The 60,948-nt window shown below is 38.9% G+C and overlaps 1 protein-coding gene across 2 annotated transcripts; it reads right to left on the bottom strand.

Annotated features, from left to right (window-relative positions):
- Positions 1-4,748: 4,748 nt before the first annotated feature.
- Positions 4,749-41,193, bottom strand: moxd1 (monooxygenase, DBH-like 1). Of its 2 annotated transcripts, XM_072695569.1 has the most exons (12): positions 40,649-41,193; positions 31,065-31,211; positions 29,551-29,718; positions 29,311-29,394; positions 22,090-22,269; positions 21,171-21,273; positions 20,383-20,549; positions 18,742-18,933; positions 17,948-18,007; positions 14,232-14,374; positions 7,821-7,989; positions 4,749-6,537 (listed from the first exon to the last, which is right to left on the bottom strand). In XM_072695569.1, exons 1-12 carry the CDS (start codon positions 40,982-40,984, stop codon positions 6,379-6,381), a joined length of 1,908 nt encoding a protein of 635 aa, XP_072551670.1. In that variant the 5' UTR covers positions 40,985-41,193; the 3' UTR covers positions 4,749-6,378. The 2 variants fall into 2 exon arrangements, with proteins under 2 accessions (XP_072551670.1, XP_072551678.1); XM_072695577.1 differs by lacking the exon at positions 7,821-7,989 and having other exon boundaries at positions 6,439-6,537.
- Between the last annotated feature and the right edge of the window lie 19,755 nt (positions 41,194-60,948).

Genomic DNA, 60,948 nt, shown 5'->3' with positions numbered 1-60,948 from the left:
TGGTACAATGCCATCGTGTGGACATTTTTAAAAATGTAGTCTTTTAAACAGACCAAACTAGAGCTAGAGACTGTGCATTCTGTTTCCAATTATGATTAATAATATCGTCTACCAGGATATTTAAACACCCACGAGCAAAATCATATACTAGTATTTTCTAAGGCACATGTTCCCATTGTTTCTGAAGCTTACTTAATGAAAACTATTCTTTGCCATCTACAGCCAGACATGGACATCCCAACAATTACCTAGAATCTGGAATATTAATGCTATAATTAGTTTATGCATCCACCACCCTCCCAGTCCCATTTGGCACCCTTTTGTGATAGGCCAACAGGACTACCACTATGGAAATCACTGTGATGTAAGGTGCGCATTGGAACAGTAGCTACAACAGACCAGACTACAAAAAAACAGGAAGTCATCTTGGCAGTACTGACACTGCAGGACGTGGTGTTAGCTTTCTCACTGCTGCGCCATACTCTCACCTGCCTGCAAGGTTCCACTACAACCATCTACACTCAACACAACCTGTGTGGGCAGACTGGAAAATGTGTGTGTGCGTTTTCCATCTAATAATAAATTACAGTGTGCAGCATTAGAATCCCACCTCAACCACATCAGCCTTTCAACAAATGCTCCAAAGAGACAGAGAGAGTGAAGAAAAGTCGAGACATAAACGTACTTTCCCCCTGGCTGAGAAATTTTAGATGCATGACTGTTACCCCACTGACCTGCAACACACTGTTACATTTTCTCTATCTGATCTGTAACACACCTCATAATGTTACACCACTAATCTGTAATATACTGCATACTGTTACACCACTGACCCATAACGCACTTAATACTGTTACACCACTGACCATAATACACTTTATACTGTTACACCACTGCCTTATAGCACACTTCATACTGTTACACCACTGACCATAACACAATTTATACTGTTACACCACTGACCATAACACACTTAATACTGTTACACCACTGACCATAACACAATTAATAATGTTGCATCACTGACCATAACACACTTAATACTGTTACACCACTGACCATAACACACTTTATACTGTTACACCACTGACCATAACACACTTTATACTGTTACACCACTAATCTGTAATATACTGCATACTGTTACACCACTGATCTGTAATATACTGCATACTGTTACACCACTGACCATAACACACTTTATACTGTTACACCACTAATCTGTAATATACTGCATACTGTTACACCACTGACCCATAACACACTTAATACTGTTACAACACTGACCATAACACACTTAATACTGTTACACCACTGACCATAACATGTTTAATACGGTTACACCACTGACCATAACACACTTTATACTGTTACACCACTGACCATAACATGCTTAATACTGTTACACCACTGTCTTATAGCACAGTCCATACTGTTACACTACTGAGCTAAAACACAGTTAACCCACTGACATGAAATAATCTCTATATTGTTACTCCACCGACCCACACTCCATACGGTTACATAAGTGACCCACAAAAGTCTTCATACTGTACACCACTAATTTGTTACACATTCTGTACTGTTACCAGTATTTCTCAAAATATGTGTAAAAATGACTTTCTCTTTGGTATTGTGGTACTTACGGTGATAATTATAATTAGTACAGGTTTGCTACTGTTGTCATTATTGTTTAAACTCTCTTTTTTGAATTAGAACTGAAAATAATTGAGAAAAGAAAGAGTGAAAGAGAGCGAGAGAGACTGGGGGGTGGGGGGGGGGTGGTTGTGGAGTGAGGGAGAGATGACGCATGTGTAAATCCACCACAAGGCTGTACTGGGTACAATAATTGTCTTCACGAATTAAAAGGTCTAAACTACAATGAGGTTATTTAGCATGGTTTTGATGGAGATTTGGCCCTCCTATTTTTCTTATCGTCTGCTGGCTCAGCACACAGACGCAAGTGACACAACCATCCCCTCACAGGCCTGTCCCACAGAGAAGAACAAGTGTAGCCTGCAGCGAAAGCCTATTGTTTGCTTTATCCACAACTTCCCACGTTAAACCCCACATCCAGCCAAACAAGCTATAGACGCTGCGCTAACTAAAAACAGCTATGTATGAATTCATTAAGTGTGCTGCTGCTTCCCATATGGCATTCCCCTAAAAGCGTTCTGAAACCTCAAGACAAACACTGCAGCGAAGCCACGGGGTCTGACACACTGAGCTCTCTGTTGTTGTAGCTGACCCTCTCTGAGAGAAATCAGTGAGAATAAACAGACGTGTAGCTCACACTTCCTTTTTCCATCTTCCATGGCTCACCACGGCCTTTTCTCCTGACCCACAGCTGCAGAGGTGTCCACTCCCAGTCCTGCTTGACCATGGACTAACAGTTTAACCCCTTTACACCCCAATGCTTATTACACACTAAGGTGTATTACTCAGTAACTACAGAGACTTGTGTAGAAACCAGTTGGGCTATTTTTGCTAACAGAAGTTTGTAATAGCACTTTCGGCACAAAGGCAAGTTATAGGCTTTTTAAGGGGTTAAAAGGTCTGTGGCATAAAAAATCAAATTACTTATATATTAATAAAAATAAACACGTTTAAAAACACATAACTCACTTCCAAACCCTTACAATTCATACTTGAAAACTAAACTGAGTATTCATTATTTTGATGATGTCACATCATCAACAAAAGCACATTTATATATATTCATCTGTTTAGCTTGCAACCGTTTAGCTCCGCCCACTGAATTTATAAGGAGTGTTTCAGCCTTGGCTGCTTTCAAAATGAGACACAATATCAGGCAGCCAGTAAGAACAGAGGTAAGTTGCATATATCTATCTTAAAATTGCAGCAACAAAAACATGTGCCAAAGCATAAAGATCGTTGAGTGGAAGTGGAGTGATCATCTAAAAATGAATAATTCACTGATTCACAAACTTGCCAATATCTCGGATGTATGATATGGGGGGGGGGGGGGGGGGGGATTAAAAAGAAATATCTAGAAAAAAATCCTTTCCAGTTTTTCCCATGTTTTGGTCATTTTTGATAATAAACAAAATGGATTAAAAGAGAGAATGAGGGTAAGAAAAGAGAAACAGCAAATGAGAGTGATTTAGAGAATGAGAGGTTAAGAGGCAAAAAAAAGAGATAGAAAGTCCATGTAATGCCTCCCATTGCAAGGTGTCAACAACTCCCTGCTCCAACGTTCAATTCCTCCTAAAAGGCTTGATAATGAGCTGCTGTGTTGATTCAAGTGTGTTGGAGCAGGGCACAGACTAACCTATGTGGCATTCTGTGACCCTTCCAGGCGGCTCATCCTCATGAAACAAAGTGAATAAGACAAGGAACAACCCCTTACCATGCTTTCAGCAGCTCCACAGGCCTCTCCAGCAGCATTCCATGAATGGTAAGGTGAGAGGAATGATGGAGTCAGCCTTCTCTGATTGCATTCTGAAAAGAATGCTGGCAGTTAGGCCAGTTGGTGCGAGGCAGCACGGGAGCATGGAGGCCTTGGTGCGAGGTGATCCGCGCTGTACCAGGGACGCCCAGGCGCTAACAGTGGACTTACATAAAACTGCCCTGAGCCTCTAGCATAATCACATCACCATAAACCATCAGTGGAAAACCCAATAACCTTTTTAGAAGGCTGTAAAAATGTGTTGTCTTGACTGTTTGTTTTTTGTATTTTGGTTGTTTGCAATCACAGATACTAATATGAGCATGTGTATAAGACATTAGGCCACTGTAGGCAAACATTGATTTCTTTATGGATTTGCCCATTTATGATAAATAAAAGAACAAAGAGCCTGCACATTTTGAGTTACTTTTGCATTTACATCCCTTTTAAGCAAGTCTCAGTTCAGATTTTCCTTAAGAATGCCCGAAACTGGAGTGTCTGTGTGTTGAAAATCTGAGATTGTTTATAGTAGTCCTTTTTAAGGTTAAGAAATTATATATGATCCACAGCCTTTGCGTGCAATATGCAATGTTTATGGGAAATAAACACTTTTAATATCAGATGGATTTAATAGGTGAATTTGAGGTTTATACAAGCTGGATTACTAGCGAATGCTTCTGCACACCTTGCTGACTGCTACAGTAAAGAGTAGTAGAGTATCCTGAATGTTGTTTTGTATGTGTGAGTTGTGAGCCCTTTAAACATGGTGGTGGTAGTGTGATAGTGTGGGAATGCTTTGCTGCCTCAGGACCTGGGTGACTTGCCATAACTGAAATGTCCAATTATGACAATTACTTTCAATGGTAAAAATCTACTTATTGAATTAGATTTATGAACATTTGACATTAAATGTTCATGTTAGGATTTGGTCAATGTTCAGGTTAAGTGATGCCAGAAATTCCTCAAGTTTGTTCTTCACGGCATTGTAGGTGGTTCCCCATAAAGCTGCTTGATAGAACTCCCAGGGAGTGTAAAGCTGCATTAAAACACGAGGCACTACTGTGGATAACCTCAAATGGAAAATAAGGAATGTCTACAGTTAAAACCCAGGTTGACTAAACTGGCACATATGTAGCAATGCTAATTTTTGTGCATGTCCCTTAATGTTAATGTAAACTGGATAAGGCAACTTTCTACTAGACGTTGTGTCCAAGCAATTGACTGATAGTTAGTTAGTTTGTAGAAAGCATTAAAGAGATGAAAAAAGAATGGATATAAAAGCAGTCTAACATTATTCCCTGCCACGACTTGTCATGACACTCAAATAACAAGAAAACCATTTTAAGAAATAAACATTTATTAAGTATCATGTTGTATTTTCCGATAGAATGCCAGCATTTCTTTTATGAGAAACACAATTACTATGTTGAAGGAAACCCAACCCTTTGATTTTCAAAGTGTAGACTGTAGATACGGCTGCAGGTTTGTTGGAATCTATTATTTTCTTAGAATATCATTGAGGAAATGTAATCAAATATAAAGATTAAATTAAGGGATCTAGTTGGCATTTTTCAGTGCAGTTCTTGTCAGAGGTGGAAAACGTGCGGAGACACTGTTCTTAAGTAAATATCTGGGTGCTGTGTAAAATTCCTAATTCAAATTAAGTAAAAAATAAACTCAACACAAGTGCAATGCAATGAAAGTAAATATGGGGAATAATGGACGCTGCAGGTCCCATTATAAGCATAATTGTGGGCAATATCATTTCATAAAGGTATGACATTATAATACCTTAAGAAAGTTTTCTCTAGACTGTGAAAAGCATTCAAAAATCAGACACATCTGCAGGCTTTTGAGATTTGTAACAAGTATTTTGAAGGTCTAAATTTTAATATTAGTAAATTTTCTAAGTTTCTGTTCTCTTGAAAATGTTATTGAGTAAAAGTACAAGTTTTGAATTTCAATAATACTCAAGTACATGTACAAATTGTCGAAATCAATCCTTTGCTACACTTTTTTCACCCATGTCTCACCATGAACGTTTATTAAAAGAATGGTGAATATGGGTGTTTTGCTTTGTCACGGGTGCGCTGGTAAAAGAGGATCATCTGGGTTGGTCCTAATCACAGTCTAATTTTTTTCTAAGACCTCTCCCTGGCTGCAACTGTTCCTAATCACAATTTCACCTTCCTTTCTCTTAGGACTGTAATTAATCCTAATCAATGCTTTGATCGTCCAAAGACTTAGCCCTCGTTGCAACTGGTCCAAATTTCAACCTTGTTGGTCCTCTTCCCTTCATTGCAATTGGTCCAAACTGCAACCATGTCTCTTCTGAGACCTCCGTCCTGACTTTTACTGATCTTAGTCACTGTCATGTTTGTCCTACAATTAGTCTTAATCATTGCCTTATTTGTTCTAAGACTGGTCCACTGGTCTTACAACAACTGGTCCACTGCCTTGTTTATTTTGAAAACCATGTCTTTGACTGCTCCATATGTCACATTGTTTCCTGTGTCCAGTGAATGAAGAAGGCAAACTTTTTTACACAGTCAAATCCTGAATGGTGTTGTGGCTAACTACGTGTATGTTGGCTACTCACTTTATGCAGCATGGAGCAAAAATAAAGAAAAAAGGCCCTTTGAGACACAGCTGCAGTCTTTGTGAGCCTCCAGTAACAGAGAGACATAAGTGATAAATCAAACAATGCTTTGTAGTGCAACTAAAACATGTAAATGGCTCTTTGTCAAAAGGGAGTAGTGCAACTGCGATGACTCATGTGGCGTCTTGTTAAATTTGGGCGAATCAGTCACAGAACGCACACATGACGACAGAGTGTACACTGGGGCTGGGTTTGCTTCTGAAGAACTGTCAGAAAAAGCGAAAGTGTAAAAAAAGTGTTTTAGAGTTTATGACGGATGTAAGAGCAGATCTCTGTTGAGGTTTAGGAGGAAGAGTGACATGAATGGAAGTTAGAGCTGTAAGTGAATGTGCAGTAGTAACAGAAGACCTGTGAGGACAATGTAAGAGACTATACAATGGCACTGAGTGTCAGAGCCGTTCCTGCACACAGCGGCAGCAGGTGGTCGCACTGATTTGGGCTTTGGCGGGGACACAATCATGCCCTGAATCTGAAAAGACAGAAAAAGAAAAGTTAAGACTGGCTTCAAAGCCACCAGCTCTAGTCAGAGTGCTGGGCATGTGTTTGAAAGCTGTGTTTATAATGCTGTGGCCATCAAAAAGAACAGCTCAGACCTTTTTTATGTAATGGTCACTGATACACATTAATAAATGAATGCAAACAGGAAACATACAGAGATTTTCAGCGATTGAGTCAGGGCTGTCCAAACAAGGACAGATGTGGCTGCAGGTTTCCAACTAAGTAGGAGTTCCACAGGCATCCCAATGAAAGTAAATGAACACTCAACCATTACAAACAGCATGTCCATTCCTATGCAACTCAAAGAAAAATCCCTAGCAACCACATCACATGTGAAATAAACAGTTGCAGTGGATTTATATTTGGTATTTTTTAATCTTTAAGGGGTAGATCCTTTTAAAAATAAATGTATTAGACATTAGACATTTCGATTGTGTGTTTATGATACGCTGTTCTTGCAAACAGCATCTTATCAGTGGAAACCTGGTTTTATTTTTACTTTACTATCATCTGATGTGTTCTGATTATATCTGTGTATATTAGTTTAATATGTGTATTTAATCATCCTATTTTTCTCTCTCTACATCTGTTTGTCTATTTTTCTTTTTTCTATACACAGTTGTAAGAAAATGAAAATGAGAAAAAGAGGCCAAATATAACAGCAAAAGACCTACAGAAGACCCTACTAAGGAATCTGCTGCTGTCCATAAAAACAACATTGCAGTCCATCTTTATAAAATTCAAGGGTTCACTTACTTTTTCTAGCCTGCACTGTGGATGTTTAGCCAATGTGCTCAATATAATACCTGAACAGTGCAGCTGTTTATGTGTTATTAATTTAGTTAGATTGTGTTTGTCTGTAATTGTGATTTTATTAGTAATCAATGCAGAAATCCAGGTTTTTACAAAGGGTTTACTTATTTTATATTGCAGCTGTTTTTTTATTTGTCTATCTATGACTCAGTGGGCCTAATACATTTCAACTGTAAACCTATAGATGTCACCCATCTATTGTCGTCTTTACATTTTTCTGAGCATCAGAGTGGAAAGCCTTGAGTGTTTTTAATTCAACAGTTTTAAATGTATGTAAGAGCTGCATATAAGCACATATTTTATATAACTGCCATATAATGTATCTAAACTACATACTGTTGAGTTTTACTACAACTCAATAAGGCATCTTGGATCTTTTACTACTAAAAAACAGAACATGAACCACTCTTCCTGGCACATTTGCCCTGTTTGCCCACTCACCGTCCACTCCTCCTGGCCTATCTTGGTGCAGCGCACATTCATAGGGAGATTCAGCACAACTTCATTGAAGGCCTTTCCTCTCTTCTTGGTCCATCGGAACTTGTCCATGGCTTCGGTAAAAGACAGGTTGCTATATCTCTTTGGGCTTTTAATTACAAAAGGCCAGGTCCTGCATAAAAATATTCAATAAAGATATTAAATATTTCTTCAAGCACTGTAGGAACATCAAACGTCATAGGAATGTTTTTAAAATGATAAATAATATCTTTATCATTTATTAAATGAAGTCTATTAGTCTTGATCAAGTTATTTGTCTTCTGATTAACACTTATTATACTGATGTGCACAATTCTGAACACCTTTCCCAATTGACACTAGCTACTTACTATTGTTTCAAACCTATGCAGCTCCACAGGACTAGAATATTAGCATAAATGATTTACAACTGGTCATATATTATTGACAGCAGTGCCTGTTAACCATCATGTATTACAAATGAAGCCTAAGCCAGGGTTGAAAGTGTTACTTTTTTATTTATTATATTTTATTATTACATTATTCTCAAATTATGTTTAGTTTTATTTATTGAAAAAATATATTTTTGTTTAGTTTTTTTTTTTTAAGAAAAGGAACTTTCTGTAATATTGGTGGATACATTTACATAAAACCTTTAAATACTTAATCAAAACTTACTCCACTGGGAAAAAAACAATGTCACAGAATATATTTCGGATCAAACTACCATCAATGCCAGACTGGAATTGTTGCCTTCTGAGCAATTTTTTTTTTTGCTTACTTTGCACATTGCTAGACTAGGCTCAGTTAGGGTGCAAGTTTTACTCAAACATATTGCCATCTGCTGGGTATTTAAGGTTTGACATAGAATGCATTCACTTCTGGACCGTTCTTCCTGTGCTGAAAATGCAAAAACGAGCACTTTTCTGCTCTGTTTATTTTTAGTTAGGTTTGGTTTGAAGACTGTAGTTATGATATATTTCTACTTTTATTACAGGTAACAAGCAATTTTTTTCACTGCTAGTTTTTGTTTTTTGTAATAACTGTGAGTAATAATAACAACCCTGGTTGTATCTGTCCTTGACAGCTGTAAATACATAGAGCTTTACTAGAGGAATGTGGAAAATTTAAATGAGAAGAGTGAAATGGCTCCCACATTGTTCGCAATGTCCCAAAGATCCCAGCTTATACATAGCCATGGTGAGAGAGGTAGTGTTGGGAATTCACACACTGATTAAAAAACACTGTTGTAATGTTTGGCTGGATGGTGAGGGATATTTCTTTAGGGAAGAGTGTGTTTATGTGTATGTGTGTGTGTGTGTGTGTGTGTGTGTGTGTGTGTGTGTGAAGTAAAATAACCTGCGCTAAATGAACTCCTACAGAGGCTGCACTAGTAAATATAGTAAATATAGCTTAACCCTGTGAGTAGCATGGTTAAAGCAGTAGAGCAATGGACTGTATGGCAAGGATGTTTGTGTGTGTATGTGCATATGAGAAGTAGTGGGGACTCCTAAAAAATACCCTTCTTTCCTGCAACTGAGCTCGAACCACCTCAGGGCAGCAGGAGGGGAAGTAAACATACAAGCTGGGCCCATCACATGGTTCCCATTTCAAAGCCTACCCCCACCAAGACAAACACAAACACACACCTCACACCCCTCCAATGCACACACTTGCTCCCTCACACGCAAACAAACACATATGCATAGGCATATAATCAAACATGCATGCTTGTTAGTGCAGTTTCCAAGATCCCCCCACCAACCCCCCCAGCCTGTCTCCTTCACTCTCTGTCTCTCTCTCTCTCTTTCAGACTTTACCAAGCTTTGCTGGTGAGCTGATTTATGTTGTTGCCTGTGAACATAAAGATATACATAAACCAATCAGCCACAACATTAACACCACCTGCCTAATATGAAGAAGGTCCCCCTTGTGCCACCACTACAGATCTGACCATTCTGTGGTATCTGGCACCAAGATGTTAGCAGCAGATCCTTTAAGTCCTGTAACTCGTGAAGTGAGGCCATGGTCGTACCTTTCTTGAACCACTTTTGGTATTTACTAACCATTGGATAGCAGGAACACCCAACAAGGCCTGCCTGATGTTTTGGAGATGTTCTGGCCCTTTTCACAGTGGCTCAGATTCTTATGCTTGACCATTTCCACTGCTTTCAACATATCACCTCCAAGAACTGACTGTTTATTTTGCTGTTTAATATATCCTATATTATAAATGTTATGGCTGACAAATGTATTTAATTTATACAATACCATGTAAACAACCTCCATTTCCTTCATTCACAGTCAATACAGCTATTCCTCAAGAAAAATGGCACATGGCACGTCCACCTTTACCTTAGTTACAGCTTCTATTTTTTCAGGAGACTCTGTCATTGTTTCTGCAGAAATCTGCAAGGAGATTTTTCCACATTTCCAAAGTTCAGACTTAGAAATTGCATAGAGCGTTTTCTGCTCCACCATTCAAAGAATTGAATAACACACCAAACACATTCAGTGATATTGAGGTGTGAACTCTGGGGTGGGCCTATTGTTCTCAGAACACAACCAGATTCAGCAATTTCCTCCTTTTTGAGTCGATATCCTATTTTTAGGACAAGTTTCTGGATCAGAATCAGATTTGAAGCGAGTGGAGTTTGATTTTCTCCTGTTCATCTCATGTTTTGGTGTTCTACCAGGTCTTTCATGGTTGTTAGGTGTCCCATTTTCTCTGTATCCTTATGTATCTTATGTCTACTCTACTTAGAAATACCTACTTTTTATATATGAAAAAAATATATTGTTGAAAGTTGCTGTTATTGTTGCTGTTTCCAAACTTTTGAACATTAGTGTAGATAGACTAAATGTTTCTGGACACATATCTGGTTTTATCTAAGATATCAAGAGTATTACAAAGAGCTTTTCCCTTCTCTGATGCAGAAGCAACCTCCACTCTCCAAAGTAGGCTTTTCACTAGACTGTAGAACATTGCTATGACAATTTGATTGCATTCAGCCATAAGAGCATTAGTGAGGTCAGGTAATAATGTTGAATGTTTAGTTTTGTCACTGCAAATCATCCCAAAGACACTGGAATGTAGCAAGTTCTCTTCTGCTAGAGAAAGCCAATTTACTCCACAGTAAAATTGATACACTGAAGATGTGTATAGTGTGTGTGTATATATACAGTATATACCGTGCAAAAATGACCACAACTTTCACAATTATAGATTACATAATTACAAGTTCAGTCCATTTCTCAACTTAATATTTGGTAGCTCACCCTTTGGAAACAATCATTTAGCTCTTATAACCATGAATAAACCTCTTATAGCTCTACTGGGATTTTGGACCACTTATTTGCTAAATGCTCCAGGTCTCTCAAATGGTCCCTTCTATTAAAGGGTTTCTTCTCCCACATGTGTTTAAAAGGATTAGACTCAATTGCCCTGCAGGAAGACCCAAGATTTCATATTTCCTAATGCCACTGGCAGTCATGGCATCCAGTGCCAGAAGCAGCAAAACAACCCCCAACCTCAACCATGTTTTAGTGTAGGAGCCATGTTCTTTTCTTTAAGGAACGAAGTTCTTTTTGTTTTCTGTAAATGGTACAATGATTTACCAAAAAGCTCTAATGTGCTCTCATCTGTCCACAGGACAGTCTTCCAAAAAGATTTTGGCTTCCTCAGGTAGGTTCTGGCAAACTCCAGTCTCTGTGTCAACAGTAGGGTCCTCCTGGGTCTCATACCGTAGCATCCTATTTCATTTAGACTGCGATAGATAGCGCAAGCTGACACTGTTGTACCTGGTGTCTGCATGTCCGCTTGAAGTTGATTGAGGTTCCACCATTCAAACAATCCCTTGCTGCAATTTCTTATCTTTTTCCCAGGGAGGATAGCTACAGTGCCATGGGCTATACACTTCTTAATGATGTTGGGCACAGTGGCACAGCGACTTGCAGCCTTGAAATTATCCAAAATTTTTCCACAATTCTGGTTCTCACATTCTTAGACAATTCTTTACTCTTCTTTCTCTTCTCCATGCTCAGTGTGTTGCTTAGGCATAACCACTGAGCTGACTCTTCTCCATTTAAACTGGCTGATTGTGTAATTTCTATAATCCCAGCACATGGATTACTGTTGCCACAAATACAAAAGAAAGAAGCATCACATGATTGAAATCCAATTATTTCTTACAGTTTTGATAAGGTGTCTAAATGATATCCTGCCCATTTCTGGAGTTATGTATGGAATGATATCAGATTTGACTTTTTCTATTTTTCTGTGTTGTTGTAATTGCAGGGGTGTCTATATTTTTAGATATGGCTGTAGGTAATATTTCTGATCATGAATGCTGTGAGAATTGAGTCTTGTGGCTTCATCTTTCAAGTCTGCTTTTTTGCTCTTGCGTGTTTATTAGCACCAGACATGGGTAGACTTTCCACGACTAGACCAGATGTTTCGGGCACTTGGACAAACAGTTTGTCCTCTCTTTTCAGGGAGTGATGAAGTCCCCTTGCATGCAACAGCATATGTGCTGGTATGAATCAGAGAACAGTGATAACAAGCTCTGGTGAAGGACACTGTTACTTAATATAAGAACAGCGACTCACCAACTTCCATAAGCTGTCTCTCACATACGAGTTCATACCTCTCATAAAAGAGAAGCTATTACTTTACCAGTAGCACAAGCGCCTTGGCTCTGTAAACCTGACAGAATAAAAAATATGTGGATTTACAAAGCATTTGACCAGCTACAACTACAACTACAACACCATCCCACATTTCCGTAACTGCAGCTGCAATGCTCAGTAACCAGCAGTGCAGCAAACCCTAAGAGAGGCTTTTTAACAGATTTGTGCAAGCTTTAAGGCCTTTATAAGAGCTGGTGCCTAGAAGGCAGTATTGTTAATGGTTTGTCTGAATGCACCCCGTCATCTTAGATAATTACTGGCTGCCCTGCTTTATTATGTCCCAAACTATGTGCAGTTAGATCAGCTTTGTGTATGTTCTGTTATGAATATCTTTTGCCAGAGCAATGTAGTTTCTTCTGAATGCAGTTTCATCTAGTTTATTCTGAAGCTACGGTTTGCAATACTGTAAACTGCCCGGTACTGCTGACATTACCAGTGAAGAGTACCAAGAGAACCATTTTATTCATACCTTTTCATTTTTTGGCTGCTTTATAAGAAAATCCCCACTTTGCTGGTCTATAGCTAGAGACTGCAGATCTGTCACTGCAAATCATTTGCATTTGTGACTTCTAGTCTAGAGGCCATCAGTTCCAGTCCTAGAAGACCATACCAACCAAGCCTGGTCATTGATCCATCAGTTGTGTCAGGAAAATTGCCAAACTGTAACAGACAAAGGTCCTTTAGGACTTGAACCAATGAACCTTAATCTAGTCCCTCAACAGTAGTCAGTAGTTTCTGACACAAAGATGCTCCTGGCTGGATATTTGTAGGTGGCAGACCAATTTCAGTGAGAAGCTGTCCAATGTACATCATACAGTAGATAAAGCCAGTAGCTGTGCCTTTAGCTATGTGATATCATAGCACCATCCACTCTGAAGCCAAGTTTTGTCTGTACCGTGTTTGGGAATCCCATTTATGTAGGAGTCAAAAGGGTAACTACATGAAAACAATGAAAATTAAGTTATTCTTAAGTTAGAAAAGTGAAGAGTGGAAACCTGCACCCAACCTGGACCCACCTGAACTCTACCTATGCTTTTGGTGCACTATATAGGTGCACAATTACAGACCATGGCCTAACTGTTGCACAGTTTTTCTACCACCATTTCATTCATCACCGGTCTGTTTCTGACCACAGGGCAGATTTTAACCAGATGTTATTGGACATTCTCATTCTCACATTCAGTGCAAGACTCATTCCACTGAAATGCACCACAGAGCGCCACAGAAGGTCATTCCTATCTGTGGCCATCAAACTGTATAATGTGTCTCAAAGTGTGACACTATGGTTCATCTGTGAAATACTCAATAATTATAATGTTCATTTGTGCAATAATTTCAAAGGTGCAATATTCAAACTGCTTTATACAGCATGTGCTATATATAAACATGTAAATATTAAATTCTATCTCTTTTTCTTTCATTTTATAGAGATTTATTTATTTATTCTTACACAAACGCTTGCAACTGATTCTGATTCTGAATTATTTGTTTCCTAAGACTTTCTGACACGGCTTTGTTATCAGTGAGGATCTTGCTTATGTGCTTTTGGTTTCTGACACTTGTGGACCTGCAGAAAGAGATTAAGTGACCAGTGAATGGATGAACAAGGAAGGTGTTCTAATTAAAAAATATACTAAAATTCTGATCAAAGAAAAGGAAAACACCCTAGCTCTCATGAGTATAGGAAGCAGAGGGGCTGGCACTTACGTAAGGGGGCTCTGAATTTGTTTGACTCCAATGAATTTGAGCTGGCCAGTGATTTCCGGAAGGCTCTCGCACCTGGCCAGGTTGACTCTAGGGTAGTACAGGAGGTAAGATAAGCACATCTCGTCCCTTGTACTTAAGCCGCCCTGCAGAAAACATATGACACTGAGGTCACTAGTGCACCAATGATGTAATTCAACCCTATATGAATAATATATACAATTTACATTTAGATGTTTGCTGGCTGAAGTTTACTAGTTCTTTTAAAAACTGCAGCAGCATGAATAGCACATGTCATGAAGCATTTGTCAGGAATTTCACAGCTACTATGTAGGTGAAGGTACAAAACCCACTTAAAAGCAGGTCTATCTGAGGTTGTTTAACAACTCAACACATTTTGACGCAAGTGTGTGCAATGATTTACACATTGTCTTAACAGTAAGTAAAGCAGCCAGATGATTTAGGTTTAGTCTTAGTTGGTGTAGTCCTAAAATATATATTAGTTTAAGTCGCATTTTGACAAAATATTTTAGTCAAGTTTTAGTAAATTAAATAAATAAATAAATAAATAAATAATTTAGTAATTTTAGACATGCATTTGTAAAGTTTTACTATATTAACTGTCACATTTATTGCTAACTTTCCTAAACAACAGATTAAAAATATGTTACATTAAATAACATGTTACCATCCAAAAAAAAATGGAAGAAATATGGAATATTTGTCTTTAAATATAATATTGCTTTTGCAATTTATTTAACTTTAAAATGCTAACAATTTAAAAAAATATTAATTATTATAATTATTGATTAATCAATGTGACTGAGGGTGTACTTTGCAAAGATAAACTCTGTATTTATGTAGCCCCTTGTTGCCCATTAATTTTGTTGTATTAATAATTCAGCAGTACTTGAAATGCTACGAAGGCTGTAGGAATTGCTGTCTCACTGAACTACTGCAAATGACAATGGATTACACATAGGTCGACTTTTTATTGACATTAAACAACGCTAAAAAAATAAAATAAAACATACCAAACTGAAGCCAAAGTAAACATTGTTAACATATATTGAGTACACATCCTGCCTCCATAAATCTGAAGGCAGCATTAGCTGCTCTTTTTGTAAAATTCTGGATGCCAGGTGCTCATATGTCCCTGGAGGTTTGCTGTTTTTCTTCGGGTGATTTTTACTGCACATTTTCTGGGCTTGATGAAGTTAGTTTGACATTATTAGCATTATATTATTAGATTGATATTATTATTAGATTTGCGTTTCACCCCTCCTATGTTTCAAAACTTTATAACAAACACCTACAGGCTCATTATCTTTGTTAATATTATATATTTTTAGATATACATGGCAAAATGGAAACATTGGTGACTTAAAGTGTGATGATTAGTGTAGTTTGTTCTCTGTTTTACCATGTCAGCTAATCATACAAGCATTGTTGTTATCTGCTGCAAGCTACAAAGAACTGTACTGAAATGCATTAAATAAAAGAAGATGAAACACACCTTGTGCATGCAATGTTTGCTTTTTTTCCAAAATCAAGGCTAGAGGAAGGAGCTTTTCCAGAAAGGCTTTATACCATATTGGAACACTGCAGTGAGGATCTAATTGCATTCAGCCTCGAGAGCATTAGTAAAGGTCAGGTACTGACGTTGGCTGACGAGTTCTCAAATATGTTGGATGCAGCTTGAGAGAAACTATGCTTTGCTGTGTTCATGTAATTACTACCTAACCCCCTTTCTTCCTTTTCCTCTGATGACATTAGCATTGTAACCTCACCTTCATCCCTTTACCACCCTCTGCTTCCCAGGGTACTTAAATCCTGAAAGTCTATGCAGTTGTGGGACTGGACCAGACTGCTTATAGACTGCTGATTACCTAAACTGTGCCTGAGTATGATTTTCTGTCTGCATAAACTCATAATCTGAACATCCAGTCTCCTGACTTCTAATGCCAAATTTCTGTTCTTAGAAAAGCTATTCCACTGCTCTAAAGCCAAATATTGTGGGGATTTGCACACCTCTAGCCGATGCTGGGCTGATGCTTAGGCCCATGTGCAGATGTTCCAGAATGTGACATTTAACTGGCAAAGCTTTTTAATAGAGATTATACCTGCTCAGAATGCATTTGAAGACCAGTCTCAGCTCCAGTGGGTCCAAATGTGTATTACTTAGTAACAACAGAGACTTCTGTACAAACTGATGGGGCTATTCTCTGATAATAGAAGTTAGTAAAAACACTTTTGGCCCTCCAGCGGGGCATAGTAGATGTGTCCAAAAACTTAGAGTAGGACTTAGAGGACATAGCGTAGCAGCTAAGTCTGTAGTTTGTGTTTAGGATTGTGTAGACTTGATGTTTCCAGTGTATATATCCTGGAGGCTTTGGGATGAAAAAAACAACATTTGAATGTTTGCTTTGCTGTTAGACACTGTGCTACGATGCCAGGCATGCAGTGTACACAGTGCTAATTGGTGGTATAAGCTTTATATGGTTGTATGAATATTTTACATTGTCTTGAACTTTAGACATCAAACATGTTTTTATGATACTATTTTACTTTCACTCAAGTACATTTTTGGCTCCAAACGTCCCCAGGTAATTGAACAAGACTTTGACAAACTACCCACACTTTCTCTTAAGTGCAGTTTCTCTAAAAGTTTGGAATAAGGCTGAACTGATTTATTGCTGAGCTCTTCCTTCATAAATTTGCTTATCTCAATTAAACCAGTTATGGCTACAAATGTAATCAATTATATTTCAGGCTTGACAGAGCTGGTGAGTAAACACAGAACAGAATTTGCTCTATGATGTTACTGTGTAACAGGCATTAACGACACAGTCTGAATGCTGATCTGGAATCAGGTTTAGTCTCCACCAACTGCATGCTAACTCAGAAGTAGCCCTACCTACTGCACTGAGCTGCTTTGTCAATACAGGCCCAGTATCCTGGCCGCAGCGTTTATGAACGGTGGAGTGTCTCCAGAGGGAAAGCCGCTCAGAGTCTATGCTCTGTTCCTCTGCACTGCAGCTCGTTTTGATGTGCCTGTATGAGCTGGTGCCAGCAGCCTGATCCATCTGCTGTTTGCAGACACGCTGTTCAGCCAAAAGGCAGCAGGCTTTAGCGCACAGGTCTGAAATCTAACCTCGTCCCCACCATCTAACCTCCTTAGCAGTCGGGCTAATGCATGCTCCTGCCTTCATTAGAATGTATTACAGTATAATCCACACTTAGTAATGTTTATATATATTTTTTTCAGAGATTCTCATCAAATGATTCTTTTAGCGTCGGAAAAGGACAAGGCTTCATTCACTATGATTCATTATGCATTCTTAGAAACGCTGCACTGTGTAATTTACCCTGATGATACAGTGAGCACTGGGATTTCAGCCAATTAGCAACCAATTAGTTTGATGACATTTTGCAATTTGAACTCAATTTTCACCATTGACCCCACTTATCTAGGATATTGTACATAGTTCTATTCTGTTGTTGCTCATAGGCATGGCTGACTCCCAAATGAAAGAAGAATAAAGAGAGAGAGAGAGAGAGAGAGAGAGAGAGAGAGAAAGATAGAGAACCATAACCTGCTTTACACAACACACATTACTACCATTTCTTAGCTCTCCAGATGAGAAATCCTTGCATTACAAATCACAGCAGAGCTGATTCATTCTCAGCCAAACATGTTACAAGCCAAAACATCTTACCCAAGTCATGTTGCTTCTCCCTTTGGTGTTATATACACATTCAGTGATTAGCGAGTCCCCCTGGGTTCAGAAAAAACATTCAAATCAGCTTATTAGCTTATTCATACATTTCTATACTGCCTACAGTTTATACTAAGAGAATATCGGTTTCCTTTCCCTTGTGCTTCTTTCAATGCTCTAACAGTTTTGCACCTTTTTTGTTGTGTCACCTGTATTGTCTTATTGCTCCTGGGTTACAGGACATCTGCAGCACTGTCTCCCTCATTCACTCTCCTCCTTTCCCCTTTACATTCTTTGTGAGATAACACTACCACCTTCCCCTTCATCCCACTTCTCTGTCTGCCACTGCCCTTGACCCCTTCTCTGCACCACAAGCACTGTATTCATTAGAAAGCTATTGAAGAAAGAAATCTGAGTATGAGAAAATGAAACCAACTTAAAAGCTGGCAGATCTTAGTCTTGTTTATCTTAGTTCTGGTTGGCCCATAAATCTGGAACACCATCTATGAGTTGGGTGAATAGTAATGTGAGCTGCTGCTGTGCTGTGTTTGGGGTGGAATTCTCTTAGGAAGAGAGAATTTTAAATAATGAAAAACTGCTGAGTCACAACAAGTATATAACAACTATATTGGGAATGATGTCATGATAACTTGACCTACTCATATAAAGATTAATAGCCATGCTCAGATGTTGTCTACATTCACAGTGTTTGGTCATAATTGTAACTCTGTCACAGGATCTAAGATACTGACATTATGCAGTAATTTCAGAAGCTGAGACAATAGACTACTAACCGGTAAAATCAGTCGCTCAGGACTGAGAGGCTGGAATTCCTGGAAGTTAAAGTCAAACTGGTCGTCTGAGGCTAGAGGAGGCAGCTCGACTTGTTGACGGAAATGCCTGGTCCTAATGGCCCTGCCTGCCAGGTGAGCGTGAAGAAGAGCTGCAAAAACCAACACACCACTGGGCATCTCACTGTCCAGAGACTGAGGAGGAGCAGGACAGAGAAATGGAGGGAGTTAGAGCAGGGCATTAACTTTATATCCGCTAAAAAATGAAAAAACGCTCTCTTTTTCCATCCCATGAGGTCCAATCCTGATATTCAAAGCAGGTTTTACTAATTAACTAGTTTTATTACATTTTTTTCACAAGGATGTTTAAAATGTGGTTTGGTCTTAACCCCCCTAAAAAGCTGTTTTACAAGCAAACATTATCATTTTTGCATCGCCCTAAAGAATTGGGGACTGAATAAAAAAAATTACAGTTAATAATCTGTTAACTAATTCTAAGATGCTTACAGCAGACCTATGGTCTCCAACTGTACTCCTGGAGAGCTACCTTCCCGTAGGTTTTAGCTCCAACCCAAATCTAACACACCCCGTTCAGACAATACAGGACTTCTGTAGGCAGTAATTAGTTGGATCAGGAGGGTGCATTAGGGTTGAATCCAAAGTCTGTGGGAAGGTACCGTAGCTTGCCAGGGAGACCACTGTAATAGGAGTAGTTAATTTGTTTTACCAAGAAATGGGGCTCTATATTCCTGCTCTCACAAGTCCAATTTAATGGTGTAACACCAGCATATTATTAAACTGATCGGATGCCAGCACATTTGCACATTTGCTATTTTGAGGTCAGAAATGACAAGGGGGAGGTGGCACAACAGAAGCTGTGACATTCAAAATCCACTAAAAAAGTGTCACTGGATTGGGTCATTATGACTTCTGCACACAGAAATGACAATTTTAAAAAGTTCACTGGACAGCAGTGTTAGCATCCTTGTAGCAGTATGCATACTTTCACTCTTTCACTCAATTCAGAGAATACAGTAATAATCTGGGGAAAACATATGGCAAAAAGTATAGTTACCGTTTACCACAATCTTACTCAGGCATAGAAGGCCTTTTCCCTAAGGCTATAAGGCTTTCAGGCCTGACCATCTAAGTGACTCTACACAGGGCCTAATGCCCCTATGTGATGGCTGAAAGGTTTACTTAGCCAATTTAATGCAATTCAGTTTAGGTTGATTATATAGAGCTTTTAACAACAAATGTTGTCACAAAACAGCTTTAAAAGAGATCTGGATCCGAGCCTCTTTTGAGCAAGCCAAAAGCGACAGTAGCGAAGAAAAATTCCCTCAGGAACCAAGACCCGAAAGGAGAACCCGTTCTTCTCCAGCTGACACAGAGCAGCACATTAAAAGACATAGGGAAAGAATAAAAACAACTGTTCAGCAAGCTGTGTGACTATGGTCTTTCTCCTGACTGACTGTGTGATGTGGTCTAGGGAATATTTAATCTTGTCAGTTGGGAAATTGTGTGTGTGTGTGTGTGTGTGTGTGTGTGTTTTGGATTATGGAGAAAACTGCATAAATTAGATTTCCTATTTCTTAGATAAGGTTACAAACAAGGAGTATCTGGGAGAATCTTATGTTTTACCTCCTGCAAGCACTCCTGAGTGCAGTGTCCCTCAGTGATGAAGTCCTGCATGCCTGGAGGCAACATGTGGTAAAGGCTGACCCACACACCTGTCTCAATTACCCCTGCATCATAGGTCCGCAGCTTGGGGGTGTAGTATAGGCGCAGGCCTGAGCTATCCACCACATCTAAGAGACAGAGGGAGAGAATGAAAACAACTGTTCAGCATGTGACTCCATTTAGAACTTGCATAAGAACACACATGGCAACAATGTCTTCAATCAATAAAAGGGTTAGATCTCAGAACACATGAAACACTGGGTCGCCCATAACAACAGACAGAAGCGGCCGGATAGATGAACAACATGAACAACATCCAGTATTTTCCTAAAGCTAAACTAACTAGTAGCAGCTATACAAAAAATACTAAACTTAAAAACTACACAGTAAAAGCTCTGGTTATGTAAAATTGGAATATTCAACCTAAACCTGAGCTTATATAGCTCTTCTCAAAAGACTCACCAGACATAGATAAATCTGTGTAGGGGTGTGTTAGACCTGGAGTGAACTAATTTAAGGCACTTAATGTTATTAAGTAGTAAAAAAGTGTATGAATAAGTATTCTCACCACACTTGAAAGTGTATTTTATGAGCATATAAGCAGAAGAGCAGACACTGAACAGCTGGGGTCAAAGTAAATTGTTCCCACTAGCTTTCACTCACTGCTAAACACATTAGCATCTTTTGGGCAAGTGTTTGGGTAGGCTGGTTGAAAATTACTACACCCTGACTGAAGGATAGTGCTGTACCTGTCTGTAAGGCTGGGTTGTCAAAGTGCATCTCCATCAGCACATAGACTGGATCGATATCTGTTCCTATTGACATTCCCACATGTGGGGGATAAGTGAATCCCTGTAAAAGACAAACAATGTGCATAGATTAATCATTTATTTTCAGTTTGCTTTCAAGGAAATTATCTGTGGTTTTATATGGATTGGCAGAAAAAACATAGTCAGATATTGATGACCTGCAGTTTTATGTTGGGTTCTTATTATTCCAGGTATGACCAATTTTATACTGTATTATCATTAACTCCTCTCAGAGTTGCAGTAATTTTATTATAAAGTTACAGTATACAATACAATAGTTTCACATTTTTAGGTTTTTCCTTTCATTATACCTGTCAGCAAGCCATGTTTTAACTAAAACTGCTGTTAACAACTAATAGAAAAATAATAAAATATAAAAGTAAAAAATCAACTAATTATAAATTATTATAAATTATAACTAATTCTAAAATTATACAGAACTAATTATCAGTATCTTTAGCTTTTTAAAATCAGTATTGTTGGACAGGTCCTATCTGATTCTCTGATTCTGATTGTCTAAGGAAATATTGTACATATAAAGAAATCTCAAATTTCACCACAAATAGCTTTTATTTGATACTCTTTTAGGTGTGATGCAGAATAATTTCTTTAAATAGAGGAAATAATTAATACATGTCGAGTACAGATGAAAAACAACTTTTAAATCAAACGTTTTGAGATCAAAAACTTTTGTCTCAAGCACATACTACCTCAAATATTCTATTAAATATGATAATATATGATATGACAGTATGTCAGTGCAGTTCAGTCATTATTTTCACATCAGTGCATTACAATGCATCAATGGCAATTTCTTAGTAAATAAAGATACTAATAGCAAGATACTACTGTTCCTCACCTCTCCACCAATGGCCCAAGCAAAGATGACAGTTTCGCATGTGGTGAAGGAATCGGGCATGTTGGGATGAAAGCATTCGTGGCCCATGTCCAGCTCACTCTTATTCAGTGAGCTATCACATTGGTACAGCAGAATGTGGTGCACCAGACTCTCATGGCCTTTTTGGATTAGTGGCTCGATCTGCAACCAGAGCAAACGCGGCAGATCAGTCTGCAAGTTCAGAACTTCACAGGTAGAGCAACAGTTTACAGAAATGGTTCACAAAAGGTTGGAAAGTACTTAACAAGAAAAAGTAAATAACAACCAAACATCATTTACATTTCAACAAAGACATCCTGTCAAAGGAATAGCTCAATCGTACATTGCTGACAGTGATTGTTAGACAATGGCTACCAATCCTAATCAGTGACTATTGACATCCTTTCATTATTAGGAAATAAGTACTATTTACAGAACATTTTTTAGATAGTAAAAATCAACCCACTGTCATGGTGTCTGACTGTTCTGACTGTATGATGTCCTTCTTGTGGAATGCTGTGTTAGCTTTGTGGCAGATGACCCATGCTTCCAAAACGTTCTACTTTCAACTCACTTTCTAATCCACAGAATGTTATTCCAAAGGCTTAGGAGTCATGTAACTAGTAACAGTTTTGGTAACTAGTAAATGTAACCACCTTAATGTTTTTCCTCGTTAGCAGTTATTCACATTTTCAGGCGTTTTCTTTTTTTTAATATGCCGGTCAGCAATCATGTTCAACTAAAATTACTGTTAACAACTAATAGAAAATAATAAAATATAAAAGTAAAAAATCAACTAATTATAAAATCTAAATCTAAAATTACACAATTTACCAATTACAGTAAAATTTAGCTTTTTAAAATCAGTATTGACCACATAATGTTTATGTGGTTATAGCCTTGCAGCTCTCGTGTGGCTAAAACTCTTTCTAATGGTGAAATCATTATTGCTGACTTTATCTGAGGCAAGAATGGCGTGCAATTCCTTAGATGTTCCCCCTCGTGTTTTTATGGGATCCTTGATGGATCACTGAAGTACTCAAGAGGAAATATCTTTAACCACTCTGTGAAGATTCACCACTGTTCTCGCCTCTTCTGGGATTTCCTTTGATTATGGCATAGTGTTCTACCTGTTGAGCATTTTGGCCTACTGGTTTGAAAATGTGAAACTATAGCAAACAGCAAAAACAAGAAATCAGAAAAAGGGTAATGTTTCAGAACATCTATATCTATTTATAGATATCGACACATCTAGCAATTGTTTAGCATTTGAAGCATTTGATCATTTATTTAAATTAAATGAAAATATTCAAAACCAGTTCATTTTTCAAAATGTAAAGCAACTGTATGCTAACTTGTATAATTCACTTGTATGCTTTATTAAAAAATTTGTCATTGTACAGGCATACGAAAAGGTTTACGACATCCTGTTAATCTTTTTTCATGTTGCCCACCCTCTCTGTCCAAAATCCTAGTAACACTGAATGTGTCCTATTGGCACCTGAAACTGGCTCAAAAGTCATACACCAGGCCTCATGACTCCCATCTCATTTCATTGCCTGCATAAGGCAGACAACACACACAACAAAATGTGCACATAAGATACAGGATATGTAGACTATATAGATCTGCCTGTACAGGCTAAAAGTGTGTCTGTCTGTCTGTGTTTGTGTGAGCTAAAGTTAGACCTGAGCACGCTGGAAAAGGAATTAAGGGATTTTGGAATTAGTTGGTCCTCACAGTCGGGGACTCTTTTCTGTCGGAGCAGGAATTCTAAATAAAAGCCTTTCCAACAGGCTGATCTGTGTGCCTCTCTCCAGAGTGTTTCCTCTTGGAGCAGCGGGATGCGGGACCAAACAGTGGCTGAATAAATATTCAAACATCTCTTTATTTCTCTTCCTCTCATCTTATTTACGCATGGGGAGTCGTTTCAGCTTTGAGGCTTTAAAAACCTGATGAATTGGAGAAGATAAACATGCAACTGAAGTCTAATAAAAGAAATACACATCAAAGCAGTGCTGGGTATGCTTCTAGGGCACCTGTCCAGTTCACAATACCATGACGGCTCATTCCTACATTGCTCCGAAATGATGATATGAGAATATGGGTTTTAATTGGATGGAAGGGCATAATGTAACTAAAACAGCGGGAATAACTTATTATAACCTTATTGCCAGTGATAAGAAAAGCATGGTGGAATTCATCATCAGTTATTTCTCACTCGTACCTTACTATAAATACCACGTTTGTGTTTCTAGTACACATGGAGATATTTTAAATAAAAAAATGCAGAAACACTTACAAAAGGTCTCATTAAACAATATAAATCCATTAGCAAATATCTGTGTGTTTACATTTGCATTGGTGTCATTTGAATAATACAACAACATGAAAGTAACAACTATTGATTTCTTAAGGCTAACACCTTAAACCAGGTCACTAATAGGTGGTCCACAGTCTGGGTCCAGACCCAGACTCTGTCCTCCCCGGACCGGGACCTATAACTGATAAACTATCAAACAATTTAATTTTGACGTAGCGTTTATTGTAAGTGGCAGTTTAAATATCACATGTGACTCTACGCAGCCAGTCAGATCTGTGTATTATGCTGAGCACTGTGACTTAAGTGAGTGAAACAAGAAATAACAGTCAAAGAAGAAAGCGAGTCATAGGAAAGTTAATCGACAAGGCTTGTTTTAAAAGAGAAAAGTGGAGTGTGAAAACCGAGCTTTTAATCAAGAATGGCCAGAATTGTCAATGTTTATTCTTCCCATGCACAGTTCTGAGCCAGTATGTCTTATATGTTGCGAGACTGTGGCAATTATTAAAAGCGGTAATGTTTAGCGCCACAACAGGACAAAATTATTAAGCATTTGATTTGCACATTTGCAAGATGCACATTGTGTCTAAAAGCATTCTATATAAATTTTTGACTTTTTGGGGGATTTTTTTAATTGTTTTTCAAAAATAAGACATAGAATAAACAAACACATTAATGCACCATACTTAGGCTGAGAGAGAAAAATAAATATAAATAAATAAGAATACACTAAATGAGATACAATTTTGCACCAAATCTCTAACAAAGGCAATAGCCTCAGACCATCTCTGCTCTGGCATGATGTAATCTGGCAGTGATTCGCTCTGGTATTAGAATATCCAAAAAAATATGTATAAACAAAAGTTTTACAGCCTGCTCAATCCTGAATTTCGAGATATTTTTTGACAGCTGTACTAGCAGCCATTAACACTTTTTTCTCCTGGATAGTCATATTAAAAGTAGAATCCTCTTGAAAACAAAAGTAAAGACGGAGAAAAAGGAAAATTCTGATTCAGTAGAGAGGATAACATGAGTATTATAACATTTTTCACTGAACCTTCCTAGAAGGGTTGTCATGATCGCTTGATTAAATGTGATTACTTGATGAATCGTCTTAGTGATCAGTTTGCATTCTGAATGATATACAGGGTGTGTGCAGGTCAGCAGTCCAAGAATTTCTCACCAGCAGGATAATGTTGCTGTCACGCAAAAACCTTATTCAAAAAGCTATCTTGCAGGAGAAAGAAAAAAACTCAAATCTTAAGTTTCAATGGAAGTTATTTTGTCATTTTGGTGCATTTCCATTAGTCAGTTTATCATCAATATAAAGAACTACCATATTCAAATCATTTAAAAAGGTCAAAAGGTTGAAGGTTTGGTATAACAGTAATCAACACAAGTGATAAACACTGTTCTATAATGATAATGATAATGGTAGCTATGAAAGGTTTCTGAATTACTGGCTAAAATGATCATTAAATAATTTGGAGTCTTTGGCTTTAAAAACAGACTAGAAACGCATTAAATGAAATGTGCTGATACCTGCACATGTTTATATTTTAAATGTCACATTTGTTCATGTATTCTGTAAGAGCAAAATGTGTAGGTGGGTCTGGACTATTATACAATGCTATACTATTTTGGTGAATTCAAAGTATCTAGAAGCAACAGCAGCTTAGTCATGAAAGGCTAGACCATGGATCACTGCCAAGTGCTGAGACGCGATTTGTATAAAAATTACCACCACAGGACAGTGGAATGATATTCTCTGGGGTGATGAACCATGCCTCACTATCTGGCAGTCTGATGGATGAATCTCGGTTTGATGGCCACAAGGAGAAGATCTCGTATACCTTGAATAGCGACTGGACTGCATATTTTAACAGTGAAGTTTGGTAGAGAAAACGGATTTGTCTGGTGCTTTTCTACAGGGTTCGGGATTGGATGCTTACTTTCAATGGTAGTGATACTACAGCTGACAAAGGCATTATTGACCATCATGTGCTTCCAACTTTCCAAGGCCCTTTCCTTTTCCAGCATGATTGCCCCAGTGCACTAAATGAAGTCTATAAAGACATGGCTTGCCAAGTTTGGTGTGGAGGAACTCCAGTGGTCTGTACAGAGACCTGACCCCGACCACAATGAACACCTCTGGCTTAAACTGAAAACTGTCAATTGAAAGCCAAATCTTCTCATCCAACATCAGTGCCTGACCTCACAAACGTTCTTTTGACTAAATTGGCACAATTTCCAAAATCTTGTGGGAAGCTTTTACAGAACAGTAAAGGCTGTTATATCTACAATGGGATGCCTCATTTTGGTGTGATGATCATTCAATGTATTTCCATCCATTTAGACTTTCATCTTTAAAGCTACAAGTCACTGACCTGACTTTTATGGAAATGAAAATTGAATGAAAAAGTTTAATTATGTACTCATATGTCATTTATGTACTGCAATTATGTAGGAAGATTTTCTAAATGGACTTACATACAGGTCTCTTTGAGTTATATAATATATAATAATATATTTTTTTAATTTATAGAAATGAAAATTGAATGAACGTTTTAATTATATACTCATATGTCATTTATGTGCTGCAATTATGTAGGAAGATATTCTAAATGGACTTACATACAGGTCCTTTGATATAAAAATATATATCATAATGCCGTTGGACCCCACTGTAGTAACAGCTTAAGCATTAGGCACTAGAAATACCGATAGCAGCCAACATTTCAGAGCGCTGAGGAAAGCAGTACTTTCAAAAGTACAGCATAAAAGCAGATGTCTTTACCAGCTCTCCAAGTATAAACTTAATAAGGACAAAACCCAAGGACGGAACGGCCCAAGTCTACAATGACCGTATGATCTGAATATAGACCGCGGGGGCACTGTGGCTGGGATTTTCCACTTCCAGCCGGCCGTCCATCCCACAAGTGCGTGGTGGACAGCAAATGGCAGGAAACGCAGGAACACATTCTCAGCATGTTAGAGTACTAATGGCCAGCTGCATGTTTTTGGCTTACAGAGCTGTAGAGACTCGGACCGCCTGCTGGGTCTGGTGCTCTGGGGTTGGTCAGGGGGTCATTGGGTTAGGTTAGTGTGGCTGGGCCACATAACTGCATTCACAAATAACATAATTCTATTCAGGCAAAACATGGTAGTATATGATCAATAACAGTAATATGTGCTGATCTGTGACATCTATTCCTACTTTGTGTGTTTTTAGTTCAAATAATAATAATCATAATAATCTAATAATAATAATAATACACTTAATTTGTAGAGGATGTTTCATTCAGGTATCAGTGCTTAAAAAAAGTGATAAATATCAAGAGAAACTTGTGCTGATCTTCTATTACTGCCACTATTGTTCTGAAGAAATTAATTGTAAATTATTATACAAAGTCTATTCAACCATCTCCTTCATCAGATCAAATGATGGCATTCATTGTAAGAAATCCTAATGTTTTAACTGTGTGGATATAATAATTATAATTATGTTAATGTACTAAATATAATAAATATATAATAGTGTATAGTATACTATTATTAGTATATAATTATGCTGTAGCAAATGACATTAAAATGCAGTGATGTATTCTGATAACATGATATACAATTCATTTCCATCAGAAGTTGCAATAATGTTTCTGAGGGACAAATTGATTATCAGCTAAATTTTACATACATTACATACATTAGGGTTTAATGAGGTAAACAAGGTGCTTGGGAGTTACCACTGAACACTTCATTCATCCAAAACGTCCACACAGATTATTCACCATTTGTCCCATCAAACACTCTTTCAGTGAAAGTTTGGACTGTGGACTCTTTGTTCAGCCCTTTAACTGCTGAATGCCCTGCGCTTATGCCCTCTCTAATAATGTACTACTGTACTCTGCTGTATGGCCATAACTAAAGTGCTGTGTAATGCTCAAACAGAGAATGAATACAGCCATGGTAACATGAATGCAGCAATGGTAGCAGGAATGTAGTGATGGTTCTTCCATGATCCACCAAAGTGAATCCAACACTTACTAAGACGACAGCGAATTAACAACCTGTGGTTATCATAAAATATATAAACACTGTAAAATATATAGTCACAGTCAGTCACATCTGAAACAACAATGCTGACACTTTCATGTTTGTTAAGGCTCAATGTTTTGGGAAAGGCTGCTTAATCATGGTGGGAACGTGTAATTTCAGTGATGTGTCGTCTATAAATAGCAGCTTCTAAAGTTATAATAAGCAGGTGAGCCTCAAAGCAGACAGAAGTGCGAAAGAAAGGAAGGAAGGAAGGAAGACAAAAAGTGAAGAAAGTAGAGGGAGATCTTTCAGGGGAGAACAGTAACTCATGTCTGGTAAAAAGACGCAAAACAAGTCAAGTTCAAAAACCGTCTACAGTACAATATATAAATAGGGACAATATATATATATATATATATATATATATATATATATATATATATATATATATATATATATATATATATATATATATATATAAATTATTTAATGGATTTCATTTTTAATGGAATTAATACCTACAATCAGGCGAATCATATTTCAGGTAATAAAAAAATGTAAGTAAATATTATGCTAGCTTTCCTGATTATTGTGTGTACAAAGTAATAGTGGTTGATTCTGTATTGTAATTTTAGCCACCTCTTAAACACCTTAGAATTGCGGAGGTTGAGACAGACATGCTCAAAATGTTTGACATATAATTTTATCCACTTCAGACACACATGTAAAAACACTGTAACCGAACCCTGAAACACCGAACTGCCATAACCATGTAATGGTTTCAAATGTGAATATGACCTGTTGAATGTGACTATCAATGTCTCTGTGCAGAAAACTTTCATACTCACTCTGATAATATGATGCTTCTTCTGCACCTCTGGCATTTTAAACATTTGGCACCAGTACGTTGTGTCCTTGTCAGGTACTGGAACCTGTCTTAGGAGGAAAACAGATCACTTGAAATGAAAACTACCTGTAACACAGTATTTCAGAAGCAAACGTTTAACACTGCCAGCCCCCTCCTCCATCAGGTCAACTTCACCATCACTTCCTGACACATTCTAACCAATCTTATTCCCATTACTCACGTTATTGTTTCGAAGGTCGAATGTAGCTGTTCCTGGTGGAACATTTGTGATGGTCCCTGGGTTTAGAAAACGTAAACTCTTTCTTCCTCTGTTTATGCCATGATACACTGGCCCTGACGATCCGACATCTTCTCTATGGAGTGCCCAGATCACCCGCATGGTACTGCCCTGGAGAGGAACATAGTGTGGACTATTATAAAATCAATGCCAGCAAGTTTACAAGTAGTTCAGATTGGCCTTGGACTTGTCACGGATTTGTTGTGTACATTTTAGGATCAGTGGTTTGTATCTTTGAAACTGAATTACCTCTAAATGTATATATATGTGTATACTCAGCTTGTGTAGCTGGCTGTAGCTAAGCTGTGCAGCTGTGTTTTGAAAGGAGCAATTTATAATCCCAAAAAACAGAACTGCTGAAGTGTGTGACTTTTTTTGTGCGACTTCTCTAAGACTAAGCTGTCCAAGGCATTGCTGGTATGATATCTGTGTGTATATATATATATATATAGTCACACCCTTCAGCAGTTCTGTTTTTTTTATTATAAATTGCTCCTTTTAATATATATATATATATATATATATATATATATATATATATATATATATATATATATATATAAAGAAATATGAAGTATAAAGTGAAAATAAACAAATACATAAGAAATCTGCACATGACATGGAGGTCTTTTGGATATGTATATGTTATGTCCGCTGGTTACTTTGTCCATTAACAGTATAATAGCAGTAAATCTTCACACCATAGCAACCCTATGCCTCCTTCATCTAACTGATCCTGCCGACAGCTCTGGTCACAGGACAAACTCTATGTTTACAAATAGTTCTTAACATGAACAAGTTTGGGAACCCCTGCTGTGTGAGCTCTATAACCTGGTATAACAAGGTCGCCGGAATAAAAAACGAGATATTCCGCAATGCTCACACCATGTGGATGCAGTTATGTGCAAAACTGGCCTCAAAGCAGAGAGAACACTAAACTGTACAGGGCATGGCTACTCCAGGACCACTGAAATACACTAAATGATAGTAGACACTTTATGTTCTTGTCATTTTCTAGTTTAAACACAGAGCATCCGAGTGGGAAGCTGAATTAACTTCTCTTTAGAGTATTGCTGTTACCCATGACAGCAACTCATGGAACATTGCTTTACAGCTGACAGGAAAGACACCCCCATATCTACATCCACACTTAAGGTCTTAATGCAGACCAATCCCATCAAGAGTGAACTGGCAAATGAGGCTATGCACTTCACACAAGCCAATTCTTACAGTGTTTGTAATGATTGTGAATAGCAAAAGACTGGGACAAATTACCAGTCTAATAAGACACTAGTAATTCAGCTTTGAGATAATTAACTACCCCTAGCACCTAACTTCAACCTTTATTGTTCATAACATGTCATATCAGCAAGCTTGGGTGAATTTGCAAACAGAAGAGTATGTCAATATGCAGAGGATCTTTGTGAGGGAGGCGTTAAGAGGTGATTCCCACCCACCGTGATGGCTCTGTCGTTGGGGTCGCAGGTCTGCAGGTCTCTGCTGAAAGCCAGCACAGTGTGTGTGTGGTTCTCTCTCGCGTACAGCAGCCTGTAGTTCTGCACTGGGTCTTTATGAACCCCCCTGCTGCTATCTGAATAGTAGTCCTGGAGAAACAAGGTTGGCATTAATTGGAGCAGAGCAGGCATTTTGAGACTATTGTAAAATAGTACCAAATGTATACTACACAACCCATACTTAAGAGGAGTCCTTAAATGACAAACCTTGAATGTGGCTACTATAGCTGGGCCAACTTTGACCCACAGTACACTTGCCATTGAAATAAGTCAATCATAAATACCTTAACTGCCACATTTGGCTCAGAATCGTCTGCTACCTCAATTGTTTATGTAACTGCAAAAAGTCTAAAGTTTATAAGATGATTTAAAAAATAAAGTTCCTTAATTTCAGCTCCATAGGTATTTGCTAGTGTTCAGCAAGCAGCCCCTCTATCACTGCGGATCACTGTATGGGTGGAGTGCATACTAGGGTGACATCACATCAACAATAAATACATCCCCAAATACCAGTTTTCAGCTACTTTAAGTTGAACTCACTGCTGACACAGATGCCCAGCTTGCCTAGCCCCTGTAGAGAAGTACTGCTTATAAAATGTTCTCTTGAATGATAGTGCTCCATCCAATACTTTTGGGATGAGTTGGGGATGAAGTGGGGTGGTAATCATCCAACATCCTGACCCAACACAATGAATACAATGAAATCCTCAATGGATACAATGAATGAGGAGGTGTCTCAATACTTTTGTCCAAGTAGTATAACTGTATAAAAGTTTGAGTAGTTCTAGTGAGGAGTCCTATAGTCCTAAATGGGCTAAAAAGTTCTTCAAATGGACCATTGAGTGATTCCAAAGAAGAATAGAGATGTGAGTGTAAAGAACCTTTACATTAAAAAATAAAGAATAAATAATCTTTAAATGATGGTTCTTTAGACCTTTTAAGGGTTCCTCACACTCAAACATCTCTGTTACAAAAGTTCTTTATGGAACCAAAAGTGGCTCTTCTATGGAATCATTTAGAAAACCATTTGAAGCCCACTTTTTTTCTAAAGCCTCCTTATTTCATTTTTCACTTTTTTAACTGATAAGCAACTGATAAAAATGGCTAAAAATCTCCCAATGGTGCTCAACTGATAATAAGCTGACTCCCCTTTATATGATATGTTGCTAAGCTTTGAATATTATTTGCTTTGCAGCTGTTCTCTATTAGGCAGGTGTGTTTCAGGATAGAGCATGCAGTCTACGTCTTAATTCTAGGCTTTTTTGTTGGTGTCTAACTTGAGGATAAACTTAAGTAAAGCAGCCTTTTGAGCAGCCATGAGGCTGAAAATCCTAAGAAATTATTAACGGCTCACTGGATTTTAGGCATTTCAAAGCCAAAGCATTTTTCCAGATCCTGGTAGACGAAGGAGGAACACTATGGAGACTGATCAAAGAATCACTTCTGTTATAGGAAAAATCTTTTTGCACTGGTCCAACAAGTCATGAGCACACTCCTTAGTCTAGGCACGGATATGTGAAAAATCCACTTCCAGAAACTCCACGAGATGGAAAGCTCTACTAAGACTAAAAGAGAGGATGTTGCAGTTGCCGTATGTTCTGGATGTTCTAGATGTTTTATGGTTTACGTAATAATAATCTGATGTACAAATAATCTGAAGCAGACTATGAAATGTAGAATTTGGGACTACCTCTACCTGGATCAGCATTGCACATTAAAACAATGACATTTATTTTTATAGTGTAGAGTTACAAATGTAAAAGTACAATAAATACATCCCCAAATATCAGTTTGAAATATCAGCCAAATCAAAACATCTCTTTTACATCAATACAGCAATTATCTGCCAATACTGCTAATACTTTAGCAGTATTTCTGATATCTAATATTATTTGGTAAAACGGAAATAAGGAGTTTAAGGAGTTTTCCATTACCTGTAAATAATCTGTAAATAATAATGTTACAGCTTTTTTTTACTTCTATTATTTATTTTGTGTATATATTGGTAATTCATCTACGTTTTTGCATCTGAGTGTCTTGCTATCCCTTTTCTGCTGTGACACATCTGTGAGAATTTCCCCACTGTGGGACTAATAAAGGATAAAGGATTATCTTTAAGTCATAGCGTGACCATTTATCCTGCTCACCTAGTTATAGTCACTGATGATGTGACTGCAGACAGTAGCATCAGGATGATTTTAGAAGTCTACAGAGAAATCCTGCCTGCTTACCCATGACCAAATCTGTGAAAACTCATTCACACTTGAAACTAGCATAGTGGCAGCACTGTGGGTCCAAAACTACAGGCAACGCAAGCTGGCAAGGTTCATCATTCAATAAAAGTCCAATAAAACTCTCGATGAAGACTGAAGAATGAAGGGGGAAGTTAGCAAAACCAGCAGGATTGAGAGATGGCTGATGTACAGGGGGATATACAGTAAACAGACTGATGGAACATTACTACAGAGCATGTCCAGAGTCTACAGGTGCCAACTATTTCTGAATACCATTCCCAGGAAAGATTAACTCAACAAGTTACACATCTATTTTATTTGGAATTCAATAGACCTTAAAATGAAATTCCACCAATTTCATTATTTAAAATTGTTGCATAATGAATAATGAAAACAATTACACTTGGTAGTGATAGGAACTAGATGTCTAAAGCGTTTATTGTCTCTAAAACCTACATGATAGGAAGTGGTGGCTGAAAATTGTTATTACAGTGCCCAATGTCCAATTTCAGCCCAGGGGCCCTAAATTGCTTTTTTAGATGCAAAGGACCTCATTCACTCACGATTAGCAGGCTGACGTTTCTCCACAAGAAAACACTATATGTACGCAATTAGTGATATATACACTATGCACTACATATAAATAAAATCTTTGTTTTTAATTATATGTATACCTCATTTTTACACATTACTTTGTTTATGCATTCTTACAATCCTGAAACTCTTGACAAACAGACTTACGGACTACATTTTCTCCCCAGTTTCATAATTTTGTATTGGAGGTATTGCAAACCTTGGTTCTTATCACCACCAAAGTATCTAGACTATGTAAGATATCTTGTTACATTCTTCTGCGAAGAACCATTGCACATCACTCACTCTGAATATCTTTGTACGCACCTTAATAGTTGTATGCAGAGTCGTCATTTTTGTCATTTTAATTATCATTGTATCATTTGCATCAGAAACCAAGGCTGGAGTTCTGAGCTAAAACAACAAAAGCTTCACTGTCCAATTTTTGTAGACCAGTGCATTCACCAGCTGTCTCGTATTATTTGTGTAGGAGCACATCTGGTGTATACTTGCGTTCTACATGAACACAGGGTCCGTCCCAGGCTGTGGAAGTAAACATCCACTTCCCATTGCTATTAGATTCAGCATTAGTAGAGTCATTTTTCAAACAGAGCTAGTTCATTTAGCATGTTTCAACTCTGCACCAAAAAAAATATTTGTATGTTAACAAAAATCTTAATATTTATAATGCATATAAATAGAAATTCTAGACACAAGAGTAAAAGAGGAATTTAGTTGGTGCAACATCTTACACTGTTTTTAGTGTGTATGTAGTTATATAGTTAAAATCTATTAGTTTTATGGTTCCCTGCTTAAAAAAATAAAATCCTTGAGAGCATGATAGCTAGCTGATAAGTAGAGACTAGGGCCTGACACAGTACCAATTTTAGGGGACTAAAATGTCAGATAATATATTTCTATTTTTGTTGTTGTTTATGAGTTGTAACATGCCTTAATATTTTTTTATTTTTTTCTCCCTAATGAGGTCAATTCCAATTTCCACCCAGTACATTTACATTTATGGCATTTAGCTGACGCTCTTATCCAGAGCGACTTCCAGGATTACTCATATTACAGAGGTGGGCCAATGTAGTGTTAGGAGTCTTGCCCAAGGACTCTTATTGATGTAGCGCAACATAGTCACCTAGCTCGGGAATTGAACCCCAGCCTCCCACGTAGTGTGGTAGCTCAGCAGCAGGTAGTGGTGTTATCTGTTGCGCCACACCAACAAACACAGTAGGTAGGACTCCCCCTATACCTGGAGGGATAAAGGCTGGCATGTACTTCCACATTGAGAGAGAGGACAATTATGCTTACTGGGACTCCTGACCATAATAATCTTTTTTTTTCAGCATCCTTGTATCAGTTCTTTTTGTCCGAATGTTTGTTTTGAGGGGGGGGGGTTACAATGTTGTCCTCATGCTAAAAGTTAGGTTCGCCTTTTACAGTTAATCAAGGTTTCAGGCAGATTATAATAAAGTTGGTATTTGAAGCCCGATCCACATCCATTCCATTTTAACTGCTCTTATCGCCCAAATTGCTGGTTGCTCATTGCCTGAGGGGGTTCCTGAACTTAAGATGACCTTTGCTTGCCATGGTTTCACTAAAGCTAAGAAAATGCCATGGTTATCGCTGTCCTATATGTGCAGCAAAAGCACCGCTGGCATTTCCTCAGGGTACATAGGGTACACAATTATGCCCATAATTGTGACTGGTGCTGGAGCTCCAGCTTGAGGAAGCCAGATTCCAGAGGTATGTCAGGCAGGATAGATCACAGTTTGACATCTGTAAAGATAGACCTACATTGTAAATGACAGGAAAGTTTAAGCTGCCTTTCCATCTCTAGTAGAAAGAAATGTGCACAGAAAAGTTTTCACAGTGTTTCACAGTTTCACAGTATGCGGATATAACGCACGTAACACCCTGCTCAGTTCCCAGTGTTAGCTGTTTCACTCTTAATTTGCATAATGGTAAACCCAGCTCATGTTTGTTGCAACGGCAATGTTCGTGCTGTCTTTTCTCCACCTCTCACTGAGAATGACTGACCACCTTGTTGCCTGCAAAAAAGCATGGTATACATAATTGGACATTATTCACAACCTGTGGCATTGAGGAGCTTTATTTATTTTTAATTATTTAATATAAAATCACTGCACCTTCAAGACAGTATAAAATAGTTATTTCACAATAAGTAATCCACAAAATGCATAAGGAGACACTGCAGATTAAGTACACTGTATATCCAAATGTTTGTGGACACCCCTTCTAATGAATGCATTCAGCTACTCTAAGCTGCATCCATTCCTGATACAGATGTGCAAATGCACACACACAGTTCGTCCAGTCCCTGTGGGGGAGGACTGCCAATAGAATAGGACTCTCTGGAGCAGATAAACACAAACCTTTTGCTACCATGCCTAATGCCAGGCGCGGAGCAGTGGAACTGTGTTTTCTGAAATGATGGATGGTGCTCCATCCAATACTTTTGGGATGAATTGGGGAGTTGGGGATGAGGAGGTGATCGTGGTGATCATCCAACGTCCTGACCTGATCCTGATACTTGATATTACTGTAAAGGATAGCCTTTGTTGTCCTCACACATTGATGAGGTTTTGATTTGTGCCTCCACAGCTAATCAGGAGCACCCACAAGCCTTCACCAGTTGAGTCTGTACTGCTGTGATACTGTAATACAGAGGGAGCCTCGTGTTGGATTCTCCAGTGGCACAGCTGTCTAAGGTTTTGCCCTATCTGTCAGGATTGAGCCATATCCACATACACTGCTAAGCCAAAATATTAAGACCAGGTAACTTTACTACATTTCTTTACTACAATCTCCAGTCTGGATGCTTGTGAGCCCACTGTATTCACTTGACAGTGGACAGGTGTTAACATGGCTATTCTGACTGGTCTGCAGTTACACAACAGGGGTGTGCTGTACTGTATGTTGTGAGGTATTTCTCCAGTAACCATTATTTACAAATTCTGATGCTAAATTTCTGAGCAGTAGCCCACCTGTCAGTTCCTGCTCAGACCACTTGTCAGTAGTTACCCACCACAGCTGACCTTGAGCATCACACAGCTTGGACGGTGTCAGTTCCTGTCCAACATAAATCCCAGACGTTTCGCTTCAACTTTCAGTGGTTTTAATGCTGTGGCTTTTCCGTGTATTTCATCCAGTGTCCAACTATTACCTCTGTAAACAGTATTTACAGGATGAGAGGGTAGTAATTCACAGATTGGTCCTACATTTAGGTAGTTGTCATCTCATACTGCATTACTGTAGGGATTAGATAGTGCTTAATGACTGATAGACGTGTTTTTACCTCTGGCTATGACTTGCAGACTGGTTAATCCAGGTGTGCTTCTTCTCCCTGGAATGACTCGCAGCTAAACTCGTGCCTGATTGTTTTTTCACCTGTTTTCACTGTGTGACATAACATGCCAGAGAGCTTCCACAGCACCCTCACCCTGTGGCCCTAAATGTACAACTAATACACCTCCCAACCCCATCATGAGGAGGTTGTGAGCTCTACTCCTGCAGGTGCTGCAGTCACAATAACACTGCTGATTATCTGTGTGTGTATCACCAGTACTGATTAACCTGCTACTACATCATTTGGGCCCTAGATGAGACAGATGTGGTAGAACTGGGAAATCAGACTGGGTCAGAAAACCCACCTATAATACCGCTTTATAAGACCACTGCAGACAGACACTAGAAGTACTTCCTGAATTGCTTCATCAAGCAACACAGAACACAAGACTTTGGAAAAATCAGGGGGTATTACTACAACACATTTACTGATGTGCTCTCTCTTCAGACAGACAGGGAGGCTGTAAGCAGTGGCAGCAGTTCAAGCTAGTGCAGACTGTGATCTTCCAGTGCTGTGCAAAGAGTGTTTGATGGCAATCCAGATCACGCCAGGCTGGCTTCCTCATTTTGATCATGGCGGTAAGTAGGCTACTGTTGGAAAAGCCTCCTTTGACAGATTTCTGGAGGGCATTAACAGCGGAGACAGAAAATTAAGACCATCTTGGAGGTGTCTGCTCGTTTGAGTTTTATAAGGTAATAAAAGTGGATTTCAAAAAGGTAACGGGTGTAAAATGACTTGCTTTGATGCAGTACAAGCAAACATGGCTGGCACCTCACAGCTGGTCCACTTGTTACTGCTCTTGACTGTCAAATTCAGTCAAATCAACTACCAAACAAAAATTACAACCTGCTATCTCCACAGCATAAGCTGTGGTTTTACCATGTGAAGCATCTCAAGATATTGCATCTGTATGTATATGTAAAAAAAATTATTATAATAATAAGCAAAATCTAGCAAAGGTTGTACTAGGAAACATTACCTTTCTTCAGCCAATCACCAGCCACCACCTGTGTTAAGAGTTAATTAAATTTTTTCCTTGCTTTCAGAAGTGACGCCACATCTTTCCCTCCCTACTCCACACTGTCACCACTTTGGTCTCGATGGCTCCAGGATGACGACAAAGCCCATGCCAGGCTTTGCCCCCTGCCTCTAAGTTCAGAAGGATATGTGAGAGTCCCGATGTTGCAAGACCTTGGCTGACGACGGGGCCTATGCCAAGACCAATCAACAGTTTTAACTTGCTAACACTGTCTCCGTCTCATTAATTGTCAAGATTAAATTTCTGATTTACTGCCCTCATATCTGTCTCCTGGTAGAATGGCACTGCCCTGTTTTCCTTGTAATTAATAATAAAACAAAGGCTTTAAAGAGGAATTCTGCTTTTTTTATGTCCACATCATTAATCTAGTATGATGTACAGTTTGATGTGAATTGTGCCACTGTAAATGAATTTAGAAAGCTGCTTATAAGAATCAGACATCTGGACCTTTTAATGCCTCTAATGGCGTTTTCACACCGGTAGTTGGTTTGCTTCGGTCCGAATCAGTTAAAAAAAATTGTTTGGTTTGTTTTTACTCAGGGGAAAGTTCAAGTGCACCAAAATGTGCCACAATAAACCATGCAAGACTGTTCTCTCCTCTTATTGGTTAAACCCGTCAGGGGCGGGAGGTAAAGAGGGAAAGTAAATACAGGAAGAAGGTCCTGTGTTCTGGACTAGTGCAGTATAACATGGAGTAACGACAAAGCTGTAGTAATTATTTGAGCAAGGTTCAACTGCACCTGCATAAAATTTAGCTCTAACTTGTACACCTGACAGTTTGGTCAGATCGGGGTCAAATCATGGTGTTTAGTTTGGGACCAGACAGAGATCATGTCCTCTCAAGGGTCTCGGTGCAGTTGCTTTGGTCCTAATCCAAATGTAACAGCTGTATTCACACCTACACAAATGAATGGCACCAAGGGTGCATGAAAAAATTAACCAGGGCTCAATTTAAAAACAGAGGTGGGACAGCTGTTCCCGGAGAGCCCGATCCTCCAGATCCAGTTTTCAAATTATTATCATTGTTTTTTTTTTTTGCTAAAATATACATAATCCAACTGATCTGTTAACTGTCCAATTTGATTGGTGTGCTGGAATCAACCCAACTGTGTTCATTAGCCGGGTGGCCCCCCCGCGCTCTAAAAGCTACCTCAAAGAAAGCTCATCACACAAAATAGTTACGTTGCCTGATGTCTGAGACATTGTTTTGGGTCATTATCCTGTTGTAGAAGCCACCCTCTTTTCACCAACAGCCTTTTCACAGATGGTTTGTCTTTGCACTCAGAAATTGATGCAATTTTGTTGAATCCATTCCCTAAATCATGACAGATACACCCCCATGCTTCACAACTGTGCAGTTCCATTCCTCTCTACTATTGTAACCAATGAGTTCTTCTTCAAATGTTGAGCTTTGTGATGAGGTCACAGGTAAGGGCTCTTTCCTATGACTTCTCCATGAAGATTATGTTGACACAGTGCACCACAACTCTCGACTGAGCTAAGCTGAGCTCCCTGCAGGTTCTCGGCAGTCATATTGTTACCAGCATACAAGCAGTCCTCTCCAAGAGTTTCTTAATATGTAGAATTTCATCTTGACCTCCACAGTTTCCCTGAATTCTTCAATTCCCTGAAATCTTCTAGCCTCCCCCTGCCTTGTGGGCATAGATTATGTTCATTTTGATATATTTAGACAGCCCAGATCATCACACTCACACTGTGTGATGATGTGGGCTCTGTTTCTTTCCATAAGTTAGTAGTGTTTGAGTAGTTATAGCAAAGTAGTAGTAGCACAATAGCCTATTTTTTTTTTTTTTTTTTTTACATTTTTCAATTACTAATAACTCATTTTAAAGCTTTGTCCTTTTAAGGGGTTAATAAAATTATAGGTTCCATGCTTCAAATAATATTATGGATTATGTTTGTGCAAGCATTGCAGCACAGAGCATCACCAACCCTGATATCTCCATTAATAATAGCTCGTAGTAGTAGTTTATAGGTAAAGAAGAAATATCACATATGTAAAGAATAAATAATAATAAATAAACTATAGCAAATAATTACAATAGTCAAGAATTTTAGATAATATACTGGTGTCAGAAAGAAAAACAGCAGTGCTGCCACTCTCTATTTGAAACTTTACCAGAGTTTGCATGGCATACTACAGTCTTTTATTAAAACAGGTAACATGGATCCTTTAAAGTACCAGAAGCTGCATCTTCAGACCCATGCAGCAGCACTACTGCCGTCCAACTATGAAGAAAGTAGTGAGTAGTGAGTGCTGAGAGTGGTCAGCAAATGGACTCACATGAAGGTAAGGTACCCCGTTGGCAACACCTCCTATCACAAGATCAGCTGAAGCCATGGCGCCGTTTGGAGACAAGCCAAACCCTATGTAGCCCCTCGTTGCTGCCTCGATCTCGAACGTGATGCTGGTTTCATCAAACCTCCACTTCAGTGCGTATCTCCCCCCGGCGTCCAACGCAGCGGAGTGCTCGAACCCGCTCCCTCGAGACTTCGCCGAGCAAAGCAGCGACGCGAGCAACACCACGGCGCCGGGCAACCCCTTCTCGCGCATGTTAAGGAAAGTCACTCCTTCTGTCCGAAGAGAAAGCGAGGGGAGTCCAAGGCGCTCTGGCCACATGAAGCCGCGCGTCCAGCCCGCTCGAGCGCATCGGAGGCAACTGCTGTCCCTTCGCGCGCAGCCACGGAGGGGAAGAAAAAAAAAATCCCACTCTTCCTCCTCGTCTTGTAGAGCTGTTGTGACTTGCGCGTTTGATGCCTTTGATGTTCGGCGGTGTGTGTCTCGCCCTCGCGCCGCTTTGGTCTACTCTGCTGTTTACCGCCGCTCGTTTTACCTTCCGCTTTGATGTTTCGCGCGAACGGCCCTATCAGCACGCGCTTCGAATCTTCAGCGTTTTGAAGTTCAAATTTGAATTGATCGCTCAGCGACGGTTGACGACCGTTAAAGAACAAACACGGCACAGTTAACCTCGGTGGAACGCTTTTAAACGGTCGAATAGGGTCAGTTAGATCCATTAGTCTCACTTAAACTTAGTTTAAAATGATGGAAGGACGGGATCTAGTGACAGTGTGACCGTTTACATTTGTTTAGGTTCTCCTGGACTTATTTCACCAACTTTCTGAACTGGAGAAACTGGGTTGTAGTGGTTTGATTTAAAGTTAGAAACCAGTTCAGAAACCAGTTCAGAAACCAGTAGAAATCAGTAGGATGGGTTTACTTTTTGAAACTTGGTTGTAAGACTTCTTAGCCATTAGCCATGTAGTCTATATATATATATATATATTAAACTGTATAATATAATATATTATTCTAATTATGTTTTAGTGGTCAACCGTGAACTTTCAAAGAGGTTCTGGTGGATTCATCTATCTTAGTGAATTAATTTGACCTTGATTAATAGGTTCTAGAGGCCCAGTATGAACGTTTCGCTTTGGTTCTAGTGGCCTGATGTAACCCGTTAAACTGATGAATGGGTTTAAAGTTGATTCAAACCAAGGAGGCCAAATACATTTAATTGAATGATTTTTTAATCATATAATGATCTAATTACAAGTCTGTTTAAACTTTATAACAGTTTAGATCTAGATTTAGTTCTTAGATATTAGATAGATAGATTTTCGAACTATCACGTGGGCTCTAGTGAGCCTGTGTATATGTAGTTTTAACCTTTTTCTAATGTTGATTAGATAACCTTAGTTGAAAACATTTGGAATTGGTTTCAGTGGATTCCTTTGTGTGTGTTTTTTATGTCTGCATGATTCAATCATTAAGATGCAAACAATGGATGTCGTTCAGAGTTGTTTGGTGTGAAATTCTCTGAAGCCTACTGGTTATATTAACAGTGGTGGAGATAGGAACCAGATGTCTGAAGCATTTAATGCCTCCAAGCTACATCACAGCAATTAAAAGAAAAGGTTATGAATATGTTGCCTGATTCCTGCACTGTTTTATGATTGTTTTGAATTGGAATTCTGGCCTAAAATGGATTTGTAAACACATTAAAGGCAGAGGGCTACATATACTCTGGCTCAACAGTCCCTAAAGAAAACACTTATTTTGCCTATATTACACTGAAAAATGTTTTTTCACCCTAAAAATATGTGATAATGTTGTGAAAACAGCAGTTTAACTTGGAGTTTCAACCTATAATATCTATAATCTCATTTTTTTGTATTTTACATGAACAAAAGCAATAGTTTTTACATCACTTAACCTCTAAACACTTTTGCACTGTTCATACATGTAAAATTTTAAAATACACATGTCGGTTTACTGGTCATTTTAGTTGTAAATGAAATGGCTGCATTTGTGCATACATTTCTTTACTATGAACCATTTGACATTAAACCACTTTTAGTAATTTTATCTCCACAGTTATGCCACATTGTAGAACATTTGGTTATTTGGCTTTCTTTTAAAAGCCTTGATTCCATCAACGTAATTTCAATTAAGTTAGAACCAGTTTAAAGCATGGGTTTTGAATGTATCTGTAATATAACTGGGGATCTCAGATGAAAAGTTGAAGCCCAATGATTGAGTAACTTTACCTGGAAATTTTATGTAGTTAGAATAGACTTTATTATAGTCTGGATGAAATTCCCATAGAAATATACTTAATATTTGGAGATTCACTCTGAAAACTGTGTGTCTGTAGTTGTTTGTTCTTCATTTTGTGGTCAAAACTATTTAATATATTTTTATATAATGTAATATTTCATATATAATACATTTTCCATGTTAGACACAACCTTTTTTGCAGTAATAACAGTTATGGTTATACATATGTTGTTACATGGTAATGTTAAACAGCTGATTTGACTCGCAGAACATTGTAAGATTAGATTAGATCAGATAAAATAAACTCCTTATAAGTCCTACAGTGGGAAAATTCATAGCATTGAGTTGTATTGTATTGAATTCATTTATTAAATTAATGGTACTGATTGACCAGACTACACCTAGGCCAGTGTGTTACAGTGTGTCACAATTAACCACATTTAACCTTTGTCGCTATATATCTGCTAAATTGTCCACAAACTGTAGGTGCTTAAAACTATATTAGACAAAGTGCAGCTGAGATGTGTGTGTATATATAAGACAATCAATCTTGCTCAATTACTGTCACACCAAAATATATTAGGTTGTGTCCCACTTACTGTAAACACAATGTTGAGCATTTCGTTTGACTGTCAGTGACGCTAATCTGGAGGAAATCTCACTCCTCCTGGTTAAATATTAGTCATGTTTGAACATGTCTTGCTTTTGGGCAGTTAGTAGGTTGTTTACGCTTGATGCATGCATGCTTTCAAATGAACACAGGACGGGTTGCTCGTAGCTTTGTACTGTCACTTTAACACTGGATTAAAGAAGCCCTGAGCTGACTAGTCATGACAAAGATATTCATATTCGAGACTTTGCAGACATATCCCTGTGCACCTACGTCTGTTATGGTTATTGTGTTTGAAGGAGAAAGGTTAAGTGGATGACGGCTATGAATGACTGAACAAATGTGCTCAATGCAGAAATGAAAGGCTTTTTTTTTTTTCAAGAGCAGCGCTGGATTTGTCAAGAGCTTTTGACATGATCTTTTCTCTCCATGATAAAAAAAGAGCTGTACGCTTATGAAAGCATCAGCTAAGCCTCTAAGATGGGTAGGAAGGCCATGACCCTGTGCTGGAGGTGAGAGCTAATTCATCAATGCATCTGTTATGACAAACTCATAACTCAGAGGCTCAAAAAAGGCTAATACTGATCTGCTGGGCTCTTAAAAAACTCTTAAAACTCTTAAAAATTAAAGACGTAGTTTTGGTTCCATAAAGAACCATGTTTGTAAAAGTTATGAGTGCTCACATTAAAAATATGTATGTCGTAAATACAAAATGATCTCAACCTTCATTTGTTGTTGGCCATTTTATCCCATTTAAAGGGACATTTCATAGTTTCAAAAATAAAAAAATAAAAAAACACATGAAACTGTTCCTAATTCCACAGGAAAAATGTGGAAAGAGAGGCTAGTGGTCTTATTCTGGCTCAAAGTGGCCTCAATTTCCAGGACCACTAAATGGGCCACAGCGGAGGGATGAGGGGAGGCATGAATACATTTCAAATACAAGCATATTATTATAGATGTATGCAATTGACTCAAAATGCTCAACACAGCCTGGTAGTGGCTCTGCTGGTTAGGGCTTCACACCAGAATCTGGAAGCTAATGTCTAATTTCATTGTGTGCAGCATGGATATTGACCTAGTACTGAAAGTTCAGGGGTTGTTCCTTCAATGCACTCAAGTGCCTTCAATGCACTTAACCCTGAGTAGCTCTAAGGGTGTTGAACCCCCCGTTCATTCAAGCTGGTACTCGACACAGGAATTCCAAAGGGACTGTGGAGAAATAAATGGTTAAAATCTGGCCTCTCCTGTTCTGTAAGGCACTTAACCCCTGCTGCTTCAGGAATACTCCCCAGCCTCCCAAGTTTTCCAAATGATGGAACTGATGTCCACAGTAACTTTGAGGCTCTTGGCTGGCTCTGTGACAAAACAGGATAAATAGGTTCCTTATTACTTTCCTCCTGACCCCTGTGAGACCGGGAGAGGCCAAGGATCCTAAACAGTGAGGCCTCTTTGGTTTGCCTCTGGCAACAGTGAAAGAGCCTTGGTATGCTCATTAACCTTGGAAGCATCATGGGCCCAGTATCTCTGAATACTCAGTCTAATGCTGTATGGTTGTTCTTCAAGGACTAAAGACTCAATTTGCAGGCCGCATGCTATGCTGTGGAAATGAAATGAGTGTTCTGTGAAATCGCTGTGTGTTTACCATACCCTCTGCAGAGTCTGTGGCTGATAACTGCCACCTAGCGTTCAAGAAACTCATGCAATCCTAAGGCTGAACTTTACAATCAAGGCAGAGCATTCCTGAACAGCTCGCACGGCTCCAAGGGCCTGGGGTTGTGGGTTCAATCCTCGCTCCAGTAACTGTTCTCCCTGTGTCTGTATTGGTTATCTCTGGGCCTACAGAAACAGACATAGTATTGGCTATGCTAAAATTGCTCCTAGGTGTGAGTGTGTCAGTGAATGGTTACGTGTGGTACCTTGCGATGGACTGCTGCCTAGTCCAGGGGTATTCTGGGTAAGGTCCAGACCCACCGCGGACTAACCAGTAAGAAGCGGATAGATGTATGGATGGATTAAAAATTACTCCACAACCTCAAATGTTTTGTGCAGAAAAGGCTGTTTCTGTCCTACAAGACCACCAGGGGCACTTGCAGATTGACATTCTTGTGAAGACTACTCTCCACACACTTTCCGGCTGTACACATGGTTGGATGGCTCCACAGAGTGTTCTATGTCAGACTTGCCCTCTGCTATATCTAGTGGAGAGGCTACCTTACCACTATTTAACTAGGCTTGGAATGTTTAGCCTTGCGGGTTTTTTCAAGTTGCAAGCTTGCAAGGATTATGTGAAAGAGCTCAGTGATGTCTACTTTGCTTGCTCGTGATGAGGCACAGCAGCTATAGATTTCTACCTACTTGTGGAATAACTGGGTTATTATGGCCTGACTGAGATGCCATGATAAAGCATCTGGATGAGATGCTGTGCTAGGGCATTCTGGTACACTTAGCGTGCATGGAGAACTCCCTTCTTATTGCTAGTTCCCCTGTTACTCCTAGATGTGAAGACCTTCCATTCAGACCCTAGCCTGTATTAACCCAAGACTGTGGCAGGTTTGGGGCACACTTCTTTAGTTTATGGTCATCACTACAGTAAATATGTGTTTATTAAGGTGCCTAACAGGGCTGATAGCCACCGATTATGTTAAATAGCTTTTGGGATTTTATATATATATATATAAAATGTGAAATTCATGCCACAATGGGCCTTTCTAAAACTCTTTTGGAACTGAATGCAAACTCTCACAGCAATGTTTTAACACCTAGCGTAATGCTAGCCTTTCCTGAAGATGATATAGGCTGGGAGAACAACCCCCTATTAGTACAGTCAACTCTGAAACAAGCAGGAATATCTTGGACTGGGATTTAAGACCAGTGGTCTTAAGACTATTAGAAACCTTTAGAGACACTAAGGGCGGCTTGTGCCGTCCGCTGTGTTTATAGCTCCTAAACATAAGGAATGGCACCTTGTAAGACAGATAAAAGTGTAAAAAACTGTGTCTTGACAATGATCCCTGGTACCAGGTGCAATGTGCTGAAGCCATCTTTCTTGCGCTTTGTGTTCTGACCACAAGAGGGCAGTAAAGTATAAGTTATGCATATTCACACACAGTCTTCATGTTCACCTGCTTGAGGTCTATGTTTTATGGTCAAGACTCAAAATAATCCCTAGTAATGTCATTTTTAACCAAAGGCTTCCATCACTTCCAACACTCTAAAATATTGATGGTGTTTGTCATTGTGCTTTATGGATATGCTTTATGGATATACCCTAATACATGTTTGATAGTGGCCTTTAGGCTCTATAGACGTGCCTACTGTCTTTCTGATGTTAATCTGGCAAGCCGGGAGGACCTAGTTAGTTATTTAGTGAGATGCTGCAGTTTCATTGACACAGTAGAAATTCCAGTTCAGTGGAGATCAGTATTGAATCCTGCCCTACAGACATACACATACGCTCTCTCTCTCTCTCTCACACACACACACACACACACACACACACATGCACACACACATACATATATTTTGGCACTTGCTGTGTGGTGCTGACTCATAGATGAATTGTGGTTCAAAAGGTCTCTCTGAACTCCCAGCAACCAGGCCACTTTACCAAGCTCAGATGTCCCTGTGTCCTTCAGTATGAATAGATTTCTTTTCCTCCCTCTCTCCCTCCCTCACTCACCCCCACCTCTCTCTGTCTCTCTCTCTCTCTCTCTTTCTCTCTCTCTCTCTTTCCCTCTTTCCCTCCATCTCCCTCTCCCTCTCTGATTAACCCCAAGCCCCTGCTGAGCTGACGGCCAGACACAGCCATTTAATTTTCACTCGGATCCTTTTCATCGCTCTCCTCCAGGCCTGTCCCTCCATCACCCCGGCAGTGGATCAAATACGAGGCGAGTTTCAGAGGATGCTCTGTGACAGCAGCCGGCCCGGAGAGAGAGTTACCTTTTCCGTCCCTGCTGTACAGAAAGGAACATTGGCCTACTGTTAGATTTTTACATTATGTTTTTGCAGCTGCAAAAAAAATATTCCATTGATTTGACAACGTATTGATTCTCAATATGTGCTATAAATCTTCGCTGTCACACAAACATTTTGGAACATTTTGTACTGGTCCAGTCATCCAGTTTATTTGTCCAGCTGCATCATGACATTTTGACACAATGTGAAGAACAACTGCCAGATTCAAATAATGTCAAATATAATAAAAAATAATTGTAACTGGGAAATCTTGCAATTGGGAGGCAATTGGGCATGTTTACAGTAGATTTAGTGATGGTCATCCATCCATTCATCAATCTATCCACCCATTCTTTATTAACCAGGGACTGGACCTTCCAGACAGTTTTTATTCTATACTTCTTTATATTACAGTCACTGCACCCAGCTGATGTCCATTTCTCAGATTTACATATGGGATGTGTGCTGTGCTGCTACTGTGATTTTCTACTGCTTTCTTTCCCATGAATGCTCTCTCTCTAGGGTTACCCTTTCAGTGACAACACATACTTACTTTCAGTCATTGTTTATTATGGGATTGCTTTACCGTGTAACATGCAAGCTGACGGATACAAACACTGTTTTGCTGAGAGGAAAGTCAAAGAAAAAAAAGATATGTTGTGGCATGTGGTTGACCAGCCTAGCAAAGTGATAAAAACAGCAGACTTTCATCAGTCTCCCTCTGCAGGCCTGTGAAGACAATGCACCCAACAGCTGGAGGCGGTCAGAACATTAACACTCTGCCTCAAAACTGTGACAAGGAGTTTTTCTCAGCTTTCATCATTCCATGTTAATTATGTAACAATTAGGTATTGTTGTTGAGCTGGTGTCTCTCTAGAACTTACTGAGCCAAGCCCTTTTCCCCATTCTGTGTTCAGAGGCTTTCTGTCACTGACTTTTCAGTTTTACTGAGAGATCATGAGATCAGAAATGAATTGGGAAGGGTGGTGGTGGTGGTGGGGGGGGGGGGGGTTAGTATGATATTTGGTTTTCTAGCTGTAATGATATCTACCTAGTTTCTATTTTTTTTCATCAGCTAGTGGAAAAAATAAGCAAACTAACATTCCAAACAGGCCCTTAAGCATTCACTTCAAAGTACATGTAGTTTTCCAAAAGCTCCTCCAACCTTCAAGATACACTGTGAGAAAGGGGGTTTCCCAGAAAAGCCTACTCCAGAACTCCACTACAGGGGAGCTAAGTATAGCAAATATATGCATTTTTCATTTTATTTGTAATACATTTTAATGTACACGGTAAAAAGAACACCTTGCTGGCAGCAATTAGCTAGTAAGTTGCTGTACTGAATTTCACTGCACATTTGATCACAGTACCTATAAGATTGTATTATTATGTCATTTTTATTACAGTATTAATCACAGTACTGTAATTGTTATTACAGCAATAATCACAGCTTTTTAATTGCTCATTTGTTTTAACACATCACATTTCAAAGGGCATTACTGCATTTAATTTTAACACTGTAAAAACAATAAATAATTATATATGAAACAAGACACTGTTTTTGTTACAATCATTTATTATATCATTTTAAAACAAAAAAAATACAGAAGTGCTTAATAAATGTTTTATAGGTAGCCAGAGAATAAGAATAGAGCTTCACCAAGTGGGGCTAGCTAGTGCTATCTAGCTAGTGCGCCAACTACATTTGCATTACATTTACGGCGTTTAGCAGACGCTCTTATCCAGAGCGACTTACAAAAGTAGCTTTACACAGGGGCATACACACGAGAGACAAGAGATTTCAGCCCTCAATAGGTTAGCCACTGCTCGTCTTGCCTGGCTTCTCCGAACTGCAAACAGCATTGCCATAAGAGAACTGCAAATTACTGTAAAGATGATTAGAATAAAAGCAAAGACTTAAATAAGTGTTTTATATCTCCATTTACGCATCTATTATTTCTTAATGTCTACATTTTTTTCTGCCAGTATTTCTTAATTGCGCAGAACATTTGCTAACCCATCTTATCTGGTCCTTATATATCCACCAATCTGTCTGTCCATCTATCGACCCATCCTTGTGTTTATATTCATGATATATAATTATTTCTATCCATTCCATCCAGATATTCATTCATCCAGTCATATGTCTAGTCTTCATCCATCCATTTATTCACCCACCCACTCACCTTACCATCCATTCAGCCATCAATTCATCCATCCATATGTCCAGTCTATATATTTCCATCCATCCAACCATCCACCCAATTTATCTGTCCAGTCTTTATATTTCCACCCATCCATCCATCCATCCACCCAATTCATCTGTGCAGTCTTTATATTTCAATCCATCCATCCATATATCCAGTCTATGTATTTCTATCCAGCCATCAATTCATCCATGTATAGGTCCAGTCTTTATATTTTCATCCATTCATCAATCCATCTACCCATCCTTCTACTGGTTAACCATTGACTGGGTCCTCCAGACAGGGGTCTTTATACTACACTTGAGACACATTCTCTGCACTTAGGTGATCGTCATTTAACCAATTGTGAGAATACAAGTACCATTTGCCTGGACCTCAGTTGAATGAGGTCAGCCACTTCAAAAGGGGGTGAACATGTGTGCACTTTTTTACATGATGTATTTTTATGTCATTGCCATTACCTCATAGCCATTTTGACATTAAATTTGTAATTTTTTTATCCTCGTAAAAAGGCCAAATTATATTGACCATGATTCCATTTATAACAGCAATAAAAGAGGAAATATCTAAAGTGTTGAATCCATTTTATAGGCACTGTATACAATATACATACATACATACATATATCCATCCAGTAATCCATCCATCTGTCCCTTTTTAATATATGTGTCCACCCGTTTTTTGCCCATGCTGTCTATACATCACCCATCTGTCCAATTATCATCCATTTATCAATTCATCTTTTTCCATACTTCACACAAGAGTCTGTACTGTAAACTTTGAGATGTGGAATTATTTTTAGAGTGTGTGTGCGCAATGGTGTGTGTGCTAACATGCATGCATGTGAATATGTATTATGTGTGAATGTGAATAAATCAGCATGGTCTCCGTGAAGGGTCGCTGTGACCCACTGCGACTCGCCGTTCTAATGGAAAAATAAACTGTGTTTTTGAATGAGCCTTGAGGCGATAATTACAACGTTTCACCTACCTGCTGTATCCTCTGAGGGTCTCCAAGTACAATCTGACTCACTGAATGCTTTTGTACTCTATTTTAAGGTCTGAGCTGCCATATTTTGTGGCAGTGAAGCGTTCAACTAAAAGAAATTCAAATGAAATACAAATGAGCACGGTAATGCACAGTTAGATACTATCCTATCCTGCTATTATTCAGAGCTTAAAACAATATTTAAAGAAGTGGGAAAAAGGGAAAAGCGACCATACATGGTCATTATTTGTTGTTTGCTTCTGTACTCAATCACTGTGGGTTTTATACTGAACCCATGGAGCTAAAGTGCAAACTGTCAGCTTTAATTTGAGGGTATATACATCTGTATCAGGTGAACGGTGCAGGAATTACAGCCTTTTTTTATATTTGGTCCCTTACATTTTAAGGGAACACAAGTAATTTGACAGCTGGCTGCTCATTTGTTTCTTGGCCAGCTGTGTGTCATTGCATCGTTAGTTGAGACACGAGAAAGCTAGCAAACAACCAAGACTAGATGGGTCATTTGCATGTGGAGAGTGTTGCTGTTGTCAACTCCAGTGAAGGAAGGTAGCATGGATCTTAACAAAATGAGAACAAATCAGGCATACAGAACAAAAAGGCATAAGCTCAACATTAAGAATGCACACATTAACAGCTTTATACATTATTTATGAGTAAGAAGGCATTTGGCAGACAACCTGGCAGACTATGAAAGACCTCACTACCAAGGAGTACTTCCAAGCCCAAAGAATCTAGTCATACGTCCAGACATACGTCCAGTAAAAGTACTCTTTGAATCCTTGTCATACAGAATGTGGCCGTAGATGTGTTCAAGACTACCAACAACATGGGGCGAATACACCAGGATGAGCTTAGAGCAGGAGTGCCCATGCATGGTCCTGTACATCTACCACCCTGACACCTAATCTAGCACACCTGAACCAGTAAATCCAGGCATTTAGGGGCATCTGAACATTGGGGCCAGGTGTGTTGGATCTGACCTCTTCATAAAAGGTAGAGGGTCAATTACCACAAGATGAATAACCCTTAGCTTTGAGAACAGAATGGTTATATCACATCTGGCTTAAAAAGTACAAAAGTCTGTAGGAAAAAGAATAACCCGTTATCCTGGTAATGGGAAAAGGGCAGTGTGGAGAAAAAAGAAATCTTCTCATGATCCAAAGCAATGCTTCATAGCTTGTTCTACACACAGAACAGGTCTACAAACATTTTAACCAGGTAAGTTGTCATGGTTCTAGATTCTCCCATTGCCTTTGGTAAAAAAAAACAAAAAAAAAAAAACAAAAAAAAAACCTTGAAGAACACTCTTTAAGAACGTAAGCTAACTCTGAAGCATACAGAAGCATCTTAACAGCTCAGATCTTAACAAATCCTGGTGGCAACACCTGAATGGCACTTCTCACTAAGAGTAGTAAATCACTCAACCTGGATGCCAATGAGCATAATGAGCATACATTTCACTTATTGAAGGAAAGACTGAAGAGACTCCAAATAAGCATGAGTTAAAAATGGCTATAGTTACAGGCCTGGCAAAGCATCAAAAGGGAAGATACCAAGCATCTGGCCATGCCTATTGATTACAGGCTTCAGACAGTCTGTAACTGAAAGAATATATACACTGACAGGTACCCCTATTGTGAACCCCTGGCACTTGCTTTACTTTAACTCCAAGACAACCATGGTCAGGAACAAGCGCTTGTACGCGTGACAATGTACAATTGTGCAATGCCATGGTTTACATTATGTAGTGGTTCTTTAAACTTTCAAAAAGTTCTCCATACTCACACATCTCATGTACAAAAATGTTCTATTTTTTTAATAGCATAAAAGTTTCATTTGTTCCAGGTCTGGACAATCCCTCAACTTTTCTAGTGATGGATTTTTCAGGATGATTAAAAAATGGCACCATTATGCTCAGCCTACCTAGGGAGAACTGTGTTGGAAGCCTCAAGAGAGCAGGTCACTTTTGAAAACTGTGACTGGAAGCAGCTCAGAAGAGTGTGGACTATCTTTCTGAATTGGATAGTTTCCCAAAGCAGGAGAACTATGACCATGAATGGAAGATCTTTTTTTGCAAAGCCCAAGGCCAACTGATAAAAGAGGACTTGCTTACTGTGCACTGCCCTGGGACTTACAACCAGATGGCAAGGAGTGGTAAAATTCCGTAAAAGAGACTGGAACTGAAGAGAAGTAGGACAACATTTGCCACCAAAGTGTTAATGACGGCAACCATGTAGACACTTTCATACCACTTCATATTCTGCACAGGGCGTTTTGCACCATTTCAGCCTCCACTGCCATGAGTTTGAGTTTGGAACCCATCTACATCTGTCAGAAGGGTTGCAGGCTGGAATTATTGTACTAGAGTATTGTATTGTATTAGACTGCTGGTGCGTCAGCCAGCACTCAATCAAAAGCCAGTTAGAAGTGACAGGGGAAGCAATTTACATCCTTTTTAATTATGTGCACAATTATATTCATTGTTTAATTACTGTTGGTTCCATTTGGCCTATGTATGAAAAGGTCTGTGGTTTCCATATTGTTCACCCAATATTGATGTATATACAACCAGATTAATGCTGACATTCTGCTCTTCAGCCTTATGGTTATTGTATCATTTCAAATGCAATTTTCTGCAGTGTGGAGCCAGTACAACACAAATTGACACTTTCCAACTATGGAGTATTATAATTCTAATTGACACAGTCAGAAAAAGAAAGGCTTCCCTCCTACTACATATGTAGCCTACGGCATCACCCTCATGACCCTCAAGGATGACACAACTGGGATTCAAGCTCTCTACAGAACTTCATGCATCGCATGCTTGCATAAAGCTGGGTGTGTACAGGTCAGTCCTTGCTTTGCTAATTCGGCACCTGCAGAATAGCAGTATTTTTTTTTTACATGGCCCTAAAATTACAGACTTGACCTCTCTAATGAAAGTACACAACTAGACAGGGGAATTTAACAGCGATCATCACATCAGAGTACCTCAAAGGGTTTCGCAGTAAACACTCGACAAACAAAACACATCTCCAGTAAAGCAGCATTGTGAGAGAAGGATGGTGAGAGTTCACAAATCTTATTCTGCTCCTCAAAGAAACTCTTGTCTGCTTCATGTTCATGCAGTCTTTCCCGAAATTAGGTCGTGTTTCTTCAGCAATTTGAAAATAAACACTATGACTCCTGGAAACACAATCGTATAGCAGAGAAGCGTGCATAATCACTTAGCGATGATTTGCTGGAGTCTGTTGTTTTCTTTTTTTCCCCCTTAGCATTCAAGCATGCAAAACACGGTGTGCATCAACGTTAACTGAAGATAAGAATAAGAGAAAGTGGTTCCGTATCAGTTCCTGTAGAAAACTGCATTAGCACCTCTGTAAAAAAGAAGTCATTACACTCTCCGTCATGCTAAATCACCCATATGCTCCAAAGAACCATGGCGAGGATGCTGTTCGGGAACACTGAAGATGACATGATATTGAAACCGTAATAGTAGCTGTTGTAAAGGTGCCGAAAATGCATTTACTGAGTATTGTAAGTTATTTCTCGAAGTAAAAATTAGATAGAAAACATACAGCTGTCATTTAACAAGCCCTGTTATTTCACCTCTGATTAAAACATATGGATTTTCCTTTTCTGGAAAGCTATTCTTGGCTGGTTTACAGCACGGGCAACATCGTACAGAACAATGTACTGATTGTAGCTGGGTTGGCTTTTACCTTTCGACCTTCTCGCGTCTTACCAGAAAAAAAAAAAAAGACAGTACCTTCCCTTCTGATGTGTGTTTAGCTCCAGCTTAAGTAGGCAATCAGCTGAAGTAGCCACTTGACTAATGTTAGCTTTTAGCCTAGCACTGGTTTTCCAGTGCCGAGTTTGCGTTTCGAGTTTAAGCTCCCCTTCTGCGGACAGGGGCACACGAAAAGCCTCTGTAACAAGGCCTGGTTCCTGTAGCAACCAGTATTCCTATAACTAGCAGGTGTCTGAAGGTGATGTGCTGCTTTCTAGTGTCAACAACACCATATTCTCAGGTTGCCATCGCATTCGACCGTTTCACCAGCTTTGACTAGAGCTTTGGCTGATGTTTTGGGTATATGTACAATGTTTAGGGGTTTGGCTCATTTCACAGCTCTGTTTTGGATATGCAAGCTTTTCTTTAGAAGGAGAAACAACAGTGTTCCAGAGGTTCATGGTCCACAGTGGTACACATTTAACAACATGACATCGTACAGTGTGTGTGTGTGTGTGTGTGTGTGTGTGTGTGCTATTTCTGAGTAGATCTGTAACAGGATCGACTGCTGATTTCTGCTGATCGGACCGATACAGATACGCCATCTCTAGTGAAGACACTTCATATCCATACCTGAGCTGTAGGTACTACTGTTATGCGAAACTCCCACAGGACCTAACCCTCGGCATCTTGCTTTTTTGCTGCTCTCTCTGGCAGAGCACTGGTTTCAATCCTCATCCCAGGGGAGATCAGCTCTGCACAGTTTGCTTTTTATTCCTAATGGGATTTCGAGCTTCTTCCGCACACTAACACACCTGATTCACCTCTCGAAGGGCTCGCTAATTAGCCGATGTGTCGAATCAGGTGTGTTTGAGCAGGGAGAACACTAAACTGCAGAGAAATCTCCCAGGGCTGCAAAGGAGAACCACTTGACATGGAGTGTTTTTTATAGCACAGTCTGTTCTCCTAGGCTCTGCTTATTCCGAAGCAATATTTCCCAAATCAGTCAAAATTACACAATCCTCTCCTTACCGCATATGTAACAGATCAGGCAAGACGTATGTCAAGTCTTACAAATCGACAAAGGCTTTTTTACACAGATATAAACAAAGGTTGTGACCCTTTGTTGTCCATATTTCGACCACAGGATTTATCACATTGGACCATTAGTCTTGAGATTACTTAAATACTTGACCATTTCCAGGCCAGATTGATTAAATGGGATTCTTAAATCTATTAAATCTATAAATATTAATGGGCTAAAATATTGTTGTGTATTGTTATTTAATGTCCATATCTAGCTAACAGATAGATCATGCTAAATTTCACACCGGCCCTTTGTTTTTTTACACCGGTTTTCAAACAACATCATGAGCAGAATAGGACATGGTGCAGACTGTCAGCAGATTTTAAACAGTCTTACAGTCTCTTCCTTATATTCAGAAACACATTTTAAAGGTGTCCTAGAATGGAAAACTCCATGAGACTGACATTCTACCCACCTAGCAAAAAAACTTTAAAAAGACATTAAAAAGAGGACTTTGCATAAAATTGATATTTGATGAATTTTTTGGGAAACTCAAAGGTGAAAAGCTGCGTTTTCCAGGCCATTGAAAAGACATCTAGAAAAAGACATCCCTCTACATCTAAATTAAGTGTGCTGCATTCAGTCAAAAGCAGTCGTTTCTTGCGCCTCTTTCTTTTCCAAGAAATTAGTCCCATAGCAAATATCTTCCCATGCTAAAATCAACAGCTACTTTGGGAATCTATGCAAATGAGGCAATTAAGACTAAAAGCTAATGCTAGCTGACCAGGTGAATCACCACACAAAGAGGACACAAATCCTACTATAGGGTCTTCAGCTAGCTAATCGCACAATATGTTGACTGGACACCTGCATGACCCTGAGAGGACAGCAACACTGATCTGATAAGACTCAGAACTGATAAAAAAAGGATTACAATTCCTGTTCTAGGTCTAAGAACACTGCTCAGCTAGGCCAGGCTCCTGTGAGTTATCACTGTGATATAAACCAGACAATAAAAGCAGAGCTCATTATTTTTTCATAAGCCCGCCATATAAGGAAAATCATCAGATTGTGAACAGGCTTGTAAATTCCTGTCTAAGTCACATTTTTCCACCCCAACCAGTCAAATATATTATATTTATTTATATTAATAAATGTGTCATTTAGCATCTTAAAGTTTAAATATTTACTGCATTTACAGTAAAACTACAATGTCCAAATTATATATATATATATATATATATATATATATATATATATATATATATATATATATATATATATATATATATGTATAACCTAAATGTCTAAAAAAGCTTCCACCACCTTATGTTTTGTTGACTTTGACCTTTGAATGATGAATGATGAATATAACACATCAAAATTGGTCTGACTGGCCAAACTGACTCAGACATATTCAGACATCTGATTAGAATCACATTTGAAACCACATTCAAAGTCAGATTTCACACATACAATATGCATTTCATGCAGCCTTTGATCACACAGACCGCAGACAATTTCTTAGATATGCCACAAAATCGGATTTGAGCCGACTGAGCTCTAGGCCCGCAATTTTCACAGTGCTAATTTGTTGTGTATAAGCTTTCAGCTTGCTTAGTTGCTACATAAGCATTGCACCTCAAGTGTGAAGAAGCAACCCGTGGACCCCAAACTTGTCTTGGCTGATGGACTCATTTTGAAGTGGAAATTGTATGCATTTTTCAAGGGCGTTTAAGACAAACTATCACATTATTGAAGTAGTCATGGTAACATGTACCATCTTACATTATTAGCACCATAATGGCACTTTCAGAATGGAGATTTACTGAAGTGGAGAGTTACAGTCTTGTTTCATGACTAGCTTCATGTCTGTAGTTCTCTCTCTCTCTCTTTCTGACTGCAGCATGTGGTGGGCTGTGGGCTGCAGGGTAGGAAGGTGTAGGAGGGAGATAAGTTATTCAGGATGAGCAGTCGATCGGCTGCCGAAGCCGCCCACAAAGAGCATCGTAGTGTGGAGATGAAATTGGGGTCAGGAACATTACAGCTTTCCCGCTGCGAGAAAGACAACGCAGTGAGTGGTGGAGAGACACACCAAGACTGAAAACATCCCCAGACGTCTTTCTCATAATAAGAAATGGCTTTCATTAGTCTTGTCCTGGAAACACAGCGATCATGCTTTCAAACATGGAGCGCTATTAACTTTTGAACTTTGCTACAACTTAAAGCTGTAGGTTTACCTCGCTTGTGGCAAGGCTAAAGGCCAAATATGATTCAATTGCAAAAGAATTATTATCCACTGGTCAGTGTTAAGAGGCTGTAGAATGGAAAATTGTATTAACACTGGAAAAATGTATTAGAAAAAAGAGAGTTTGGTACATGGAAGTGATGAAACACTGTTGTGCTCTCATTCAAAATACAAACACACTTAAAAACACAACTAATTTGGAGAATGGAAGCGAGACTAAAAAGGCTAACAGCTAATGCTAGCCAACCAAAGCAGACACTGATGTGGTTATCCGGCATGCTGGGACGACGTGTTTGTGGTGATGTGCCGTGTTTAATGTCAGCCAAACATAGTATCTAGTCTAATGGCCAAAAGTCCTCATTTTGGTCTCAATAAAACAAAGAATTTTTTCCAGTTGACATTGGAGTCTCCCACATGTCTTTGGGCAAACTGTAGTCGAGACTTGATGCTCGTTGCTCATCCCAAAATGCTTTGACAGGTGAAGAACCCGGGCAACACACCAGACATGAGACTGCAGTTAACCACAAGCAGTTAACTACAATTAAATTTTGAGCATGTATATACATTCAATCCTCTCTAGTGCACACAGAACAGGGGTGTCCAATGCTGGCCCTGGAGAGTACAAGACGTGCCATACCCGGCTTTCGACATGCAGACTCTAATGAAGGCCTGAGACATACCAGATCCTCTCTCATATAAGTCAAGTTGAGTCAAGTCAAGTGGCTTTTATTGTCATATAATTAGTGGTAGTGACTTATATTGGTAGTAACAAGAGGTCTCAAAGTAAGAGTGTATCAAAGTAAAGTAGTGTTCTAATCTAAATAATAAAAATCTAAATAGTAATAGTAAGAATCTAAATATTAGACACATCCTCATGTCTTTCAGTCATTGCTGACGTGTGAAACTGCAACATCTAATTGGTTGTAGAGACTGCATTACAAGGCTTGTCTTGCCTGGTCTACAGTCCCTGCTATCTGCTAAAAATGAACAGCAAATAAACAGTAAAAACATATGTCATTTGAATATTGTACAAATAATGTTATTTTGCAGCTAAACTGTGAACTGGATGAATTTGGCTTTCTGAAAAGCACTGGATCTCCACAGCAAAACACAATTTACAGCAAGCGCCTACATCAAATGGTTCCAGAGTTATTAAACAATATGTAAAGCATGGTTTTTCATGTTGTCAGCAATACAGTCAGCTTCAGAGAGCTTCTTCGTTATTTTACACCCCTGGTTGGGGCAGGAAAACATGAAGCTTCAGGTAGACTGCAGAGCCGGAGTTGGGAAATGCTGCCCTCGATCTTCATTGTACAGCTTTGTGAAGTGCCAACCAGCAAAAAACCCACAGAAAACTGGAGAAAAAACATCACAAGCGTCTTCCGAAAGTTCTGCATTCACCTCCACGTCCCCACCTGCCCTGTCAGGCTGTCAGAAGGAGTCTCACCCTGCCGGTGCTCTCTTTACATCTGCTCCACAGTGAGCTCCAGTCTGACTCATCAAGCATTTCAGCAGTGCCTAAGAAGTGGTCAGCCACAATGAAGCAGCTACAAGAGTCCGCAAATAGTTAGGCAACGACACAGGTCACTGAAATGAGACTTGCTGAGGCGGGTCAGTAAATCAAAGTGAAAGACTGCTTTGTGTATTTCCTTTTGTGTTTCTTTTCTCTAACTGTATCACCACTTCAAACTGAATCATTATAATGAAAGCTGTGTGGGTAGTCAAAGCTTTCACAAGGTTTTGTTCTAAAATTGTCTTTCTCACTTATGGTAACTACAAAAAAAGTTGAGGAAACTGGGCTCATCAGCATGTAGCAACTAGAGATGTACATTCTGACTAATGAAATATAAGAAAACAAATGAAATTAACGTGATGATGCTGAATAGTGCTGGTGACAGCTGGCTAGAAGTACAGAAATGACAAATTAATATATTTCACATTTTATGAAATATTTCACGTTTTATTACAAGACATTTGCCACCATATAGCCTGCCCCTTCTGGTGTGCTAATACGATAACACTAGAGCCATGTGTAATGACCGTAGTAGCCCTCCAAAATCATCCAATCTAGGTCACTGTCATTGTAAAAAGTAATGTAGCACAAGCTTTTATAATGACTTACATTTTAGTCGCAAACTTCCAAGCTAGGTAGCTATTTTTTAACTTTAGCTAATGCACTCCCATTAAAGAACCTTAATATGCTTTCATTTAATAAGGACAGCAGCTGCAGCTAACTTTTACTCTAACTATGTTAGTTACCCTTAAAGGGAATTCAACCTTTGGTTGTCGTAATCTTTGTATGAAATAATGTAAGTCACCATGTTGAGATCCAAAGAGCTCTCTGAGACCTTCAGACAGTAGGATGTAGACGCATATGAGTCAGTGAAGGATTTAAAAAAGATCTTAGAGACACTTCAAAATCAAAATCATGTAGAAGTAAAACCCACCGTCATAGCAAGTTCAGCCCAGGGGCAGAGAACAAGATGCTTAAAAATCCTAAAATGTCCGCATAAGACCTACAGGTAGCTCTAGTTGATGTCAATGTACAGCATCTATCACCAGAAAGAGGCTGCACAAGCTTGACTTTCATGGGAGGTGTGCAAGGAGGAAACCCTTGCTGTCACCAAAAGAAAAAAAACTAGACTCAAGTTTGCCAGAGAACACCTAGACGAAGACCAAGACTTTGTCCAGGAACAATGTGTTTTGGACAGATAACTCTTGAGTCTTTCCCTGGTGTTCTGTTGACAGCAAGGGTTTCCTCTTGGCTCCCTTACCATGAAATTCAAGCTTGTGCAGTCTCTTTCTGGTGGTAGATGTTATACTTTAGCATTAACTGTGGCAGGAGCTACCTGTAGGTCACATGATGACAATTTAGGATTCTTATGGTCAGCTCCTGACCTGGCCATGCTGGCAGTCGTCTCACTTCTAAATCCTTTTCCGTCTAATGTGCTCACATTAGGGCACTCCCGTTTATTGACGTATATTTCAAAACTGGCACCACAAATGGCTTACCGATTTCTTTGAGTAGCTGCGCACATCCCTAGTAGTATTTGTAACCTTGTAGACACAAGACATCAAGTAGATCATTGGACTTTTAAATGTTGAAGTCAAAAAACTATTAAATATAGTCTTTATGAGTCGAGCAGCAACGCCTTTGATGCTGGGCTGTGCAATATTGTGACAGATTGAAGATGCAGTTTCCTGGAACCGAAACGCTGTTAGTCTGGAGTCATTTTCTT

This window comes from Salminus brasiliensis, chromosome 1 (assembly GCF_030463535.1).
Source record: "Salminus brasiliensis chromosome 1, fSalBra1.hap2, whole genome shotgun sequence".
NCBI lineage: Eukaryota > Metazoa > Chordata > Actinopteri > Characiformes > Bryconidae > Salminus > Salminus brasiliensis.
Note: the sequence above shows the minus strand (reverse complement) of the source record. Positions and strands in the feature narration are given on the sequence as shown.

Bases quoted from the DNA above. Each gene is read 5' to 3' on its own strand.
- moxd1 (XM_072695569.1), bottom strand. From the start codon at position 40,984: ATGTGGCCAGAGCGCCTTGGACTCCCCTCGCTTTCTCTTCGGACAGAA. The intron at 29,395-29,550 runs GTGAGTAATGGG...CTCCTAAGACAG, and splicing joins TCGACCTTCGAAACAATAAC to GTTCCAGTACCTGACAAGGA. The intron at 20,550-21,170 runs GTACAGCACTAT...TCTGTCTCTTAG, and splicing joins CAACCCAGCCTTACAGACAG to ATGTGGTGGATAGCTCAGGC.